At 43.0% G+C, this 72089-nt stretch overlaps 1 long non-coding RNA gene across 1 annotated transcript; it reads left to right on the forward strand.

Annotated features, from left to right (window-relative positions):
- The first annotated feature begins 27657 nt into the window (after positions 1-27657).
- On the forward strand, positions 27658-56117 carry LOC115306833. Its single transcript, XR_003915463.1, has 5 exons — positions 27658-27728; positions 27822-28140; positions 28243-28626; positions 28787-28965; positions 55346-56117. It is a non-coding gene; the product is annotated as an uncharacterized LOC115306833 (long non-coding RNA).
- The last annotated feature ends 15972 nt before the right edge of the window (positions 56118-72089 follow it).

The raw sequence follows: 72089 nt of genomic DNA on the forward strand, positions 1-72089 counted from the left end.
TATAGATCATTGTATATGTATATTGTTCTCACCACAGAGCAAACCCATTTGTCATCTTAATAAAATTCCAACTTAAAAAAAACCCATGTCAGGTATTGCTATGTAAAGCTGCTGGGTAGATGGAGTTCAGTATGAAGCTTCTGAAGCTCAGATAGGCGAAACGGAGTCGAATCCCCCTGACGGAATGCTGTCTTCATGAGGCTTTGTCCCGTCCTAGGGCGCTGTAGAGCCTGGAAGCAGGGGAGCCCCAGCAACAAAGACAGGTCAAAACCCTTTCCAGCTCACATGGAGGCTCTTTCTTTGCTTATAACAAAGCTATTATAATATTTATTTGATCACCTTTTTGGAATAAATTTACCCATGAGCTCTCTAATATTTACTCAATGCCTACTGCAATTGCCTTCTAGCTTGTCTTCCTGTACTGCAGACAGCAGGAAAGTTAAGAAGATGTGTCAGACTCACGTGTAACAAGGATTCTAGTTTCAACCCCGTACAGCCAAATGTCTGGTTTTGTGAATCAGAACTTTCTAGAACTATATGGGATATTTTGCAATGCCTGATAGTTTCTTTTTTTCCCCTAACTTTTAAATTATTTATTTATTTATTTATGAGAGAGGGAGACAGAGCACGAGCAGGGGAGGGGCAGAGAGAGAGAGGGAGACACAGAATCCGAAGCAGGATCCAGGCTCTGAGCTGTCAGCACAGAGCCCAGTGTGGGGCTCGAACTCACAAACTGTGAGATCATGATCTGAGTTGAAGTTGGACGCTTAACTGACTGTGCCACCCAGGCACCCCATGGATGACAGTTTCTTAAAAACTATTATACGTTCATATTTAGGGTGGTCGAAGATGTTCTCTGTCACTCACCCTTATTTTCTCTAAATTTCTCCCAATTCCTTCCTTTTTAAATCATAAAACAAATTTTACAAGATACAATTGTTACCTAACATTGTGTGTGTGTGGTTGTTGTTGTTGTTAACTGTTTTTTCCATAACGTGGTCCAGATCAAGCAGCTGTAAGTAATTCTGCTTGACTATCATCACCACCATTATCATCATTGATACTATCACCGAAAGTATTTAAGTACGTATGTGATTATACTGTGCTAAATGTCTGTCATCAAGTCTTGCTGTTCTTGTTTCTGACGTACATCTTGAATTTGATTCTTTCCATTCCACTGGCACCATTCTGGCAAAGATTGGACTTTCTGTTAGGCAGTGAATACTCAGAGTAAGGCCAGGGGTAGTTATTCAAATGTGGTCTAATTTTCACTCTTAGGTGGATGAAGCCTGGCCATTCCAGGTATTCATAGACTTGATTATGTTATGTTATTTACTTATTTGCATAAGAAAAACCTACTGTTTCCTCCTGCTGCCAAAATAAAGTACAAACTCTTTTCCATATTCAAGGTCTCTCCTGGGATGATGGTAACTAAGCCTTCACATCATCTAATTTTTCCCCACCACCCTCCATGCTCGGCCCGCATTGTATTAATTACTCTCCTCCACATGCGATGGGCATCTTCATAACTCTGTGCCTTTGCTCTCAGTGTTTCATATGCCTGGAATGCTCTTCCTGTCCTGGATTGATCTTACTCATCCTTCAAGTCTCGTGGCAAGTAATAATAATGCTGACAGCTAATAATGAAGCACTTGTTATATGTCTGGCACTCTTTTAAGCACTTTACATTGTTTATCTCATTTAATTTTCACAACAGGTATGAGATAGATACTATCTCACTTATGGAAGTGTGGCAGGACTTTGATAAAACCATCAGGTTACTTTTCTAGTTTTGGTGATAATGGTGTTTGACGGCTTTGAACAATTTATAACTTGTTGAGATTTCTTCTTTGGTTCTGTATAGATATTGATATTTAAAAATTTCTTTTCATATGAAGGAACCCAAATTATACAGTCATCAGGCTCCCCCAAACCTGGTTTTTAATTTTCACTGATACTTTTTCTCTTATCTGTTGCCTTTCCCCCTTAAGAGCTAGAGAATAGCCTTTTAGAGTTTCAGAGAGTTATGATGATGTGCAGAAGGTCACAAGGTTGGACATGAGACCAGGCGTAATTCAAATTTGTGTGTCAGTGAAATGACAAATCATTACATATCATGAATCTCTGGAGCTACTTAAGTGTAACTGGCACCCCAATGTTGAATTAGCAAATTATAAAAATTTAGCACAAAGGCTTTGTACTTAGAGAGAGTTATCTGATCTTTTTAAAAAATTTTTTTTAATGTTTGTTTATTTTTTGAGAGACAGAGATAGAGCATGAGAGGGGGAGGGGCAGAGAGAGAGAGGGAGACAGAGAGTCCAAAGCAGGCTCCAGGCTCCGAGCTGTCAGCACAGAGCCCAATATGGAGCTTGAACCCACAAACCGTGAGATTACGACCTGAGCCAAAGTCAGACGCTTCACTGACTAGGTCATCCAGGTACCCCTCCTGTGACAAAGTAATCCAATGCTAATTTTAGACTTCAGAGTTCCCCAAGTACCCTTATTTCAGAATTCCCCAAGTACCCTTATTTTGTGATTGGATATCAGCTTTCAAATGTCTGGTTTCACTGCCTCAAAGAAGAAAGGGCCTTTTGTCCTTTGGAACTAGAAAATACAAGTCATGGTTTGACAGGGCCCAGCCATTTTTTAGTTAGTTAATAATTGGCTCTTTTAGTGTTCTTGGAGAAGGGTTACTGAAAATGGAACTATTTTTTAAAAAATGTTTGTTTATCTTGAGAGAGGGAGAGTAAGCAGGAGAGAGGCAGAGGGAAAAGGAGAGAGAGAATCTGAAGCAGGCTCTCCCCTCAGATGCAGGAGCCAGACGCAGGGCTCCATTTCATGGAGATCATGACCTTAGCTGATATCAAGAGTCTGTCCCTTAGCCACGGAGCCACCCAGGTGCCCTAAACAGAACTATTTTTCATGATGTAATCCCTATTTCAGCAAGCAGATGTGGTCTGGCTATTGATACATATATCTATTTAGAAAATATTTTGCCTCACTGATAGGATAGACAAGATCAAAGATGGTGGTGATCTCTTTTATGAAGGAATGCCCAAGTTCCTCCTGTGGAATATCTGATGTATTTTTCCTTAAATCTGGAGTTGGATAGTGGGTGTGGGTGAGAAACTTCTCTATATGTTGCTCACTGTCAGGGACATGCTAACAGGCGATGCCTGGGCTCTGCGGTGACCTTGACAGGATAGGGCTGGCCTTACCTCTCTTAATCGTCACAGGTGACTGTACACCAGCTTTTCTGCTGTAATTCATGCTCTCTCTGTGGGCTCTGTGGGTCAGAGGCTGTAGGCATGCATCCCTGATAAACAGGAGTGATCCAAGGCACCAGTGACCCTGTACAGAAATCCCTCCACTGGCAAGGGGGAGTCTGTGTAACACCGATCAGCACCATCCTCTGTTTCTCTTCCACATTCACCTTGCATCTGAGTCGGAACGCACTCTCTGCTGTTCATTGGAAGCGGAATGGCACTCGGAATCGTTCATGATCTGGGATGTTGCTCAGGGGATTCCCTTGACCTGGAATGTCCCTTCTTTCCATTTTTAAGTGTCAAAAATTTTATTCCTAATTTGGTCATACCAACCAAATAGTGTCTGTTCCTCCTATAAGATTGCATCCTCTTTTGCGTCCCTGCTTTAGCTCTGTATTTACATTTCAGTTAAGGCGTTTGCCTTGCCTGACCATTTCCTCTTGCTTCCTCTTGCATGAGGTTTGAAAGCTCTACTTGCATAGCCTGGACAAAATCCCGGAATGACAGGCTTCTAGAGTTCAGAAGTGGCTGGTTGTTGCCGATCCCTTTCACTTTAAAGTGAAAATTACTTTTCTGACCTCAGGGAGAAGCCATATTTCATCTCTAAGGTGTTATGACCCTACCTTGTCCCCATACAAATTGCTTTTAGGATCAGCATGTTTTTTTGGACAAAATGCGCCCTCAACCAGCCCTAATTTTATATCTAAAGAGAAAACAACCTTCCTCATCATTTCAAACCTTGAAACCTCTATCAGCCTTGCGTTTTCACCTGGCAATTATTAGCGTATCAGAATGGAAGTATTTAAAAGTCTTGGTTATTAACCTGGAGCTTAGGCTGTCGCCTGAATTTCTGTACTTCAAGTTCTTTTATTACACACTAGATGTCACTCTCCACCCAGCGAATTCTAGAGCCAAGCGTAGAGGTGAGTTAATTAGAAAAGAAAACTATTTGGAAAAGAGTTTGTAAGTGGTTGCAAAACGTATTTTCAATTACTTCCAAATAGGACATTTTTCTCCCACAGTTTGCAAGGGGCATTTATTATTTCTTTGGTAAAAAGAAAACTTCAAAACTCTTTAAAGGGAAGAGGAGTAAAGTCAATGGCAGTCTTTCTGCATCTGGCCCTGTGGGGTTTGGACAGGTGCAAAGCTGGGCTGAAATGCAGCTCGCCTCTGAAATCCTTCCCTCAGCAGGGACAGAGCTGCACAGCGGTGTTGGCGTTGAGTTTATTTCTAGAGATTCAGAAATTTCCTCACCCATTCCCCTCGACGCCACCTCAGAAAGAACCCTTGAGTGTGGAGGAAGCATTCTTAATTTCATTTTCTTGATTTACCTGACCTTTTCAGTCATGACACATATATGTGAACCTTTTAGTTGGCTTGCCAGGCCAGAGAAACCTAAGGAATTAGAGTCTCACAAAGGACGTTCGGTATTTTCAGGTGGTTTAGGCTGAAACAGTAAGCAGTGTTTGCTGCATGACTGCCATGCCTCCTTTATTCCAGAAGGTTGGCTAAAGAAGGATTGTCTTAGAACTGAAGAGGAGGCAGGTCAGTGTGGCGTCACTTTAAGTTCTGTCATGTGAAATTCGTTACTCCACTGTTGCCCCCTAAAATTACAAAACTTCCTTACAATTTCAAAACTTCAAAGGGAAACAGGGAGCATCTTGGTGGTTTGCTGGTCATGTTACTTCACGCGGCTTTGGTAAACCTGGTGTGTATGAATTGGCCAGTGATTCCAGAACTGCTTTTCATTTAATGTTTATTTTATTTCTAAGGGATATAGAGTGTAAGCCAGGGATGGGCAGAGAGAGAGAGTGAGACAGAGAATCCAAAGCAGGATCTAGGCTTTGAGCTGTCAGGACAGAGCCCGGTGTGGGGGATCGAAGCCACGATCTGTGAGATCATGACCTGGGCTGGAGTTGGACTAAGCCACCCAGGTGCCCCCAGAACTGCTTTTCATTTTAAGTAACTGAAACTTTTTTGATTTAAAGGGATTCTCATCCCCAGAATTCCCCAAACAACAATATCACTAAAATGATAAAAATAAAGGTGACAGGTTAAAGTATAGGGCTGAGAGAGAAAGACAGATACCATATGTTTTCACTCGTATGTGGACCTGGAGAAACTTAACAGAAGACCATGGGGAAGGGGAAGAGTTACAGAGAGGGAGGGAACCAAACCATAAAAGACTCTTTAAATACTGAGAACAATCTGAGGGTGATGGGGGTGAGGGAGAGGGGAAAGTGGGTGACGGGCATGGAGGAGGGCACTTGTTGGGATGAGCACTGGGTGTTATATGGAAACCAAATTGACAATAAATTATATTAAAAAAATAAAGTATAAGCCTGAAATTTCAAGTGTGAAATGACTTGCTTTTTACTTTCTAGAAATCTGTGAGCCAATTTAGCTTGTAACCAGAACTCACCTGGCAAAGATTTGTTGTGTGTTTGACTGACTGGCATCATTTTGCCAGAACTTTGAGATCTGGTTTGCACATACATGTGTATACACACAAAAATTTATGAGGTTTTACAAGAAAGTCATGTTTATCAAATTAAATTTTAGATGTTACGTGCTTTTATATATATTTTAATGTTTATTTTATTTTTGAGAGAGAGAGAGAGAGAGAGAGAGAGAGAGAGGGAGCAGGGGAGGGTCAGAGAGAGAGGGAGACGCAGAATCTGAAGCAGGCTCCAGGCTCTGAGCTGTCAGCACAGAGCCTGATGTGGGGCTCACACCCACAGACTGTGAGATCATGACCTGAGCCGAAGTCAGATGTTTAACTGACTGAGCCACCCAGGCGCCCTGAAGTTTATGTGCCTTGAATTTAATAGCATACTCAGTCTTGGGTGAAACTGGGTCGCTGTGGCTGTTCCCAAACCATGACTCCTAAACCGTAAGTTTTGGCTGCTATTTGAATGTGACTCAGTCAGTTTTCATGTGTATGCCTGTTTGTGTGTTGACATGCTGAGAGTAGTTCTTGGTGTTCTTGCTCAGGTCTCATTGAGAATGGGTTTGAATTACACCTAAAGCTTTTCTTTCCCAAATCACAAGTTTATGTATGTAGAAAGTCCTCAAAGCAGAAGCAATATGTAAGAAGATAAATTGAATTCATTCAGTCCTCAAGTATTAAGAGAGTAATTACTATCTTTCTCATTACAAAAGTAGTACAAATACAGGGTAGGAATTTGGAAAACATAGATAGGCATGCAGAAGAATATACATCCCATGTATAATTCTACTCTGCAAAGTAGAATATATTTATATTTTGGTGATTGACTAGTACTTGGCCAATACATTTCTAGTTTTGGCATCTATCTATTTATTTATAGATGATGTGATCGTGTTGTACATACTATTTTGTAAACTACTTCATTGTAATTTAATATTTTTCTACAACATAATTTCTGAATTTTTTTTTTTTTTTTTTTTTTTTACTTAAGAGAGAGGGAGGTGGGGGAAGGGGCAAAGGGAGAGAATCCCAAGCAGGTTCCGTACTTAGCCTGATGTGGGGCTTGGTCCCATGATGCTGAGATCATGACCTAAACCAAAATCAAGAGTCAGAGGCTCAACCGACTGAGTTACCCAGGCACCCCTACAACATAATTTCTATAGGCATCAGAGTGTTTTGTTATTTATACCGTTTTAAAAACCAGTCCCACTTGGTTGGACAGTCACATAGCTAATCACATCATGTATATTCATGAATGTTCTTTAGGACAAATGAATATTTGTCCTTAGGGTCCAGGACATGAATATTTTTAAGGTTCTTCCCTGTTTCAGATGACTTTGTCTTTTTTTTTTTTTTTACTTTCTTTTAATTTTTTTAAAAATTAAATTTATTTTGAGAGAGAGAGCAAGTGGGAGGGGCAGAGAGAGAGAGAGAGAGAGAGAGAGAATCCCAAGCAGGCTCCACGCTGACAGCATGAAGCCTGATGTAGGGACTCAAACTCACAAACTATGAGATCATGACCTGGCTTAACTGACTGAGCCACCCAGGCGCCCCTTTTTTGACCTTCTTATCTTTTAAAAGTCAATTTACATTTATTCTTATTATACACCAATGTTCCTGGATCTTTGTGATGTGGTGAGGGAGCATGGGGCAAGCTGAGGGTCAAATAGGGGCTAACGGAACCCCCACCCCCAGCCTCCCGCCCCTGCTCAGACACACCCCATCCCCAAGAACAAAGGAAAGGGGTTTAAGTGCTTGCCATGGTGATGTGGGAAACTAAGGCAAATGAAAAATTAAATTCCCTCACTGCCTACAGCCCATTGACAAGTCTTTGAAATAGGCAGAGTGACCTTGCACCAGGAGCTCAGCTCTTTCAGTGATGACATTTTTCTGGGGGCAAAAGAGAATCTAGTTTAACATTATCCCAACCTAGAGGATCCTGGAAGTCTACTTCCTTTATCTCAACTGCCCCAAGATATATGCTGGCAATCATCCTCTAAGCTTAGCTCCCCCCCCACCCCATACATCGGAAGGGTCTCATGACTGGGATTTTATTAAATGATAATAAGTGGCATTTTCCTAAGATGGCTAGCCCCTCAAGGTTCTGGAAACCTTGCTTCCCAAATACCTTAGAGACTTACTCTATCTCTGACCCCCTCCCAAGCTGAGGGTATAGAATGAGGCACCTGTTACAGCCCCAGGGCAGCCCTTCCTGCCCCCGGGTCCTGTCCACGTGCTTTAATAAAACCACCTCTTTTGCACCAAAGACATCTTCAAGAATTTTTCCTTGGCCCTGGGCTCTGGACCACTCCACCGTCACCCCAAAACTTCATCTCTGTTACCTTAGAAATCTTTCTATAGTGACTTCCAATGCTAGAGTTCTCAATAAAAACCAGTTTTGTTTAATGTCAACCTTAAGATAAATGCCTTAGCACATTAAAAAAGGAAATTTCACATTAGAGTAAACGGAGAGCAAATAAACAATAAAAAGTAATAATATTGCATCTCTGACTATGTGCGTTTATTACAACAGGAACAGTTTAGTTTTAATTACTGGTGATAAATACTTCAAAGTCTACTAATAAACGTCCTGCAGTATATCTCGAAAAATGCAATAAACTCTTTGTCAGGTGAGAATTCACTATAGTTCTTGGCCCCTAAATCTCATTGAAAAGAAGGATAAAACTGCCATTTTTCCTACTGAGAATTATTGGAAAGGCTGATAAGGAAGTGAGACTTACCAAGGTTCTGAAATAATTACTGCCATTGGGCCAAAATTGGGAAAATTTACCCGCATGTTAATGGAGCACTTATATTAGTTCAAGTCAGTACTTTGCAAAAAAACTTTTTTAAACATGAAGCACAGCGCTTAAGAGAGAAACAAAAAAGTTAAGAATAAGTTGGTTGGGAAATCAAACCGTTTTAATTCAAATAACTGCATTTGAAAATGTGTTTCTGGATAAGTAGATTAGGAATGAGTTTGCATGGAGGGGTCTTTGACATACTGCTCTTAGTAAAGTTGGCAAAATCCTGGCAAAAATATTAAAGTCAGAGAATATTCAGGTTCTAATTTTTATCTGCACTGTCTTTAAAAATTTTTTTTTATTTAAAAAAAAATTTTAATAGTTTATTGTCAAAATGGTTTCCATACAACACCCAGTGCTCTTCCCCACAATTGCCCTCCTCCATCACCACCACCTCTTTCCCCTCCTCCCCCTTCAACCCTCAGTTTGTTCTCAGCATTCAATAGTCTCTCAAGTTTTGCGTCCCTCTCTCTCCCCAACTCTCTTTCCCCCTTCCCCTCCCCGTGGTCCTCCATTAGGTTTCTCCTGCTCTCCTGTTAGATCTATGAGTGCAAACCTATGGTATCTGTCCTTCTCTGCCTGACTTATTTCGCTTAGCATGACACCCTCGAGGTCCATCCACTTTGCTACAAATGGCCAGATTTCATTCTTTCTCATTGCCATGTAGTACTCCATTGTGTATATATACCACATCTTCTTGATCCATTCATCAGGTGATGGACATTTAGGCTCTTTCCATGATTTGGGTATCGTTGACAGTGCTGCTATGAACATTGGGGTACATGTGCCCTTATGCATCAGCACTTCTGTATCCCTTGGGGAAATCCCTAGCAGTCTGCACTGCCTTTAAGGATACTCTTGGGAATCAGGAAACATTTCTTTTTATTCATTTTGTGGAAATTTCTTACTCATGTCAATGAATTAAAAATGGAAAGTTATTTTTTAATTTACAAAAAGGATACACACTCAATATAAAAATAACTATACAACATAGAAAAGCATAAAGAAAGAAAAAATATCACTAAAAGTACCATAACACAAAGATAACTACTGTTAATGTTTGGTGAACATCTTTTCAGAAAGTTGACTCTCTTCTCTCAAAAGACACAACATTTTATGCAAAAGTAATTGTGTAACACACTGCTTAATAGCTTCCTTTTTATAGAAATACATGTTATGACTGTATTTTGGTGTGAATATGTGCAGATGTATAGTATCACTTTACATTTTTTTATTTTTAGAGGGAGAGAGTAAGAGAACACAGGCGAGTAGGGGAGAGGGGCAGAGGGAGAGAGAGAGGGAGAGAGAGAATTTTAAGCAGTCTCCATGCTCAGTGCAGTGCCCAACGTGGGGCTTGATCCCACAATCCTGGGATCATGACTTGAGCAGAATCAGATGCTAAACCGACTGAGCTACCCGGGCACCCCTACAGCACCATTTTTAATGGCTACTTAATATTGTATTGTAGAGATATGCACTAAATTGTTTTAATTTACTCTCTTAACATCTGAATTTTGAAAAATGACAACAGAGATCCATGCTTTTTTTCCCCCCCTGAACATTGCAGAGGTGCATAAAGGGTGACCCTAATTTATATCTTCTCTTCTACAATGAATTCTACTTCCCAAAGGTACCCCTGAAATATGATTTCCTCCAAAAAATGTATAAGTGTATACAAGCTTTTGGGGTACTTGGGCGGCTCAATTGGTTGAACATTGTACTTGATTTCAGCTCAGGTCATGGTCCCAGGGTGGTGGGGTTGAGCCCTGCATAATCGGGCTCTGTGCTGGTGCTGAGCATGGTACGATTCTCTCCCTCTCTCTCTCTCTCTCTCTCTCTCTCTCTTTCCCCCCAACCCCCTCACAAATAATGAAAGGAAAAAAATAATAAAAATAAGAAAATATAAACTTTCATATACACATTTCCCCCCAAAAGGAATCATTTTATGTTCTATAATAAAAAGCCCCAACATACTGTGTACATATTCAGATCATTAGGTATAAAATTATCCAATTCTTTTTTAACATCCGCATATACACTATGGATTTACTGTAATCGATCATACCTATACCCAATAGATGGATGTTTAGGTTATTATGATTGTTAGAGACTCTAAGTAATGTGATAGTGAACAACCTAGCACATCCATCTTTATAAAATCCTATTAATTCTCTAGTAGATTCCTAACAATGTTATTCCTGAATCAAAGGCATTTTTATTTAATATGATCTGCATAGTCAAAGTATTCTTCAGTTACATTCCACTTCAAGCCTATACCAGCTGTGGCTATTTCAGTTTTATCTTTTCCAACTTTCTGGGTGAAAATTTATAGATCATTGTTTTTATTTGTGTTTCATTTATTAGTGAATTTTAAAATATTTTACAGTGCTTATCATTGGTCATGTGAAGTTGTTTTGTGATGTGTTTGATCCCATTTTTGATTGGGGTGTTTATCTTTCTCTTATTGTTTTTATTCTTCATTTTTAATGTTTATTTATTTTTGAAAGGGGGGGAGGGGCAGAGAGAGAGGGAGAATCCACAGCAGGCTCCAGGCTCTGAGCTGTCAGCATAGAGCCCAACACGGGGCTCGACCTCATCAACTTTGAGATTATGACCTGAGCCAGAGTTGGACGCTTAACTGACTGAGCCTCTCAGGTGCCCCATTGTTTTAATTCTTTTTAAAACATTATTTTGAGAAAGGCACACACACTCATACAAGGGAAGGGCAGAGAAAGAGGGAGAGAGAGAGAATCCCAAGCAGGCTCTGTGTTGTCAGTTGAGAGCCAACATGGGGAGACCATGACCTGAGCTGAAATCAAGAGTCGGATGCTTGACTGATTGAGCCACTCTTATTGTTTTGTGAGAGCTCTTAACATGTTAAGGAAATTTGTTATTTTTTTTTGTCATGTATGTTGTAAATATGTTTTCAATCAGATTGTCATCTGCTTTTAGATTTTTGGGTGCTGTTCAAAAATCATTCAAAAGATTAAAATATATGATTTAATTAGGAACTCAAATCAGCTTTTTTGACTCCATATAAAATTCTGACTTGACATGACACATTCTACCTATCTCTTCTATCTGCTCGCTAAATAAGGAAATACTACAGGAAAAGGAATTATGGGTTGTTCTGTCTTTCCCTTTCCTTCTATGTCATCATTTTCAGTGTGGTTGGCTAAACAGATGTAACATAAGCGGGAAAGGATATGACAGGGTTCCTTGCTTGTTCTTCTTGCTTACAACACTGCTGATTTCTTTCAGCCCCTCCAAATTTCTTCCCCTGGTTTGAAGAGAAAATGTGGCTTCTTTTTGGGGGTGGTGCCAGGGGGCACCACTTAGTCATCATGTAACAGAGTCACGCTGGACTCCTATGCCTCATGCGAACGTTGGAATTCTAGGCATAGACATTGCCAAGGGTACACGGGCATGGGTGGTAAGGAATGGTGTGACCCCACATGAACATGTATGTCTCCTCTGCTCATACTCATACTTCATTGTCCCATTGGATTTCACTTACAAAGCACAAGTTCAAAGATAAAATTATGAGGAATTTTTAGAGGACAAAAATGGAGCATGAAATAAAGTGTGAGGTCCTTCTGAGTGGGGGCTCTATGTGACTGCTCAGGCTGTCGTCCATAAAGCCAGCCCTCTGGGGACCTCTTTCTAGTTTCTGCTGGAGGCTGGGCTCAGGGGTCCAGAATGCAGGGAGAAGAAAGGGGCTCTGATCTGCCAGTTGGTGGGAAAAAGGACCCATGAGTCTTATAATGAATACACGACACACACTAAGATCTCCAAAGAACACTGACCCCTTTGCAACTCAGCTCTTACCCCGCACATGTGCACACACTTCCAACGGCCCATGATATTTCGTTTAAGACATTTTGGCTTATTTGAGCCAGATCTGCAGTGGGGGCAGGGGGTGAATGGTGTGGACAGCACATACAGGCCCCAGCTTGCTCCTCCTGGCCCATCTCTACTCTCATACAGAAATGTCTTGGAAAAAAAAAGAAAAAATTGGAAAATTTTGTAAACACTCTTATAAAATAAGCTTTCTTTCTGAAAACATATTCGCTTTCTGGCAGAGCAGCTGTCTTTATTCTACCCTAGATACAACTGCATTCCGATGACTGGTGAGGGACCCTTTATAAAAGTTTGTAAAATGCTGGAAAAAGCATCCAGAAAAAAAGACACCATGCAAGCATAAGGCACTGTTATCACTTGTTTGAAAGTCTGTTTTGTTACCGAATATTCTCCTCCGGTGACATATAGATCAGCATGGCTTATTACAAGCAAGACCATGTGTGGCTTCTCATATTGCCATCACTGGCCTGTAGAGGGTCCTAGTCTCACTGACTTTCTGAATCAGAACAAAACCATCCATAAAGCACTAAGAGGCAAACACCGAGGCTAGGGGGATTTGAGTATGCTTTATTTCCCCGAGCAACAAGTGAGGAATCTAATGCCCTAATCCATCAGATCTCCCAGACAGAAGCCACAAATCTTTTTTGTTTTGTTCGGCATATTGCCACAGTGACAAGTTCATATTACAGTCTGTCTGGAATCTCTCTTGTAACCTCCCCAATTCTCAACAAGTTCACAAAAAGGGCTGAGGCAAATAACCCTGGAATGCAGGTGATTGTTTATTTATGTATTTACCTTGTTACCTAGCAGTCTATACCCAGGGCCCTTCCAGAAGAGCTTCATAAAAAGTAGTAGTAACTGACATTCATCACACTCTGAGCTTCTCTTTCCATTTCCTGTGTCTTTAATAGATCCCTACAGAGGGTGTGGAAGAAAGCTCAGGCTATTGTCAGACAATTGTATTACTTCACTCTCTCCAAGCTCATCAAAAATTCTTTTGCTGCTGTTTGAGTGAAACGTATTTTTTGACAAAATGACATGGGTGTCATTTCTAGATATCTTCGCCAACATTCGACCACCATTTCCTTGACCTCACATCATGCCAATCCATTCCCAACATGGACGATTCTCCTGAGAGTGTCTTCTGGACCAGGGAAGAAGGCGAGGGATCTAATAACACCTGCACTTAGCATCACTGCTCAGGAAACTTCGAAGCACTCAGCAGTGTAAGCTTTCTCCATTTCTCTGATAAAAATAATGAAAAGTGCTTGGGTTTATGATGATACACTCTCTGTAAATTCTGATCAGGGTAGACAGATACATTTCTGGGAAGGAAGTTTCTCTGTATAAAGGAGCATTTCCAGTTCCTTTCTGCTGGGAGCCATGCCCTGTCTCCTTTCTCCCCCTCTCTTCTTCCCTTTCTTCTTGTTTCATATTGAAACTTCTTGAGATATTTGAAAACAAAAATATTTTGAAAATTAATCACTAGATCATGGGGTTTGCTTCATTTGACAATAGAGCAGTCTTCAGAGTGCTTGGAAGGTCTCAATTACAAACTCCCTTCCTTTGGTTTGGACAAATTCAGTGTCCAGATTTAGTCATGCATTTCAAATATGGCCGTGCATGCAGATGGTCCCTGACTTACAATGGTTCGACTGACGATTTGTCAACTTGATGATGGTGTGGAAGTCATATGCATTCGGTTGACAGCTGTTCTTTGAATTTTGATCTTTCACTGGGCTGGTGAAACTCTCTCATGACGCTGGGCAGGGCAGCGAGCCGGGCTCTCAGTCAGCCATGCAAATACCCTGTCCACTCAGCCACTCTGTACCCACACACAGGATTCAGTAAATTATGGGAGATATTCAGCACTTTATTATGAAATAGGCTTGGTGTTAGAGGGTTTTGCCCAACTGTGGGCTAATGTAAGTGTTCTGAGCACATTTAAGGCAGGCAAGACTAAGCTGTGATGTTTGGTAGGTTACAAATGTAGTAGTAAACATGCATTTTTGGCTTAACGATGAGCTTATCGGGTGGATCCTAAGACCAGGAAGATTTGTATTTGTATTCAGATACAAATGGAAAGGAGGGTGGAGCTGCAATGGGGTGAGGGGAAGTCTTATGGCTCAACAAGTCTCCTCAGAGGCCAGCCTCTCTTCCCTTCTTCCCCCTCCACACCTCCCCCTGCTTTCGTAACACCCTGCACAGAGCTCTGTCATTGCACTGGCAACTTTTTTTTGGTTTTGTTTCTTGTTTTGGCATTCACTGTATTGTTTGGAGTGGCCAGGACAATTTTTAATTATTGTTGAAGTTCAATGGGCAGACTAAAAATAAGTTTTTCGATTGTAGTGATTTTAAAAAGTGATAATAATTAATTCAGAGTCATACTCATTTCCCACTTAGTAATAAAGCTACTTTTTATACTACATTTTTAAATCCTTTTAGTGAGATCACATAGAAATGATTATCAGCAGGGGATCCCCTTGTGGGAAACAATTTGGTAAAAAATCAGTGAGTGCAGATCTGAGTGCCTGCCTTGGTGCTTTTGAGAGAACGCCCTTGTTCACGCAAACATTTGGAAGCACTTGGGGCAATCTGAGGGACTAAACACTGATTTCTCTAATCTGCATCCTTTAAAGATGTACTGTGTGCGGCTCTGTTGCTATTTTTTTTAAGTGTTCTGGATTCTGGATGATAAGGTCCTGACTTTATCACTGAAATAGCCAGTCCTTTTAACTTTCTATTTTAGGGCTTGACGAGCGAGAAGAATTTCAGATCTTGAACAAATACTAAATTCACAACAATCAATTTTGGGCTCACTCGTCTGCAATCCTATTTGTATTTTCTCCCTGGGGCAAGAAGGGCTAGTCTCTTCAGGTCGCCTCCAGATAGATCTCTGGGGTTCCTCCCAGGGATGTCTCCTTGTACAGGGTTTCAGCTTCTGGGGGGATGCTCCCCATCTCTGAATGTTCAGGAGTGCACCTGGTTATTGCCTCTCCTCCCTGGGGTGCCCGGGGAGCCCTGAGTGGACACAGCTTGTAAGAGCCTGTCTGTTCATCAGCCCTCATGTTGTTACCTCTTCCTGTCATAAAAGATTGATTAAGCCAGATTTTGGATTAGAAATTGAGGACACAACAGAGAAAAAGATTAGGACTTCTGGAATCATAAAATTCTCAAATTTTCATAGCTCTTGCTGATGAGGATCTAAGATTTGTTTATCTTCAAGATGACAGTTTTTTTCTTATGTGAATTCTTGTGTGATTTCTTATGTGAATGCATAGGGGGGAAAATAGAAAAATTAAAATGGACAACTGCAAAAAAAAAAATCATGAATATTTTGAGCCTTCTTTACCATCCCTAAAATTATAGCCACATTCAAAATACATAGATATAGGGGCTCCTGGGTGGCTCCGTCAGTTAAGCGGCCGACTTCAGCTCAGGTCATTATCTCACGGTTCGTGGGTTTGAGCCCCACATCAGGTTCTGTGCTGACAGCTCAGAGCCTGGAACCTGTTTCAGATTCTGTATCTCCCTCTCTCTCTGTCCCTCCCCCACTCATGCTTTGTCTCTCTCTGTCTCAAAAATAAATAAAGTATAAAAAAAACACCAAACAACATACATAGATTTATAAATTTACACTTGCAGCATTCTGTATTACTCTGAATGAAATAATATGCTGTTATTACTTTGTATGTAGAGAAAAATAATTGTTGTTCCTTCCTACTCCTAAGTATCCTTCCCCATTGTGGATTTCATCTATGCCACAGAGTCATATATGACACCGGTTATTTTCATGCCAATTACAAACAGACAACTAGAGACTAAATTTTATTATGTAGATTATTAACTTACATGTTCTCTTCCTAGAGGGTAAGGATTCTGTTTTCACTTTTGAGTAGCTAGAGCCTACTTTAGTACCTAGAACATAATAAGGATTTAATGAATATTTGCTAGATAAATAAATGAAGGCAAGCAGGATTATCTAGGAAGCTTAAAATAGGATGAGCCTTTTCTTGACTGGGGTGTATGGGATGGAAATAAAGGAATGAAAATAGAAAGTTAAGTGTCTCCTACATATATTGCATGTTTATTGCACCCCTATTTGTGCTAAGTACTTTGTATATGTGACATGCATGAACTCTCATATTTAATTTCATGAAAGAAGAAGCATCAGTTTCATTTTACAAACAAGGAGACTGGAGCTTAGTGAAGTCGCACAGCTGATTCCCTGCAAAGCCACTGCAGGAGCCAGGTCAGAAGGCAAGGAGCACATCAGATTTAGTGTTCTTAAGTATTAAAATGTACTGTACCTTACAGACATTACATGTTTCCGTGCTTTGGTTTATGCAAACCTGCTGGCAGGGTCCCTCCCAGATCCCCCCCCCCTCCCCCCCTCCGCCATATCTTGTAGTGCCTCCCCCCCCCCCCACGTCCCCCATTTGGCAGAATGGTGAGTCTGCAAATAATAGAGTTGGGAGAGAAAATATCAAGGTGTGAGTCTTCCTGGAAAGTCATATTTAGTTTGAGGAAAGGAAAGGTATAATTTAATGAATTCTCCATTATATTTACTGTTAGGGTTTTTTCCCCCCAACATCTGGTAATAGGTCTCCTTGCATTCAAACATAAATCCCTAATGGTTTATTTGAAAATGAAGCTATTGCCTTATTTCAGGGGCACGGAGGGTATGTGTGTGGTGGTGGTGGGGGGGGATAGAGAGAGAGTGAGGGAGAGGTATGAAAGCTTTCTTGTGCATGAGTGTAGTGTCAACCAGATTAAATGTAATATCAACCAAGTTTTTGTTTAAATGCTGGGTTTTAAAATAAAATCTTTGATTTATTTCTGGGAGTTTCTGCTGCTTCTTTGCCTTGAGCCTTATTTGTGCATTCATTCATTCATTTAAGGCTTACAGCATATATGTTTTAAATTCTGGGTGATGAAAAATTTTGCCCTTTAAAAACAGGAGCCACTCTGGGTGCAGACCGATGTTTCCCTTCAAATATGGGTCAGAAAATTTTCTTCTTGAGGAAGAGGCCCCCTCCCACCGTCATCCAGTGCTTTTGACTTTGAAACACATCAAGGTAAAGGGCAGTAATTAGCATACTAACTTAAATCAGGTCTGGTTATTACTTTCTGAATGGGGTGGGGGACGTTTTCCCTGTCACCGTTTGGGTTTGGAAAAGCCTATAAGGGATATCATCCGCTCCTTGATGTGAGGGAGGGAGGCTAAAAAGAAAAAGGCATTAAAAACACCTTTTCCCTTATTTCACTCCTCTCCTTGCGTCTGTCACAGACCCTGCCGGACTGACAGAATATTACACAAATAACTCTTCTTCTTAAGCAGCGACGAGGTAGCAGTAGGCATTTTTTTCATTTAGAGTCTATCAACTGAGAATTGATAAAGTCATCACAGAACAACTGTAGTTTGACCCTGACCTGACAAAAGATCGAAAATGTCTGGTGTGGAGAGAAGCGAGGGGGCTGGGAATATCATTGGCTCAGAAAGAAGCTGCAAGGCGGTTAAGGGCTGACACCCAGGCACTCCGCCGAGTGTTTAATAACTGAAAAGTAAATAATGAAAGAGCAGTCAATAAACAATTGCGGTTTAATAAATTATTCATTTTAACAATACTTCCAGCGTTTGCCCGGAGAAGGCAGAATCCTCCGTATGTTTCCTTCCAATCGGCTCAGAGGGTCTCCTGCCTGGATTCAGGGCTGTTCACATTTTGAACAGCAGAGGGCGCTCGCGTCACACCGAAGAAATGGCGAGTCCAACCCCACCATCCCCCTCTCCCGGTGCCTATCTGCGCTCAGGAAAGAGAAAGGAAGAGATAGGGAAATGTCGAGAAGAGGTACAGAGCAAGATAGAAAATGAGTGGATAGGCACTGAAATGAAAAAAATATATTTTTCACAGGTAGATCAAATCCAACCCTGTACTCAAGTAAGGCATGAGAAAATAAATAGAAAAGAGTTGTTCTTTATTCCATGGTTAAAATGACTTATTTATTTGAAAACTATGGGATGACAGATTTGGAACAGTCAGGGCAAGGGCAAGGGGATATTTGAAAAATCCAACAGATTTATTTCCATCTTGAAAGCTGAACTCTGATTTTCAGGAAATACTCTCAGGAATCAAGTGGTTCTCTTGGGCTTCACTGCCAGGGAACAATCAAAACTGCCACACAGCTGCTGAGGGGCCCCAGGCCACTTGGAACAAAAACCCACCACACTTTAAAGTATGCCCTGCATGGAAATGAATCCCTAATATCAGTCAAACTCTGTGTTCATTTTCTGTGCTCATGGCGCTGTGCTACCACCTTATTTTATTTATGAAACGGTGTTACATGAGGCAAGACTCCTCTTGTAGGCTGAGGAGGGCCATTGTACTCCCTGGGATATTTACTGTATACCTAAGGCACTGAGGTATAATCTGTCCTCTACAGTAATGCAGATGCTAAAGCGAATGGTATTTATTTATAATAACGCACGAGGCAGCCCACGGGGAAGTGTCATCTTGTTTGTAATCAATCCCAGCGCCAGGCTGCTGTGGCAGCACAATCAGGCTCTGCATTAAGTGACAAATTGGCTTCGTCTTCTTATTCCGACTGTCATTTTTCTGCAGTGGAGATCCATCATTTCTGCTACAAGGCCTTGGAGCTCAGTACCGCACACAGACACACATAAATGCATATCCTGTGACTGTGCTCAGGAAAAAACCCATTACCTCCCGTGTGCCCCCAGACAACCCCCCTCTCCTACCCCTGCCTGTGGTGAGGGCTAAGATGCGGAAGGGCAGGCAAAGTGGAAAAGTGTGCTTGCGGTGAGGTAGATGTTGATGCATCTAGTGAAGGTGGGTCATTATTGAACTAACATTGGTATTCTCTGATTGATTTCAGCTCGGAGCTTGGTGAGAGAGTGCATGTCTCAATCCACAAGACCAAGTAAGCAAGAGTATTTCAAAGGAGACTTTTTCATTTTAATTTTAGATGTGGTCTCCTCTCACCTTGCAGCAGACACTCTTAAGGTATTCACACTCTTGTGACTCTCTTCCCTTGAGTGTGGGAAGGACATGTGACTTCCTTCTAACCAATAGAATATGGCAGAAGTGACGAGATGATGTGTGCATGATTATACGATCCTGTTAAAAGATCTCCTCTTGCTGGAATCTCTCTTCCTGGCCGGCTTTAAAGAAGCAAGAAGCCATGTGGGCAAACCCCACGTGGCAAGGAAGGGCAGTTGGCCTGTAGAAACTGAGGGCCGCCTCCCTTGGTATCCAGCCCAAAACTAAACCCCATGGTCCTACAGCCACAAGGAGCTGCATTTTGTCAACAACCTGAATGAGACCGAAAGTGGATCCTTCCCGAACTGAGTCTCAGATGAGATTGCAGCCCAGTCGACACCTTGATTGTAGCCCTTCTGGGACTCTAAGCCGACGACCCAGCTGAGCTGCGCTCAGGCTCCTGATCCACAAGGGCTGTGAGATGACACTGTAGGTGTTTGTAAAGCTACTACCTTTGCGGTAACACCGTTACACAGTCATAGATAATAACACTCAAAACTGTATCCCCCTTCTCCCCATCTCCGTGCGGTCAACCTGTCAAAAACTGAACTCCTTCTAAGCTGAGCTGAATGAATTTTCATGCTTAATCAATATAGGCATACCTCATTTTGTTGTGCTTGCTTTATTGCACTTAGCAGATATTGAGGTGTGTTGTTTTTTGTTTTTTTGTTTTTTGTTTTTTTTACAAATTGCAGGTTTGTGGCCACCCTGTGTCAAGCATGTATTTTGGTGCCATTTTTCCAACAGTATTTTCTCACTTCATATTTCTGTGTCACATTTTGGTAATTCTTGCAATATTTTAAACTTCTTCATCATTATTATATTTGTTATGGTGATCCATGATTAGTGATTATGGTTTGTTGAAAGCTCAAATGATGTTTAGCATTTTTTAGCAGTATAGTATTTTTAATTAGGGTATGTAAAGTTTTTTTAGACACAATGTTACTGTACACTTAAGACTACAGTGTAGTGTAAACACAACATATATGCACTGGGAAACCAAGAAATTCATTTGACTCACTACGTTGATTTACTTTATTGAGGTGGTCTTGAGCCTGCAATATCTCTGAGCTGTATCAGCTTCAGTATTTTTTTTTTTTAGTTTTAATTTAAATTCTAGTTGGGGTATGCCTGGGTGGCTCAGTCAGTTAAGTGTCTGACTTTTGGTTTCGACTCAGTTATGATCTCACAGTTTTGTACACCAGGCTCTGTACTGGCCACGTGGAGCCTGCTTGGAATTTTCTCTCTCTCTCTTTCTCTCTGTCCCTCCACCACTCACACTGTCTCTGTCTCTTTCAAAATAAATAAATAACCTTAAAGAAATAAATTCAGTTAGTTAACATACAATATCATATTAGATTCAGATATACAATATAATGATTCAACACTTACCAGCTTGGATCTTAAAGGTAAATTTGCCAAACCATTTGGAATAGGACTTGCTTTCTGTTTAAAATAAATCAGGGGCACCTGTGTGGCTCAGTTGGTTAAGCATCTGACTTTGGCTCAGGTTATGATCTCGTGGTCCATGGGTTCGAACCCTGTATTGGGCTCCGTGCTGATAGCTCAGAGCCTCAAGCCTGCTTTGGATTTTGTGTCTCCTTTTCTCTCTATCCCTTCCCTACTCATGCACCGTTTTCCTCTCTCTCTCAAAAGTAGTTAAATATTAAAAAAATAGAATAAATCAATTGTTAGGTAGAAAGTGAAAATAAATTGTAATGAAACTGAACTTGAATAGTTAACCAGTGACTAGTGTTAGGACTGAATCTGGTTATAAATTAAATCATGGTTATTTGGTTAAAGGAAGAAGTTCCCATAGAACAGCCAAAAGTGGGGAATATGTAAGTTGGGTGCACTTGGTTCTTTTTCTAGTGTCGACTTTATGTTAGTGATTGATGCATTTTAAAGTTGAGAGTCTTGATTGATGCTTTAGGGACATGCAGTAGTCCATCATTTGCTGGAGAAAGAATACCCATAACAATGGAGGAGAGAAAGAAGAGAAATGGTAGTGTTATGCCCAAGATTTCAATATTGTCCCCAAAAACCAGAGACCGCCAGGGAGACCGAGTCACATATGCAAAAGCAAAGGGCTTTATTATGGGCTTAGGCTGGCCGGGGCTTAAACTCGGCTCACTGACTTTACTGGCATGGTGGATCCGTGCTGAGAGCCCCGAACAAAGGCTGAGCAGGGTTTTTATGAGGTTTGGGAAGGGGGAGTGACAGGATTATTGTGACACAGGTACAGGGATCCAATCATTATCGCATAACATCATTGGCAGAAACTTTAACCATACACATTGTCCAGAGTGTTTGTTACTTTTGGCGGGACCCAATCACAACATTTGGAGTGTTAACAATCAATTATAGAGTGGACCCAGAACCCTCACGTAGGGTGTAACTAGCCTTAAGCAATAAGTGATTGGGTGTTACAAGTGTGGTCCCTCCTGCCTTGGGCAATGTGTGCCCTTTTATTGTCTAATGATTCTGAGAAACCTACACCTAGGCCTCCAAGGTCAGAGGGAAACTTGAAGCCTGTCATGGAGTCAGTTTGATTCAGACCTGTGTCCTTAAGGTAGGTGGTTTCAATCAATTAAGACAATGTAAAAAAAAAAAAAGTGACTAAGTTCAGCCAGGTCCCTGGGAGTGGAGCCCAAGGGCTCTCTGAGAACTACTACACCTTAAAAGCAACTTCTACCAAATGGGGGTAAAGCACCACAAAGGCATTCCTGCCTTTGCTTGGATCACTTTTATTTTCTGGAATGTTCTCACCATATGCCATACTATCCGATTCCTGTTAGCCCAATCAAACATTAATACCCTCATGACACCTTCCACTTAAGTTCTTCATTTCAGACCAAAGAAACTCACTCAAATCGTCTCACGTAATGAAGAGTGTCACTGAGCTGTTTATAGGTAAGCTAGTCTTTGTGTGAGTTTGATCCAAAGGTCATCATAACAAAATCATTAGGACACTATGTTTTTTTTAAATGTTTATTTATTTTTGAAAGAATGAGCAGGGGAGGTGCAGAGAGAGGAGGACAGAGGATCTGAAGCAGGGTCTGTGCTGTCTCTGGTTCAAATTCTGGCCTGTCACTTCATGATTTTATTTCCTACAACAAGGTTTTATTTTCTTTAAGCCTCAGTGATCTTATTTTAAAAGTAGGGGAAACCATAGAAATAGAAAGAAATGGACAAATCATATGAAAAGAGAGCTCACCAAAAGGAAGTATAAAAGTCCCTGAAATACATGAAAAGATCTTGAACCTTACAAGAGAAAATTAAAGCTACATGGAGGTATTATATTTGTAACCCACCTGATTGGATGCACTCAAATCTTTGACAATACCTCCCTTGTCAAGGCCAAGGGGAAACGGGCACTCTCATGTGTCACTGGCACCGCCGGTGTGTCTCCTGAGGAGGGGAAATTACCAGGGCCTGTCTAAATTGCAAACACATGTATCTCTTGGTCCAGCAATCCACTTTTGGGAGTTTACTGTATGGATACACTGGCATGCATATGAAATGGTATATGTTCAAAACCTTTCCCCGTAGTATTTTTCCTAGTGACGAAAGACTAGAAACAATTCAATTGGCTATTAATATGGAACTGGCTAAATCAACAGTGATGTGTCAGTACAACAGACTGCTAAGCGACAGTGTGCCTCAACATACACCAAGGGGGAAGACTCTACGAATGGACAGACTGACAAGTCTTCGGTTCCATGGAAAATAAAACCAGGTGCAGGACAGGACGTAGAGTGCATTATCTTTGGTGACAAAAAGGAGGAAAAAAATGTGTATTCCTTCGTGCTTGTGTTGGCATGAAGGAACTCTTAAGGATATTCTCGGAATTTGAGGAAGTGGTTACCTTTTTTAGAGAGCCGAGCAGGGATGGGGTGGGAATAAAGAGGTGTCACTCTGTACCTCTGAAGATCGTTTGGTTTTTGCAACCTGTAAATGTTCTACCTATTCAAAAAAAATTGAAAAAAATTCTGAGCATTTCCAATGCTTTTCCCTATCGCGTAGCTGGGAAACAGTGGGTTGCAGCACTTGTGTGGACTCATTTATCATTGATACGGCACGTGTACAGCCTCTTGCCTGAGGCTGGAGGGGACAGCTTGTAATGGGAAAGAGCATGCCTGGAATTTGGGCTCAGTCAAACCTGAATTCCTGTTTTGGATCCATTGCTTACTTGCTGTGTGATCAAGACAAACTACTTCATCTCTCTGAGCTCTGTTTCCTCACTTGGAAAATGAGGATTCACTTCAATTTCCAAGGGTTTGAAGCATCAATCAAGTGTTAGTATCATGCTTAGCGTGCTGGATGGCAGTTACTAACTAGTCCCTAAATGAGGGGCTACTGTTAAACCACAAGCTCCACATGTCCGAGGCTTTTTGATTTGTGATTTTGTTTTGTTGGTTGCCCCTTCAAATCAGTTTTGAGGACGTTTTGTGCAAAACTCCGAGGGCTCCACGAACATGACATAATGTGGATGGTGACACACTTGCTGTGTCTTGGGGGATGGCAGGGAGACAAGGATTTTCATTTTTAACTCATAATTAAAAAGAATAAGTCCTCACCTAGGGCTGGAACACAAGGATAGAAAGTGCTGCTTCTTTTCTCCCTCAGGGCATGACCTACCCGGCTTTCCACCATCCGCGGGGAGTGACAGACAGCCGCTGTGAAGGCAGAAGCTCCCAGTGGGCTGGCTCCCAACAGGAGGGAGCCGCTTGGAGGCTCAGCAGGTGAGCCTGCGGTGCAGGTAGGCAGTCTATAGACAATTCTTCTCACACTGATGCTGGGACCTGGAGAATATCATTAGTCTGACAAACAATTATGGGCACCTGGCATGTGTCTGGCACCCAGTTATGAACCTGGAGAAACAAAGACAAATGAGATTTGGTTTTTGATCATAGGTAAAAGCGATCCTTAGAACAGGTATCCCTTGTTTACTGTGCAGGTTGAAATATGTGGATTTTCCCCAGCTCCCTTCTTACCCTTTCAATTTAGACATTTTAGATTTTGCTGAGACCCTCCTATCTTCTGGCTCACCTAAATGTAAAACACTTAGGACCATTAACCTGACGGTTCAGATGCAAAATACTCTGGCAGGGAAGAACTCTGGATGACACAGGGCGTCTTTGGCTGGATCCAGGCACAAGAGCATAACAGTAAGGCAGCCACATCCACGGGCAGGGAGAATTTATTTGCATGCAACCCCTGTGTCCATGCAGGGCAGGGCAGAGGTGTCGTCAGCCAGGGAGATGAGTTGGTGACTGGGATTCAGTGCTCCTGACCCCCGTCCTCAAGCTGACACTTAGGACCTTTTGCAAACATAAAACTTAACGGCACTTCTGATTTTTCCCATTTGTCAGAGTGAGGCTGTAATGCTAACAGGAAGAGGATGGCATACACATAATTGAGGGTTTCTAAATTAGAGGACGTTAATGCCCCAAATACTGCTGAGGCGCTTCGATGGTGGTGTAATACCAAGAAATTGCTAGACTTCCTTAGTGCCGGGGATAACTCTGCTCCCTTTTCTGAGATGGCTAGTTCAGTGTCTACCCAACAGATTAAAACTGAAATAAAAGGGAATTTTAGACCTATTACATACAGCAGGACTCATACACAATGAACTTTTCCTCCTTCATTCCCCCTTCCGTCCTTGGTAGCAAGGGCTGTCTGTATGTCCGGCAAACAGTGGATCAGAAGACTGTGTTATTCGTGTGCTCTCCAGCACAAGGGGTGGAGGTTTGGCTTCCCCGACAGCCACTAACACCCAGGCCTGGGGGACGATGCTCAGGATCAGTGAGACCCCTCTGTAGTGCTCCTCTGTGGCAGCTGTGCGGGTGACTAAGTGGCATGAGGCTGGAGAGGAACAAAGGCCTTCCAAGGTTCTGGGTATAAGAAGAGAACAGCAGCAGCGCCCCACTTCCCCCCCTCACCCTGCCCTCACAGGGGCTCTCAACCTTGTAACGGTGTTCTGAGGGCACTGCATGCTTTCCCAGAGGTCTGGGAAATGAAGCTGGGAGGCCCAGAGCCCTGGCCTCGGATGGATGGCCACGCTCCTCCAGGCACTGTTTGAAGCACCTGTCAGTTTCCAGGCATCTCTTGAAAAGCATCCTTCCTCACCTCCACCGCTGCCGCACAAAGGGCAACTCATGCCCTGAGATCCCAGGCTCGGTGCTGGGTGGCTGGTGTCATTTCCTGCAACGTTTCTGCGCTTCTCTCCGTGTATTTTGCCAGCTAGAACAAAACAGTGCTGCTATGGAAACTGCAAACACCAGGCAATCCTGGCCCCTGCACTTGGCAGCCCAGCCGGGAGGGAAAGAGATAATGGCTTTTGTTGTTATCTATTGGATGCTGATGCTCAGTCGCTTGTACCCTCAGGCCCTAACTAGGGACACGCTGACACTGCACCATCAGTGCTCTGTTGTAAACTTCCCCAGCCTCGTGATGCAGGCTGCAGATAACAGTACAGCCAGGCCTGCTCATTATCCTGATGACAACCGGGGGGCTTTGTACTTTCAGGACAACTTCTGTGGTCTCTTCACTCCCAGGGGGGCCTACAGCTCTCACAGGAGCCTGCTGACCTGCAACTTGCCTAGACCAGCCTACTGGCAACTTGCATCATTTCCTTTCTCCCCACCCCCGAGACTCTTAAATACATTGTCCTGGAGACGGCTGTGACTCAGATGGGTTATGGTGGGGCTGGAGCCTGGGTGGTAATGCTCGTCCCAGTGGGGGGGGGCCGCGATATTTAGAACAGGTGGCTGGACATTTTCCTTCCCAGAATGAATACAAATCACAGTCCTCCAAACACACATTTCATACGAAACTGCAAAGAGTATTAAAACTTCTCTGTTGGCTACAGTATTTAAAAAGAGGTCAATTTACTATATCCAGCATTAACCATAATAATTCTGGGGGAACAGGAGTCTCAGAGATTAAATAATTGGATGCGAGAGCCTTTCACCCCTGGGTTGCCAGGTTAAATCAAACACAGCCTGGCAGGGAGTAGGTGTGGACAAACGCAGCTGTGTTTACAATGTGCTGACGTCTTGGTCTACTTTTCCAATATTTGCGCTTTGAAAAGAGCTTTCTGCTTGAAAGGCAGCCTTTCTTGTGCTTGAAGCTCACATGTGCTGTAGGAGAAAGTTTTCCATCTCTGTGTCTGAGATTCTCAGGGACTGGCTTTCAGGTACTCTTAGAGCGGCCCTCCCCTCCCCCACAGCAACACCCATTTTCTCTGCTTTCAAACTGCTCTGTTCTGGGAGAGATAATCGTGGAAAAATCTTCTGACCCATTTGCTTGCAAATGCTTTTCTTGGGTAAGAAATATTTGATATTCTTAAAGCTCTTGCCATATAAAGTAGGGTGATTTTCAAATTCTATTTGATCCTTCTAAAAGCTAGCTAGCCTTATTCTCAGAAAAATGGTAGTACAGGCACACACAAAAAATAGTTCTAATTCCTGACCATTATTTCACACTTGTAGGTTGCTGCTCACAGGGGTGTTTGGATGAGAGAGAGGTGGGTCAGCGTGAGGCCATGATCACTAAAGGCACTCCTCTTTTTTTCCTGAGAGAATGGAGCAAGGACAAGTCTCCGGCTAAGAATTTAATGGAGTCCTTGCATATGGTAATTTTAAAGCTTGAGACAGGCCTTGGTATAGTAAGAGAGCTGTAGTCAATGTGTGTGTGTGTGTGTGTGTGTGTGTGTGTGTGTGTACTTATCAGTGGGTTGGATTCTTGCTGACCGTAGAGGCACAATTTGAATTTGAGGATTTGGGGATGGGGAGGTTTGGTCACAAGAGAGAGGTATTGCTTTGACTTGTTCTAGGATATTAACTTCCCTGTGAGATCACAGCCTTGGAAACTATAGGGCAGGAGTTCAAGAAATCATACTGTTATGGAATCTGGTCTGGATCACCCGGTGGAAGAACCAAGTGGCGCTCAGAGATCTCAGAAGGCAGGAGGTTTATTTCACACTGGGCGCTGGGGTGGGGCTCAGAGGAGATCACTCTCCAGAGGTCTGAGTCCCGGGTACAAGCATGGAGGACAATTTATAGTCTGTTACTTCTGCATCAGGAGTAATTTGGTATGTGCGCATGGCAGGCGGGGTGGGAAGAAGAACCTGGAAGGGGAGTCTCCACCAGGGACTGGAATCCCCCATCCGTCCTGTGGGCCATCTTAGAACATAATTTTTCACTACCAATACAGGTTTGAAAGAGGATGCAAAATGGGAATGTGATGACACAGGCCAATGGAGTGGGCGCTTCAGTTTCGTTTGGTGAGCAAAGTGTTTGTTTTTCATTTGAAGTGGTTGACGAATTATAAAACTTTGGTGATTTTATATAGAAACCCAGATTTGTATCTCTTTTAGGCGACTGGAAGATCTGGCAACACTGGCCCGCAGCCTGCATGGGGACAGTTGGGGAACCTGGTAGGAGCTGCCTCCCTCAGACCAGGCACACCTTGCTCAGTTTGCCACGGCTCTGTCCCCAGCCTGCTCCACTCATTGGCATCTCTGTGTGATGTCCACTGTAGACATTCGAATGTGTGAATCCTGGTCTGAGATGATCTTGCTGGCCTCTTCTTCGGAACCTGAAGTGCCAGTCATCACCGACTATTCTGCTTTGGTCTGACTCCTGTCTTTGGGGAGTTATTGGAGACGATTGGCTCAGACTTGGTAGAGCTGGGAGGTAGGTTCTGGAGTCCCTGGGGGCAGGGGTGTCTTGCATGGTAAATGAGGAGTGATTCTGAGGTGTATCCGTATGGGTGATCAATCTATGCTGTGCTGACAGGTAAGCCCTGGATTCACAGCGGCCTAACACAATAAGGGCTTACACTCTGCTCTCTGCACACACTCCGTGGACAGCCTTCCTCTGTCTGGGGCAGCCTTCCTCCGTCTTGTGGTGATGCCGTATCTGAAACAAGGACTTTGTGGCAGGAGAAGAGAAGGAGCGGAGACAATCAGGCAGATGGTATCGAGGCCAGACCTGGATGTGGAAGGCAACGCTTCTAGTCATGTCCCGTTGTCCAGACCCCAATCATCTGTCCTAACATGATCTGCAAGGTGGGCCGAGAGTGGAGTCTTCCTGTGTGCCCGGGGAGGGCAAAACGAACAAAGACTGCTTCACAGGCAGTGTTTTCTCCTGGAGAGCATAAAGGAAAGATATTTGTGAGAGGTGAGCAGACCTGAGCTAGGCAAGCAGAGTTAGGAAGTGGGCCGGGCCCCTTGCTGAGGGGGAGTTAATTTTCTGGGCCCAGGGGAAACATCACCTTTAGCATAGAACTTTGTGTTCTTTTCCAGTGTTGTAATTCCCTGTAATTCCCCCAACCTTTTAGGGAAATCTGATACACATCCCTGTGCGGCCTCAGGTTGAGTGACGCAGAGAATAAAGAGGCGGCACCATGAAAGGAGGCGCCGCCTGCATGCAGCGTCCCTCTCTGCAGGCTCCCTTAGAGGCGCAGCAGCAGCCATTTGAAGTCTCTGTCAGGAGTCCCAGACAACGACCAGTCGCGAGGTGAGTGCTGACCTGCCCTAGAGGAGGGAGCATTTCCCAGTAGAGATCTCAGGCAGGAGGGAACTGAAGCCTTGCTTTGTTAATGCCTACTGAAGAAAACGGACCTTCGAAAGAGGGATGCTAATTGCTTGGGTTGTGCTTTACCATAAAAAGTAGCTCAGAACCTCGATCCCATCGGTAGCCTTTAATATTGATTAGTACCATCGATTGAGAGCCCATGCGGCCAGATACTTTGCAACCTCACTTCATTCATCTTCATGACAATCTACTGAGGGAGATGGACTTCTTCCCATTTTACAGGTTGGAAATAGAGTCTGAGAGGTTTTTTTAAAAAAATCTAAGGACACAAAACTGGTGAGCAGCAGAGCCAAGAGTTTCCCCCAAGTCTGTCTGATTCTAAAGCCAGTCCTACACTTTCCTCACCAGCAGTGGGGCCGTTGCAGCCTCATTTATGAAGGGCAACAGCCAAGTTTCCTTCGGCAGTTAACACGCCTCAGGGGATCCTCAGTGCGTGGTCCTCTGCCTGGGATTTTAGGCAGTGGGGTTGCATTTGGAACTGAGAGTCCTGCTTTGTGAAATGTTTTAAAGCTAGGTGTCCTAAAATCGTGGGAGAGCTTACACAGGAGCAGATTTCTATCACTCCTTGATAGCACAGATACTGTCCTGGAGATTCTGGCCTAAAATAGATGAAAGAAGGAAGGAAAAGAAGGAAGGACAGAAGACCGGAAGAAGGATACAGTATATGACGCATACACACATGAATTGCTTAAACACCGTGATTCAGTTATTTAAACTTACACACGCCCAGACACACACACACACACACACACACACACACACACACATTTAAAGTATCTGTATTTTTTACATGGGCACCTGGGTGGCTCAGTCAGTTAAGCATCTGACCAGCTCAGCTCATAATCTCACAGTTCATGAGTTCAAGCCCTGCATTGGGCTCTCTGCTATCAGTGCAGGATCAAACTTCAGATCCTCTGTCCCCGTCTTTCTAGGCCCCTCCCCTGCTCACACTCCTGTGCACCTGCCCTCTTTCTCTCTCTCTGTTTCAAAAATAAATATTAAAAAAATAAAGTATAGTTATACATATATTTTTACAAAAATAATATTCAACTCTCCTACTATTTTTGTAGCAGGTTTTGAGTATTGTTAAATGTGTTAGTGCTGCGGGGAGGCTGAGCACCAGTACTCAGATGCTTCTTGAGGTCCAGTCCACCATGAGATAAGACCCAGGAGGGGGAGGGCTCAGCTCAGAGGTGGGGAACAACCAGATGACCCCACAGGCTTCGGTGTGTGGAATGCGAGTGGCCTGCCCCTGAAAGGTGGTAAAACATGTATCTTTGTCCTTCTACTTTATAGATTAAACAGTTTAATAGGATGATGGCTTGGAATGACCTGGGTAATATTGGGGATTTTCCCTCTGCTCAAGCAGTTGGTGTCTGTACGTCTGTCTCCTTTAAAAACAACCCCAAACCCTGAGGGGCAGGAGCCCTACACATGAGGGCACGATTGGCAGTGTTGGACAGAGACACGGAGCTGAGGCTCCCTCCCTCCCTCCTTCAGGCCCTCCTTCCATCCCTCCATCTCTCCCTCCTTCTCTCTTCGGTCTTTGCAGCACCCAGGCTTTTACATTTGGAAATCGGGCAGGCAGTAAAATTTGGTTTCTTTGGCCTTGTATCTGAGGAGTGCCTATCAGAGTAACGCAGGGCCTTAATGGCTTACAAATGAATAGAAATCAATGAGTGGATTAAACTGACACTGGAGGTTGAAGGTCAGTGAAGTACCAAGTTTTTCATAGTTTCCTTCAAGTACAACATTGAAATGACCTCATTTCAGGTGTTAGTTTAGGGCTTTTGCTTTTTAAATAAAGGCTTCAACCCATTCCATTAGGTAAGTCAGGCTGCATTACCTAAAATACGCTGTTTTCTGGCTGCGGGGGAAGGGAACCGAGGGCATGTTGGAAGTCAGAGAACATCCCTGACAGTTAAAGTGGAATCAATACCCATTTCTTCTTGAGACCCAAGTGTATCGTTTAATTTCTAGGCATGAAGAGAACCCAGGCATTCCAATTAACAACTCATCTTTTTTTTTTCATACCGAGTGTAATAAAGTAAACACTGTAAACTTGAAAAAGAGAGAAGAAAGAAAAGCCATGAAATAAAATGTAAAAGGCAGAAATCCTGTCGCCCTAAGGCTACTTAGGTGATTTTATTCAAAACAAAGGATAAAGTAAAAGTGTTATCTTGAGTCTAAACTGAGAGGGTGAGGGGAGAGGAGAAGAGGGTAGGGGCGAGGGGAGTGCTGCCTGGCAGGGAACCGGGCGCGGCGGGGGCGGGGCTGTGGGCTGGGGTTCCCACACCTCTTCCCCAGGGGATGAGAGCCCTTCCCCGAGGAAGATGAGAGCAGAGACTCGCTGGCTGGGTGGCACCTGTTATTTGAAGGTGAATAATTCTCATTGATTGATGTTTACTAATTCCAGTGACTTTAGTAACCTTGAATCCTTACATTTCTTTTGTATTGTTTTAAGTTATTTTTATTTATTTATTTATCAAAGCCTTACATGTCTTAGTATATGTGCTGCCTAAGCGAGCACTAAAGCCTTACATTTCTAAAGATGAGTATTACTTCCTCATTTTATAAGAGTAGAAATGGAGGCCAGAGAAGTTAGAAAACGTGCCCACTTGATTGTTAACACAAATAGAGCACTTCTTATGCACCTGGTCGTGTTCTAAGTACTTTATAGGTAGAAACTTACTTTATTTTCATGATGTTCCTATGATGTAGGCCACTCTTATTCTCCCCATTTTACAGATGAGGAAACTGAGGCACCAGTGGTCAAAGGACTCATCCAAAGTCACACAGTTAGTAAATGGGAGAACCAGAATTCAAACCAAATCTGTCTGACTTCCCAGTGTCTTTTTTTTCCCCCCATGTCACTATAGGGCAGCTCAAGAAGCTGAAAAATATCATAAAATTCGCAAAATCCAGAAAATAACGTACTCTTTTTATTACTAAATTTTCTAGGATTCTTTTATGTTTTTCTCCTACTTTTTTTGGCAGTACTCTTTGGGTGCCTCTTTACATAACAATGATTTTATAATACAAATTTTTATAGTGCTGACAGATAATTCAGCCTTCCTTTAGCATGATTGACCAGAGCTTTTTAATTTTATTTTCTTAGAGTTGACAATACGTGAATCATGTGACGTCATACACAGCTAAACTTGTTGTTTCATAGAACTATAGGATTTTGGCCTATAATAAAGGAGTTATAATAAATTCTGTTTTGTACAATTTTCATAGAAATATGTATCTAGTGTATTTATAACTGTATATCATGGATTATTGAGTATATTTCTGACAGAAGAGAACTTTTGTTTTGACCAGGCTTCAGTGAGAATTGAATCTTCCAGTTATAATTTTACATATCTGAAAATTAAAATAATTTTCCATATACTGGCTTTTAGTTCCCTCTCCTTCAAATCTTGTTTCTCTTCTGCTACCCACAAACTTCTGGTGGGCACCCACCTCCCAGCTGGGTGCTATACATAGGGTGACAATATATTCTAGTTTATCTGGGTCAGTCCCAGTTTATACTTGTTGTTTTGGCATAATTATTATTATTATTATTTTTATTTTAGAGAGAGACAGTGCTCATGGGGGAGAGGAGCAGAGGGAGAGAGAGAGAGAGAGAGAGAGAGAGAGAGAGAGAGAGAGAGAGAGAGAGAGAGAGAATCATAAGCAGACTCCACAGTCAGCTCGGGGCTCAATCCCCATGACCCTGGGATCATGACCTGATGATGAACAGAAATCAAGAGTTGGATGCTCACCTGACTGAGCCACCTCGGTGCCCCTTGGCATAATTATTAATGGGGTCTTTCCATTCCCTCTCAAAAGCGTCCTGGGGTGGGGGAGAAAGGAGTTAAAGCAGCCCACCTGTGATCCGTTTCTCCTTCGGTTCCTGGGATAATCCTTTTGAAAAAGTAAGGCAGTGGCCTTCTGGCATCTCCCTGTAAACATGCTGATAATCTGACTCCTGACAGACTAAGGATATTTCATAGGAGTATCCTTATATATGGAACGTTCTTACCTGAATGTTTCTGATTAAGATTACTTATGGTCAACAAACATAAATGTTATAGATTTATAAGGCATGATCTGTGGAGAAGATCATGTTACTTGTACAACGATCTGGGTGTAAAATGGGGATGTTTTATAACCTAAAAACTCCCTACTGTGTGAGGGGATGAATAACCCTCATCTACAGACCCCATGTATTATTACTCTGGGCCAGAGGACATGTGTCTGACGTGGGAAGGAAGGACCTGGCTAGTCATGCAGAGCTCATTCTGTTTTGTCTATTTATTTTTATCCTTAAAATTACTAGCACAGCCTGATTTGGGGTAAGTCTCTGGTCTGAGTGAGTCTGATTTGACAGCCGGGTCCTTGAGGCTAGCTCACCTAGTTGGAACAATAGATTATAGGGCATCCTAGCTTTTGGACACATTCTCTGTGTCATATGGCCTCTGGCTTTGCTCCTTGGTGTTGTGATGTTGGGTGGGTTGGCACTGAAGGAGTTTTTCTCGAATCCTACCAACAAACCGATCAGGCACAGAAATAACTAGCCACTGCCCAGGTGGTGCTGTTGTTGCTGTTCTGGGCCCCATGTTTTCAGAGCTGCTAGTTTAAAACCACTGACTGGGGGCATCTGGATGGCTCAGTCAGTTAAGCATCCAATTTTGGCTCAGGGCATTATCTCGTGGTTCGTGGATTCGAGCCTCACATTGGGCTCTGTGCTGACAGCTTGGAGCCTGGCACCTGCTTCGGATTCTGTGTCTCCCTCTCTCTGCCCCTTCCCTGCTCATGCTCTGTCTCTCTCTATATCAAAAATAAAAAAAATCAAAAACAAAAAAAATTAAAAACAAAACAAACCATTGATTGGACTCTCTGGGTCCCTGTCCCATTCTTGGGTCTCGCTTTGACAACAGGAGGCTGGGAGTCTTTGATACCTCACTTCTCAAATGCTGCCTATGATAGCTTTTGGGCCTGGCCTTTTAGGACTCAGTTAAGTCTATTTGACCTCCCAGAACCACTGCATCACCACATTTTGTAGTCACAGGCTCCTTCAATGTCTTTTAGCATCATTTACACCAGGGACATTTAATTTTCAGGGGATCCAGTCAGAACAAGCACCCAACAGACCCTCAGCACATTTCTGCTATTTAGAGATACATGAGTCCATCAAGGCTGTTGAGGACACAGAGGACCCAAGAAGTACCACCCTTTTCCCTTCAGCCCTTGCTGTTCAGCATTGCATATCGGAGAATCCATAAGAAGATTAAGTGACTTAATAAAAAAATGCCAACAATAGAGAGATACTCCAAAGTTAGATATAAAATCTTTCCCATTATCAAATTCCCAGGAAGAAATTAAAGTTCAATAATTAAACTTTCTTAAAATTTCAAGTTCAGATATGGTAAAGACCAAAGAATGTAAAATTAGAAATAAGTATCTTTGTCCTTCAGGTAAGCACTCTTATTTTAAAAGCCCCCCATTCATTGCCTCCAATTTCTTTCTTTCTTTCTTTTTTTTTTTCTTTTTTTTTGCCTCCAATTTCTTATTCTGCTCCGTCACTAGAACCTCCACCTCACCCCAGCACAGATGCCAAGTACAATGAAGTCAAGTTGTGGTAGCCTGTACCTCTTCTGCTGACACCTCCCTCATGGTCTGAGAGCCTTCGCTGAAGGCCAAATGGCCTAAACCTTTCCCTTGTGGCTCGTTGGCCTTTGTCAGAATCTGGGGTCTGTTGTAAGGCCCGAGCGCAGGGAACGTTCCTTCCAAGGAAGCCACCATCATCTGCAGACGAGGGAAGAAGGTTTCCTCATGAACACGTACCAGTGGGCTTTAGCACTTGGTGTGCGTTTGGAAGCCCACAGACCTAAGGTTCCATTCCCAGAGAGTCTGAGTAAGGTTTGGAGCGGGGCCTGGCAATCGGTATTTTAACAAGCACTTCAGGTGATTCCGATGGAACTTTGGTCTGCTGCATTTGATTACAAATTCTTTGAATGTATTCCCAGTTTCTAGCACAGCATCTGGAACTTATTAGGAGCTCAATGAATATTTGCGTACTGAATAAATCACTTTGAATCTGAAAAGTGAGAAGGGATGGTAAAAAAAAAATCTGTGAAAGAATTTCCTACTGTTCTTAATTGTACTGATGTTCTTCTATGGCACTGTCAAGGAGAGAAGATTCTTTTTCTTAAAATGTATTTGTTAGTACGTTTTTAGGTTTTGATTGAGCTAGGGCTGGGAATGAGGGGAAGAGGAGACAGTATAAAGTCAGTTGCTCCTAAAATTACTGGGACGCTATACATGTAACAAATTATCACAATGTATCCTTGAAATCTATCACACTTTTATCTATAATTATACCTCAATAAAGTCAAAAGAATTACTCGTACTATAGGATCCAAAGTTATGTCAAGCTGTTTGTCAATGAATGTCCTCTTCTATGATGAGGGTGGGTACCATTAAATAGATAGACCCTGCACTGGATGTAGAATCTAATTTATTTTCTCATTGCTTTATAGTCATAACTTATGCAGCTACTTCTGATTTGAGTTGCACTTTGACTTCCAGCTGTATTCTGCTTATCACTTATGCCCTGATTTTTAAAAACTTATGAATTATGTGTCAAAGTCTTGTCTCCACGGAAGTTTCTGGCATTGTGTCATGCTTTACTCTTTCTACACACCTGCTGCACGTCTCTAAAACAGATCATTAAATCTCTGTAGCCGATTTGATTTTCTAAGAAATGCCTGAAAATCCTTTGATTTAGGAACGTAACCAACAGCAACCTGTATAGAATGAATTTTGAACATTTATGTGCTCATACTATATATTTCTCAGAAAGGCACATTTTGCTTACCTGGGCCTAGTAATGAGGACTCAGACAAACTAAGGCATGTTTTTCTACTGGTTGGAAAGTTGTCACTAGACTTTAGATAAGTAGTTATGCAGCAAAATGTGATCTGAGTTGCTTGGCCTTGCAGTGTTGTAAAGGTGGATAAGGTAATCCTAGTGTGTGTGACAGTGTGTGAGAGCTGCCACCAGCAGCTCCCCGGGAGACAGGGTAAGGCTGACCTAATCCCCGCATTGCTTTTTGGCCTGAGCGGGCAGGTGAGGCTGGCTGGGTCCACTGTAACATGAGCCACCGTGCAATCAAGCACTCTGCTCCTTCCTTTTGTTTCTGAATCTCCCATTGTGAAGGGACAACCCAAATTCTAAGACATTTTATACACAACATTCTTTGGAGCATATTCTAAATCTTTCGAACTTTTTCCTTCCACCTGTGAAGGAAAAAGCCCAGCTCTACACATAATTCTGGTTGTGGACACTGTCACATTAGAACACAGTCCCTACCCGCTTAGTCCAGGGTAAACAGATGCATGGCTTGTATGTTGGCCAATCACAGACATTGGGTCTCCGCCACTGCACTCATCTGCTCTCTCTGCTGGTTTCTGCAGATCTATGCAAACCATAATCCAGGGATAGTTGATTTTCATCAAAAAACTTGTTTCCCATTTTGTATCTGCATTATCAGTTTATTTACCCAGAAATGATTTCATTCCATCTCTTCACTAGAGGCTCTCAGACATTAGCATGCATCAGAATCACCCGAAGTCTGTTAGCACAGAGCCTGCCGGGCCCCACCCCTGAATTTTTGTGTTGGGGTCTGAGAATTTGCATTTCTAGTAAGTTCCCAAGTGGTCTTGATGTGGTTGCGAGTCCAGGGACTACAGTTTGAGAACCACTGCTCTAAACCAATTTTATTGATTCTGATTAACTTCTGTGATAAATTTAAAATATCATCTGGGTAATTTAAATAACATCAGGTGGAAATGATGTTTAATTAAATTAGAGGAAATAAATTAAATAGATTAGATCAATTTAAAATGCCATCAGATAAATTTAAATACCATTGGGTAAATTTAAAATATCATCAGTCAGAGATAATAGTTCGCCTACAGATCCTATGAAAAGGGGTAAAAAAATCAAGAGTGACTGAGAGTTTTGGAAAATCTTGCTTCTCTAAATTCTTCAAAGATATATAGGAAGTGGTCGAGGCAGTGAATTGTGCACATTTATGGGTTGATACAAGTACAAAATAAAATAATAATGACATGGTGAGTTATTATTTTTAATTTTTTAAATTAAATAAAAATACATAAATTTGTTTATTTTGAGAGAGAGAGCATGCACAGCAGGGGTAGAGAGACGGAGAGAGAGAGAATCCCAAGCAGGTTCCACATGTCATTGATGTAGGGCTTGAACTCATGAACCATGAAATCATGAGCTGAAATCAAGAGTCAGTCGCTTTATCGATTGAGCCACATAGGCACCCCATTGTTATGGTGCATTATGATATCAGCTCAGCTAAATTATGGCGCAAAATATAACACAGCCTGGTATAGATCCAATATGCTGAGAAGGCAGGGGTTTATTCTACCTGTTAGCTCAGAAAATCGTTATTGAGGGTCTATTATATGCACGATACTGGATTAAACATAATTGTGTCAGTTAGAGGACAACACAGGGCTCTAAGAGTTTGTGACCCAGGATGTGAGATTAGTCAGAACTACAATACGAGGCATGATACAAGTGCTATAAGACAAGCACAAATACACGGTTTTGGATGTTCAAAGGAAGAAAGGATCATTTGGGGCCGGGTTGTATGATGGAGAATGAGGAAAAGTGTGATAGAAGGTGTGTCCTTTGAGGGGACAGTGAACTTCCCAGGATATGGGCTGTGACTGTGTGTTTGAGGGTATTGGTGTGGTGCCTGGGCAGGTAGGTGGTCACGGAGAGTTTGTGGGCATATGTCTTGAGGGATATAAAGGACTGATAGGTGGAAAAGGGTGGGTGTCTTCATCAGAAAAACAGGGAATTTTTAAAGGGAAGGTCAAGAAAGAAGGCAGGTACAGTCTGGTCAGAGGTGAAGGGCCTTATGTGCTAGCTTGAGAAATTTACTTTCAAAGTCTTTGGGGGGAACTCTTGTGTTTTTCTCAACTGGAGAAACAATCTGGTAAATAAGGAGGATGAATTGCAATAGACCAAATAGAACGGGTTACATTCAGTAAACATTTGCTCGTGTGCTAGGCTTTGTGCTACATACTTCACATGGAACATACCACCTCATCAACATGAGGGCTCTGTTGGGTAAGTGCCTTGTTGTTTCGATTTCACAGATGAGGAAGCTGAGGCATGAGAACCTGAAACGAGTTGCCCAAGGTCGCATCATTACTAGCAGGTTAAGGAGAAACACTGAGGTGCTAAGGGAGGTGATGGTTGCATGAGTCCTCAGCAGGGGACCTGCTCTGGAGATGAAGCAGTGTTGCAGGGCTAGCGTCCATGGGGCTAGGTGATGGCCGCTTGCGAGAAGAAAAGGAGAAAGACAAAGGCGATTCAGCTGGGGAGAAGTGTTGCCATTACCACGTTTTCCAGTCCTGATAATGTCAGTGTCATAAAGAAGCTATCTTGTTTGTGAAATAGGAGTGTAGAAAACAAAAGGGAGAGAGAGATGTGGTTGAAAAGGATGTGAAGAGAGTGAGAGTTATTAGCTGAAGGGGGCCATGCTGTGAGGACACTGACTGTGTGAGGGGCACAGGCTAGCATCCACCTGGGTCCTATTTTCAGCACCACCAATGCTCCAGAATCTTCCCTTAGCTCTGCCTCTCTGTGCTATGAAGTATAATTGCAAATGGACACAGTTTCTTTGCACTTCTGTCCATAACGAGGTGGAGTGTATTTCCCCATTCTTTGGATTTGGTCTGTCCTTGACCACATTTAATGTGGTTGGTGTGACCTTGTGCAAGTTCTAAGCCTGCTCCTTGAGATGGGCTGCACATGCGTTCCACTTGCTCTCTTGAAGTGTGGCCCCCAAGTAAGGAAGCCCCTACTAGCCATTCAAGGAGGACCCTGTAGAGCAGAGATAAGCACCAGCGGAGTCTCCAGACAGGTGAGTGAGGTCGCCCTAGCCCACTTGTCCTCACCTGAGCCAGGTCAAAACCAGAAAACCACCCAACCAAATCATGATTTTGGAATCATGAGTGATTAAATGATTGTTATTTCAAGCCTTAAAGTTTTGAGGTGGTTTGTAGCAAACTCTAGCTGATTCACCATGTCACCTGATGGACCCCCTGGTCAATATCATCAATTGTGGCTTTCCTAGCCTTGTGCAGACCACAGGCCACTGGAGTTATTCTATCACCATCCCTGCAAACCCTGGACTCTTAAGTCCTGGAGGCCTTACATTCACTTCTTCATCTTTTCTTTTCTTTCTCTCTCTCTCTCTCTCTCTCTTCCTTCCTTCCTTCCTCCCTCCCTCCCTCTTTCTTTCTTCCTTTCTTTCTTTCATGTTTATTTATTGTGTGTGTGTGTGTGTGTGTGTGTGTGTGTGTGTGTGTGTGAAAGAGAGAGAGAAACCAATGGGGAAGGGGCAGAGAGAGAGAGGGAGAGAATCCTAAACAGGCTCTGTGCTGTCACACTGTCAGCACAGAGCCCCAATTGGGGCTTGATCTCTCCAACAGTGAGATCATGACCTGAGCCAAAATCAAGAGTTGGATGCTTAACTGACTGAACCACCCAGACACCCCTCATTTCTTCATATATTAAAAACAAAACAAAATAAGAAGCCTGCCTTAGTTTTGTCACCTCGATAAACCTGGGAAAAAATTTCTCCTGAGTTCAATTGTTAAGCAACTAGATCACCTTGACTTAATTTTGATAAGAAAATTTCTCATAAATGATAATTATTGTTGCCAACATTAATGATTTCTAATTTTTAATGAGCATAAGTATAACCTGAAAAGCTTGTAAAGTGTGCATCTTGGGCCCCGTCCTCAGCGATGGGGCTCGGGAATCGATATCGGTGATTAGGGAGATAAGATGATAAGGTGATGGGGTGATAGTTATAAAGCGGGTGCTTCACTGGTCACACTTTGGGAATTTTGGCCTAAATATTAAAGACAGACTCTGACATAGTCTATGTCTCCTTTCTGGGCTTGCTCTGGGATTTGCCCTTAATTACAGGGAATTGGAGGCATTTCCTGAACCAGGCCACCTAGCACACACATACCAGTGTGCTGAGAATGCCCATCTCTCCCACTTATGCCACAAAGATGCCAGATTTACTCATGTAATTCCCTCTGTTCTCTTTGATATTTTTGCTCTAAATGAGGTATATTGAGGGAATTAATATAATGAGGGTCCTGTTCTGCAGGCTGCTTCTTTAACTTTCGTCAATCATTGACATTCTTATTTCCACTTACCAAGGAGGCTTGAAAAGTTACATAGCAAGCAGGGGGCAAAATTAATTGGTGTCTAGATTTCCTTAACAGTTCTGTCTCCCTTTCTCTTAGTATCATTCCTGAAAAGTGTTGTTTGGATGAGACGTGTTCAAAATATGTATAAGAGAGAGAGAGAGAGAGAGAGAGTGATAGAGAGGGAGAGAGGGATGGAGAGAGGGAGAATGAGCTGAGTTAGGTAAGAAAAAGGAAAGAATGTGTAAAATTATTAAAGAGTAAAGTTTACAGTAGTTAGTTCCTTTCCTTTCAAGTTTTCAAGTTTCAGAAAAATTTGTGCAGAGTTGAAGAAATGATACTGTCCTTTGGGCTTGCATATAGTGTCCATTTGCATGATTTGTTTCTGATCAATTTCTCCACTGGGCAACTCAGTACTTCCCGTAGGTTGGTGACAGTTGAAGTGAGAAGAGAGCTGGGAATCTCTAGAAGAGACAGATTTTTCCTGTGCCCAACCAGGACTTTTTAGATTCACGTTTTCATGCTTTTCCTCACCTGGCTAGAATACAGAGCTTTTGCCCTCCCACTGGTGGTTTTTTAGGGAGTTGATTGTCTCTGTTGGCAGAATAGTGAGGGTTTGAATGAAACAAAAAGTAGGGAGACCATCAAAAAGGGGAAATACTCTGATTTTTCTTTGTGGTAGAGGGATCAAGATGTGTGACTGAAAATGGGGAGAAACAAAGCGAGTAACGTATTTAAGGCATGGGTCCTCCTACATCAAATCACATCCAAACTCTTTCTAGAGCATTTCAAAATAACTAGGAACTTAGTTAATTTCAAAGATACATTCAATTTAGTGAGCCAAGAATCAATCCATGTGATTGTCTGATTGGGCTAACCTCTCAATTTGGCTAGAATCATGGTTTTTGAACCTGAGGGGGAGTGTTGGGGCGGGTAGGAGGGAATTCCAAATCGGATTCTACAAAGGAAATTTCTTTTTTCCTTCAAAACACACATGCTCAGGCTTCTCTGTTTTGGATGCCTTTTGGGTTCTGAAGAGGCACCTTATTGAGAATCTTTGAGTTAAATAGCCACATTCAGGCAGTTTGAAAGGCCTAAGATAGTTCCCTGTCCTCCGTAGTTTTAATCAAAAAACAAGTGAACTGACGGCTGATTTTCTAAAAAAGAAAACATGTGTGACACTATGCTGATCCCAAATGATTGGGGGATAATTTCTTTTGGGGAAGCTAACACGGGCTGGGTGCTTCATGTCACGTTTCAGGAAGGCATTGAAGCCTACAGCACAAACGTGAACTCTGGTTCATTGGAATCCATTATTTCTCCTTCTGAACTTCTTCACAGAAGCCGTTTTCAGGCTGGCTCTGACAGTGAGGGGCGTTTGAATGTTTGTTTTATGATCTAAAAACCAGCCTCGCCCGCAGAATAGCAGCTCCCTGCATGACAAGGCTGTGTGCCATCCGGGGATTTTCTAATGGCTAAGCCGCATTATGAACCAAGATTTATGATCACCTTCCCAGTCAATTAAAATTCCAGATATTACTAAGGCAGAATTCAATTAAGGTTAATTGGGGCTTCTGAAAACTGCTTTTCCAAAGGGAAGCCGTGATGGGATTGTGACTCCTAGCGGGTTTCGATCAGTTTTAAATAACTTTCCGTGCCTTTCTTTTCTTGGCACAAGACCCACCCTCCCCCTGCTGCCTGGCTCCTGTGATTATCATTCGATTCAGATGTTGATTTTTCTGTCATAAGTTATCACGGTGACTTATTTGGTTTTGGCTTTGTCTTTTTCTTAAAGACCGAAAAACAAAAAACCGGAACAAAACCCTAGAGCCTCTCAGCCGACCAGAACCCTAACAAAACAGTAACCTGTGTTGTGCAGAGATCACAGTGGTCTGACATGAAAGAAATACAGTCATTTGCAAGATGGTGAAGGCATTTCAGAAGCAATTATCCAAACTGGAAAAATAACCCATTTCTTTTACTTTGTCATTAAGGTGGATGAAAAGGCTGCAAACATTGTCAGAGAGAGGGGAAAAGGAAGTAAGGGGGGGGAGAAAACAGGTGCAAACAAGAATTACCATGCAAGTCAGGCTTTCCATTCTACCCTAAATTTTATTTTCTTGTTGTCAAGGGCTATTGTGACAGTTCTTAGCACAGTTGATTGAACTGGGAAAACACATGGGACGGGGCCTTAGTCACCGAATGCAGAACATGTATTCCGTAGCTCAGAGAGCAATCTGGAGCAGGGAGTGAATAATAATTTCACCAGTTTATTTTCTCAGAATTTCCAACCTATTGTTCATCACTGGAGACTAATAACACAAAGCTAGAGCGAAATTTTGGTTTTGAAAAGAAATGATAAGTGTGTGAATCGGGGAGAGACATTGCAACTGCTCAGATGTTCTGTTGTTCTCCTGACGAGTACAGCTATGCATTTGCCACAGGCGGAGAGGAGCCCTGTCCGAGACCGCCTGCTTCATGCATTAGCACCTCCTTCCTTGGTTCTCACTCCCTCTCACTGTATAACTGCTCGCAGGAGCACATGGACCAGCGACACTTTCTTACAGGGTAGCATTGGACATGGCCTCGCTTCTGTGGGAGTCGAGGAAGGATTTAGGGGAGGCCAGTAGTAAAAGCTGCCGATTTGTGTAATTTCCTCCTCTCTGCACCTCAGCAGACAGTTAAAACAACCCCGTGGGCAGGTTGTGACATGTGAAGTTATCTACATGGCTGGTAGGTGTGGCAATTAACAGGTCTGGATAGGGGCACAGGTGTTAAGAGAACTTGATTTCAATGACTCTGGTTCGTACGTAAGGGTAGCTTCTGATATGGCTTCTGCTCCCTCCAAGAAGGACACACATTGGAACTGTTCCCGAGGGATGGTGGCGGTGGCATTAGTGTGGTGTTCTCACCCATTCCTTCCATCTGTGGAGGAAGCGCAATCTGGGAAGGAAGGTACTTTTCTTTGCCAATTTCCTGTTTCCTCTCTTTCTTAAGGCAGGCTGGAGAAGGAGAGACTGGAAAAGAAGAGAGTCTAAAACTGTTCAGAGGTTAAGGGGGGGGGGAGTTTCTGTAATCAGAAATCTGGGGTATAATTATAAGATAGCCAGAAGAAAGAAACATGCAGGTGGAATGAGTCTCTAGAGTACAGTACTAATGAATTCTCTCTGTTCCTTATGGAAAAGAGCCACATTTGTAAAATTAAAAGTCAATGCCTCTTTGATGAGAGGATTTGCTGGCTCTGCCGTCCTTTCCTCAAATATTGTGTGCTTGGAAAGATGAGTGAGGAAGCTAACCCTCTTGTCAAGGGCGTCGGAGCAGAGCAGACAGCTGGCCTCCATCCCTTATTTCAAAGCCGTGTGAGCCTCTCTCAGAAAGAGCCCAATAGGTTCTATCCGTGGCTGTTCTGAGCAATATGGCCTTCTCTGCATGGCATCAACATATGCAGGCAATTCAGAGGGGAAAACATTTTAGTTATGCCAGTCTTTTGGCATTGTATAGCCAAAGCAAGTGCTTGACTGGAATTTTCACTGTTTATTCCAATGTTTGGGGGCCACGTTGAGTTCATGGATATGTATTTCAGCTGACATGAAGTACAGAGCAGCAGAGCATGGGGCCATTATCTGTCTGGTGGTAGAGTCTCCACTGCAAAACACTTAGACTTTGATAGGGCACCAAGAAACCCTTCATAAACCTGCAAAGGTGCCTGCCAAAACTTCAACCTTTGTCGTTGATCCTTTGAGTTATATAAGAAATGTCACCGATTATTAGTCATCTTGGCACACCAGAAACAAGGCCTGAATGGGAAGTGGGGCAATAGTGTCCTGTGGCAGCTTCTCTAGGCTAGCTAGAGCTGATGGTTAAGTTTTCTGGATATTAGTGAGCTGGTTCTTAATCATAGCCACCATTATTATGAATTAAATGATATAAGCCACAATTCAATAAATTATATTAGTACAAAGTACTAAAAACTCATCATTTTCTAATCATTTTACAATGATCTGTGCCTTGAAGCTATCCACGTCTACCGTGTCCGTGTGGTGGAAGTGCTGTATGATGATGTACTGGTTGGCATGTCTTCCCAACTCCCATTTGGTGACATCATGTCTATTGTTTGAAATGAGCCATGGTGGTAGTATTTACATTATCAAAGTGGCAAATCTTACAGATCAGGGCATATTTTCTTTTAGAGATAGATTGATGACCGTTTATCAGCACAACACTGTGTGTGTGTGTGTGTGCGCGCGCGTGTGTGCGTGCATGTGCATTTGTTATGTTGGGGGTTGGGGGTGGTGGTGGCTTAAGGACTTGTGTACTAGATAAACAAAAATATTTGTTTTAAAGTTGGCTGAGTGTCTTAGTTCTAGCTGCTATAACAAAAACATCATAGACTGGCTCAGACAACAAACATTTATTTCTTACAGTTCTGGAGGCTGGAAGTCTGAGATCATGGTGCCAGCCTTGTCAGATTCTGGTGAGAATGTCTTCCTGGTTTCCTTACATGGGGAAGACAGGGAGAGGGGAGGGAGAGGGGAAGGGGAGAGAGTCAGAGAGAGAGGGAAGAAGGTGGGGGGGAGGAGGGAGTGAGCTCGAGCTCTGATGTCTCTTTTTATAAAGTCACTGATCCTTTCACGGGGACCCCACCCTCATGACCTAATTCCCTCTTCAAGGTCCCACCTCCAATCACCACATTGGGGATTAGGGTTTCAACATATAAATTTTGGGAGGACACAAACATTCTGTACATATTAGGGAGAAAAAAAATCCCAGCAGGGCAGGCAGGGTGAGGTAGGCTATCAGAGACCCCAAACTTCCCCGGAGAGAGATGCTATCCAAGGAAAGGAGGCTTCCGAGAGAAGGGTGGAAGGATCCAGGATAAACACTCACGCTTTGCAGTTCTGTATGGGGCAGGCTGAGGTAGGAAGGAGCCTTCCAGGGCTGCTCTCTTCTGCTCTCCTACCCCTTGTCCATCCCAGCATTGGTCAGTGGTCTTTACGAATACCTAGCCTAACTCTGATGGACCCTGGATTCTGTGATTCAGGATACATCATGGACTAAATGATTGTGTTCCCCAACGGTCATATGTTGAAGTCCTAATCCATAATGTGTATTATTTGGAGGTGAGGCCTTTGGGAGAAAATTAGGTTTAAATGAGGTTATGAAGGTGGAGCCCCATCGGATTGGCCTCCTTAGAATAGAGGAAGAGACCCAGGAGCTCTCTCTATAAGCACACCTGGAGAAGGAGGTACCTACAAGCCAGGGAGAGAGCTCCCTTTAGACACCAAATCTGTTGGCACCTTGATCTTGATCTCCTCAGCCTTCAGAACTACAAGAAATAAATATCTGTTGTTTAAGCCACCCCAGTCTATGGTAATTTGTTACAGCTGCCCGCACAGACTCAGATTATAAGCACAATTTAGTACAAATGGAATGGGGGTGATATCAAGGTATTTGCTATTTGCCTCCATACAATAAAGGAAGCATGTGAGGATTTGGGGCCAATGTGTACCCCAACTTCATTATTCACAGACCCAGTAATAAGAGATTGTCCACATATTGGAACCCACTATACTTTTCTTCTCATAGGCTTTATTTTCTTTTTATAATTAATTTTCCTCCTTTATCTCTTATTTTATTTTGATCCTCTCTCTCTTTTTATTCTGTTTTTCTCTACCAGCCTTTATCTTTCTTTCTTTCCTCCTAATTATATAATAGAACTAGAGTATTTTGAGTTCATCCTCTTGTTTAAAAATATGAATATCACCCTTTGTTATTTGCTCATTAAAAACTTACCTCTTCCTGAAATTAGGTACCTTTTACTATGCTGGGGTCCTCAATGATTTCCCGACTCAGTGGCCCTCGTGTTCCTCACCCTGGTAGTAAGGTGTGGAAATTGCTGGGGAATTCTTCTAGGCCACGCGGTTGATGCTCTTGCAAAAGTAGTGAGGCTTGGAATCCTAGCTTTCCTTGAAAGAAGGATGGCAATTAACCTCGGCAGTGGAGCAGAACTCACTTGAATTTGTACTTGTAAATCTGTATCTCTCCTTAAACAAATATGATGAGAAGAATCCCAAGTTTTTATAAAAAAATTAAAAACAAGGTCCTGACGTTATGAAAGAATTCGCAGGGAGATTTCTTTAGTGAGCAACTCTTGCTCAGTGTGTTTAAGCTGTGTTCTGAGTCACATACATTCATTCCCGATAGATCTTTCCTGGCAGCACACCGACCTGAGGCACAGCTGGGATAAGCTACAGAGGCAGTTCACGTTTTCAGTGTGTTTATTAACCAATATGAATCCTTATTTCTCATGGCATTTTACTGCTTTTCAAGTTTACTTCTGTTACGCGGGCATCACGCCCAGGTGAGCCTGGTGTGTTCCTTCAGCCCATCACGGCTTCCGACACAACTCGTTGCTTTGGACTCTTGGCTCTCTTCTCTTCTCACTTCAGGCAGGGATTTGGGTTTCTGTAATGTGTGGAGTGTGAAAGTAGGTCACTAATGAAATGCTTCATGCAATGGATAAATGATCTGCTATCTGAACAGCACACAAACAATGTTTACCAAAGGGAGAGCCCAGACAGAGAACGAGAGGCAACGTCAAGTGAGGAAGCCTTTCCAGGAATTGTCCAGGATGTCACCTGAGTCTGAGCATCCTGGCCGGGCCTGGTGTCTGAACTGGGAACTCTGGTCTGGTGGCACATTCACACCAATGTCCCAAGGGCACCGTTGACAGGGGTGGGTGGCCACCACCTTCTTTGAGGTAGAGTTTTCCAGAGGTTAACTGGGTGGGGGGGGGGTGTTGGAGCCATCAGAGCTGTTTTTCCAACTTTGTGTTTCTAAGGCTTCACTTGTGGTATATCCTTCTACCTTCTGATGATCTGGGATTTTGGGTCCCAGGGAGAAGGTACAGATGGAAGTGAGCCATAGGATCTTGGAAAGTCCTTTCTATAGGGACCAAAATTCCCCTTTGAAGATGTTCTCCATTCATTGCAGTTACTTTCCCCCTCATTGCCTGATTTGGGCTCCTATTGCTACTCTAACAAATTTATTCTCTCACTATTCTGGGAGGCTGGACATCTGAGATCAGTTTCCCTGGGCTGAATTCAAGGTGTCTGCAGGGCTATGTTTCGTCTGGATGCTTAGGTGGGGGGAATTTGTTACTTACTTCTATATTCTATATTTTTTTTAATTTTTAAAAGTTTTCTTTGTTTATTTTGAGAGAGGGAGAGAAATAGTGAGCAGGGGAGGGGCAGAGAGAAGAAGAGATTGAATCCCAAGTAGGCTCCATGCTGTCAGTGCAGAGCCTGACATAGGGCTTGAACTCATGAACTGTGAGATCACGACCTGAGCCGAAATCAAGAGTCGGATACTTAACCAACTGAGCCAGCCATATGCTCTACTTATTTCTAGATTCTGATGGCTGTTCAAGGCAGCGACATTGCCTTCTTTTCTGCCCATGTCAAATATCCCTTTGCCTCTTTTTTTTAATGAGGATATTTATGATTGCATATAGAGCCCATTAAATAATCCAAGATAATTCTTCCACCTCAAGATCCTTAACTCAATCACCTGCAAAGGTTTTGCCAAGTAAGGTAACATTTACAGGTTCCAGATATTAAGACTGGATATCTTTGGGGCCGTTCTTCACTACAGCACTCCCTTGAATTTTCAGCAATACTATGTTTCGATGTTAGGGTAGCTCTAACTGTAATTATTGAATAGTATTGGAAAGCTCTTCCATGGACTGACTTCCTACCAACTAAGGGCTCTATGTCCTCAAAGCAAACAGGTGTGTGTGTATGTGTATGTTTGCACACATGTGTAATAAAATACCTTGGCAAAGAGGAGCATTTTAGCATAGACATTGCTTCCAATCATCTTTGCAAGGTGATAATAAAAATAAATAGTAACAATAAAAGAGCAGAATGACTGAGCCAGTTTTATTACTGTATTAAAAATTCTCTAATGATAATGTACTCCCAATTTCCTGCACTCTGGGCAAAACATCCCCACACCTGCCACCTTAGCACACCATTGCTCTGGCCAACTTCTTAGTAAAGAAGCAAACTCCAACTTTGCTGATCAGGCAAGGCCCAGAGAGGTAGAGAAGACTTGCCAACAGAGGGAGGTACAGAGTCAAGACTAGTATTCCCAGTTCCTCACTCACAGTTCAGGGCTGAGTTCAGTCCCTCCTGTCTCATGACTGGCTTCCCCCTTACTGAGCTAGGAAGACTCCAGAGGGTCAGCCTGACCTTCATGCTCCTCTTCTGAGCTGTCACCTTCTGCCCTTTCCAGGGGACTTTTCCTCCTTCCCAATTTAAGTTGTAAAGTAGGAATTTCTTTCTCTAGAAAGAGAAGGCTTTCCTCCTCCCAAGCTGGTTGTCAAGTAGGAGGTCCTTTCTCCAGCTTTCCTGATTCCTACAGCAAGGAACCAAGGAGCATTCAGTCCAAGGACGCTAGTGCTGCTCACCATGGGGAAGCAGAACAAGGGAAAAGAACAGCCACAGAAGTAGCAAAGATTCTAGGCACCTTATAACAATCTTATGGCAGTGAGTCATATCCATAGTTCTGTGCTCCTTCTCTTAAATCATGTGGGGAAGTCCTCTGAGATGTTCTCAGGCGTCCTTCTTATTATGTCTGGTCAGTTTTCGCTACCCCAGTGCGGATTAGGCTGGATGCTGCCCTTACCCTACACCTAACCCTACGCTGCTCAGACCAATGGGGCCAGGGGTCTTCCCCGTCCTCCTTCCTAATTTTATGTTGACCTCAAGTTTCCTGAGATGGCTCTTGCGAATGGCTTTGCACACGTGCATTGTGCAGGCTGCCTGTTCCTCTCTCGTGACATCCACTTTCCAGGACCTTCCTGCAAACATATGCACCAAGTACAGAGCCAGGTAGAGGCCATTCCTCCTTGCTATTTGGGTTACGACCCACCTCCAATGCAGTGGCTGGCAAGCTCAGGTAAAATACTTATGGATTCATTTTCCGGGGCTAGAAATAGACTTCTGTGGCTTCTGACACCGAGGGAAGACAAGTGGCCTCGGTGTCCATTTACCCTAGCCTGTGTACCCTCTCCCTCACCTCCCCCAGACCATTTCTCCACAAGGGCAGCTCTCAGGAGGGAATGCCCTCAGGCTTTCTTTCCTCTAAAATGAGGGTGAATCCGAAAAGAAACTGGCCATGTGCACTGCCCCCCTGGAAGCCCCATGCTGTTGCTCCCAAGGCCCAATTCGTGTTTTAAGCTTTGACTCATTTGTATGGACATTGCTTTTTGGGATAGAGCAGATGTTACCTTGTGGGCCATCTTCCGGCACCTGTACGGGTTCCAGATGCCTCCTTCCTTCCCCCCTCCTGTGGTGATCTTGCAGGTTCTAGCCCCGATAACGATCCTTTTCCTGTCTCCTCTGGAGAAGTTTGACTTTCCTAAATTGAAACCCAGAGCTCTTTAAGATTTTATCTTTCACCTTTGGGGGAGACTCTCCTGGAACTCCTGCTCCCTTCTGTGGCTACTTTCTCTGCTGGGTTTTTTTTTTTTTTTTTGCCAGTTGCTCCTCACTGGCCAGTCCTTGAGTGGATTCTATACTGGCCAAATGTCAGCATCTCTTCCTCCCACACTAAGCCGATGGGCCTACCCCTTGACACAGCCTGGCCCCCCAGGGAGGGGCCATCTTGCTTTATAGAAACCTCATCCTTTTCATCTTCTGCCTTCTTGCCACTCCTCACATCAACGTCCTGCTCTCTCCACCTGCTTCTCAGCTTGGTTCTCAGCTCCAGGAGGGGTGGCAGCTGACTGCCCAAGCCCCTCCTGGCTCAGTCCCTGCAGGTGGGGGCCACTCTGGCATTATTTCCCTTCTGTTTTCTTCTCTCCCTGCTTCCCTCTTCCCGAGGCCCTCGATGGAGCAGTCTTTTAAAACTGCATCTTTCAAAAAGAAAATACTTCAAAATACAGAGACAATAAAAGACATAATACCCACCGGGGGACCAAGAGATAATTTCCTCACATGCATTTTTGCACAATGTTGGCAAAGCTGCTTCTCAAACAGCTGCATTAAACACTCTCCACCACAGGTGTGTGCTTAATGTGGTCGTCGAGTAAATAACACTCAGAATTGTAATTGCTGCGCGGCCTGGGACTGGCCAGGACGTCTACGTGGATTTGCTTCCTGTGAATCCAGGGTGATGAAGGCCGGGGGCCTGGGGCTCCGGGGCTGGAGAGGGGTAGATACGCCTCTGCTCAGCAGCCTGGAGGAGGCAGCCTGGGCGCAGGGCTTCCAGAAGCGGCACGCGCTCTTTGACAGCACGGTCCTGAATATCAACTTGTGGTTAATTTAGCCTCTGTGCTATCATTCTCCTGCTTCACAGATGAGAAAAACGAGGCCTTGAGTAGTTGAAGATTAGATCCCAAGTACCTCAGTCCCCTCGTCTGCGAGATGAAGAGGATGGACTAATGTTTCTCCTCATTCTAAAATGGTCTGATTCTATAAAATCACTCCTTCCAAATTTATACACTATTGCTGATGAGTGCGGCTGCCTCTCTAATTTCCGAGGGATGTGAAGGGTTTTCTAGCAATCTGCAGGCTGAGCTGAATGCCTCTTTGTGCTTTCCATCGCGGTCTAAAAGAAAATCTTTGGAATCGTAGCAGAAAAAAAACCCCATCTGAAAAAGTCTCAGAAAAAGAAAAGTGCCTTCACTGTAGCCTCTGTTCCACAAAAGGAAAAAGATCTTGACATTTTCCCAGGAGTGAATAAGCAGGTGCAGCAATTGTAAGAGTTAATGGCAAGGTTTCCCGAGAGCTCTGGGATAAGGACAGGATCATGACCGAACTTCTCAATGAGGTTTTAAAGAGATGATGTGCAGGCGGGAATGTAGGATGCCATTGTGTTTCTGGGGTGAGGAACAAAAAGGCTGTATTGCATTGTACCTTTTTCCTTGGTAGCCTGTGGATCTCTCTATGTCTCTATACGTAAGTCTCTTTCTCTCTCTTGACCATTCCATGTATGAACATATGCACATATATGCGTACCTACCAATCATTCCATGTGTATGTATATACGTATGTATCTGTCCATCTGTCCGTCAGTTCTTCCACCCATCAGTCTGCCTGTCTGTCTCATTTTCTCACTTGCTCACTGTCTGCCTCTTCTCATTTTTGTCTCGTCAGGCTGAAATTACTTGTCTTCCCAGTAAGGATGAATAATGAAGCAGTTTCCCCACCCGCGGTATGTCAATCTTTCTCCTGAGTGGACTGTTCAGATAGTTTCATTGAATTAAAATTCCAGTCTGCCCTGAAAGTTGAAGCCTACATCTCTAATGTTTCCTAAGGGTTTTCAGAAATTCCAAGACAGGAGATCACAGCTGCTGACGGTGGGTCCCTCTTCTCTGAAGGGTCTCGGAGGCCGTTTTGTGGGATCAAGGAGGCGTCCCCATGTGCCCGTGGGCAGTAGCAGAGCACACATCTTCCCATTCAAATTGTCCTGGTCTCCTGAGGTCTGGATGGAATTTGGAGGTTGAAGAATCCCACGGGACATCTCTTAATGCTTTCTCCTCCTTACGGAGCTTGAGGTCTTGAAAAGAATACATGCATTTCTGAAAAACATAGTTATGCAACCTACAAAAAGCATTTTTGAAGAGCAAATAATCTATCTAAGTCCCTTGGCCCTGCTCATTTGAAGTGCTGGAATTAAGTAACTGTAAGTGACATTTATTGAGAGCACAGGTACTGTTCCAAGTCTTGTACATGGATTAACACACTTAATTCTCACAGTCACCCAATGGGGCAGATACTATTAATAGCTCTGTCTTACAGGATGGGGGTTAATGAGGTAACTAATATCTTTTTGATGGTAAGGCACACATTTTACTTGAATTAAATAGACAAGGGAATTTAAAAAGTGAATTTCTGTCTTACCCATATCATACTTTTAAATCCCCCACTGACAGGCAAAAATAATTTCAAAATAATTTTAAAAATAGGGCAATAAAGATAAATAGGGCAGGGAAAAAAATAGAGCGTCGATTCCTGGATTCCTGGTCCGCCAGGGCCGAGGGGAGTGGAAATGGCGGACATCACTGTAGGTTCATCCTCAGCCGCCTGTCTGCTCTTCAGGACTTTTGGAAGGCAGATGGGGGGCTGACGCTTTTTGTCACATGCCTCTGAACCCTACAGTGCTGATGATGCCCCCTTTAGTCTCTGCCACTGTCTCCTCCCAGAATACAGACTTGGTGGAGAAAATAGGATCTGGGTATCCATCTATGCCCAACTTCTGTTGACATTTACTCTTAAGATTCATCAGCCACGTAGTGGCGCCTGAGGGGTGGAGTGGGCAGAAGGAAAAGGGAACCATAAGGACGAGTTCTCCACGCCTCTGCCCGTTTCGCTTCTGTGTCTGTTGGGCAGGTACAGGGTTGCAGAGAGGGAGGGGACTGACCCCGAGTCACCGCTTCTGTGAGGCTGGTGGCATCTCCATTGCATTCAGTCAATAGCGTAAGCTGCTATTTGACATCCTTCTGGACAGCACCATTAACTGCCAGCGCTTTCAAATGGGCTAAACTTGGCTTCTGTTTCTAAGCCTTTAAACCAGAGCAAGGAGAAAGAAGGCCCCTCTAGTGCAGGATATTGACAGCTTATCTAAATTTAGAGGCCATGTGGAGTGTGATTTCGCATATGTCCCTTCCTGGTGCCAGTTGGCACCACGGAGCTCAGCGCAAACCTTGCGCATTTTCATGCTGCTCTCCCACAACACACACACACACACACACACACACACACACACACACACACACGCACACACACTCACTGCCCCCCCCTCCCCCCCGTGTGTTCCAGACAGTGGGCTTTAAGCAGGTGACCAAGCAGACACAGCAAAATCACTTTACAGATGGGATTGAAAATGGCTCCTTTCAGAATGCCATGAGATCCGGCTGCAGCTCTCTCTCCGGGGATCTGTGAGGAAATGCCATGTACCCAGCACAGTGTTCTGAGGAACAACAGTTCCGGTGCTCGCCAACTCTGTCCTCTGCCAAGCCTGTTTAGAGTGGGAGCTCTGGACCTTTCCCTGCCAGAGCCTCCAAATTCAGAGACGAAAACATTTGCAAGGCCTGACAGCATATGGCCACTAGATGGGGCCAAAGGTCTGTGAAAGATTTTTTCCATTTTTTTTGGGGCCACCTAAATCTGTAATTCCGCCCTTAGCTGAAGAATCCTTGTAGAAGAGAGAGAGACCTTGATCATAAATCCCACACGCAATAACAGGTTCATAATGCATCCTAGTGACTACATGTTGTATTTTTTTCTCCCTGAGAAATAAAATTTCTCTTTCAATGGAGAAGGATGTTCCTTAACTTCTAACATGTGCTAATGTTAAATCTCTTTCCTAAGAAGCCAGCAAACTAAGCCTTTAATGTGCATTGACCAAGACATCTGGGCAATGTCTACAGTGAAATGCGGATTGATAGCTTGAGGGACAGAGAACACATAAGCCACAATCTTGGCAGCTTGGATAGAGAGATGTTATTTTTCCCCTAAAAAAATGAACATTTGACTTGTCAAAAACATTTTCTTATTGATCCACTGAGACAGAATCTGCAGGTTAGAGAGACCAGTTTACAGAAAATCTCCTTCATTTTGGAAGGGGAGTTCAGGAAAAAGCAGAGACTAATTTCTTCCCTCTAAGAAGTATTTGCCTATTTGAGAGGGAGTTTAAGAACAAAAGATTGGTGGACAGAAATACATTTCTTTGTTGCACTGGCTCATATGTTCTCACAGTCCTCCATGTTTCCCAGGCAATAGGAACAAGAGAGCATCAACAATAGAATCTACATAAAAACAGCACCATAGGTTTACCTGCATCTCAACTTTATTCTTAATATCAATTCTTTGCTTAGCAAATGCCATACAACAAAAAGGGCTGGAATTTCCTGATTATGATTGCGCCTGTTTGTACCTTACTATTGAGCTCTCTGTATGCTGACTGTGTATCATGTACAAAATGTATGGATAGCTAAAAAAAAAAACAAAAACCCAGACCCCAAATACCTAAACTTAATTTGATGTTGAGTTACAATTCTTTTGAAATCTCTATCTGTCATAGCTTTTCAGCTAATTCTCCAAATTAATTTCCTGGAGCTGCACAAGGAGGGCAGATGACTTGTGTGTCTTTTTCACTCTTTTATGCCCAGCTCTTGGCATTATGTTTGGCACATGGTGGGCTCTCAGTCTACTGGCTCAATGAAGGAATGGCATGGGGCTTGACTTGGGCTTGGAGTGAACAGATTAAATTCTTGTCTGGGTTTTGTAGGGGTTGCATTCTGAGATCTGTCTATAGCAGATGACTCAGCAGTAGATATTTACCTAGAGATCTTGCAAGCTTATGATTGGAAAAAGTAGGGTAAAAATCAGGGCATCCTCATGACAAAAATGGGGACTAACTCTGCTACATTTCAAAGAAATCAAATCAAGATTCCCAAAGTTGAATGTGGCACCATTATTTTTAACAGGTTTGTTGTTAAACCTGTTATATTACTGTGTATCATAAATAAGAGACACTTAGTCTGTCAATATTCCTCCCCCCAGCCCCCGCTGAGTTTAATGGTGTTTTCTGGTCTCCATCATGCTAAATAATCATCCCATATTTAGCCCGGGCCCATGTGTCCATTTGCAAAAGTGATGCTGGTGAATAATAAGGCACACATTCATATATAGATCTTAGGATAACCAATGCAGAAACTCTCAGTGAAGTGAGAGAAGGATTTTTTTCCATTGACATGCTTTTTGGTCAAACTTAGATTTCCAGAAACAGAATAATACAGGAAGCAGATGGATATATTCCAGGCTTTGTGTTTATCTTTGATATTTCCAGAGACGTTTTACTAGCAATGCTTCTCCTCCCTTTCTACTTCTTTCCCCCTGCCCTGTCTCTTTCCTTCCCCTCCTTTCTAGGCAAGAAGATAGGTATCTGTCTTTCCCCTCAAGATGAGGTATATTGTGGTCTTTGGTCTTCAAATGGGGAATGGTTCTGTCTCATTGGGTTGCATCTCTTTTCAGTGATGTGGAGCCACATGTGGGTCAAGGCTGGGGAATGCACCATCTGCTGCCCATCAACCAGGCCACAAAAGCTGGGATATGACCATGGCAGAACCAAAAGTGTCTACCTCTTCCCCAGCTGTGGAGACCCATGACCCAAGAAGAAGGGCGCCAGAATTGGACTCCAACTCCTTCTCCAGCCAAATTCTTTCCCTTTTCATCTTCTGTTGGCTGTCAGACTCAGGAAGCAAGCTGAATGCAGTGCACATCTTTACCGGGTTTTCACATTGCAACTGTGCTTTCTTCTGAGCTACTCACTTTGGGCAGAATGTAAGGAGATAGCAGCATAGAACATGTACTCAGTGTGGTCCCTGAGGTCTTCCCACTGCTCTGGGTAGCACCTTACCTGGTCTGCAAGGGGTTTTGCTGGGGACTCAGAGGTCTCAGAGCAGCACAGCTTTGTCTGAAGACATCTTTATGGATATTCTTATCCAGACAATTTTCTCCTCCCTGCCCTCTTTTGATATCCTCATCAGAATACAGGGATCAAGAAGGAAGGGGAAGGCTTCTGGGACTATCTCTGTGAATATGCTGGGAGTGGGCTGTCCCAATCATCCTGATGCCAATCTTGTGGCACCTCAGTTGAAACGGGGGCATAATGAATCTCATCCTGGAGGACTGAATGAAATTCTGTAAGAAAACCACATGTGAAGAGGTCTCTGTCAACTATAAATTTCTGTGCACATGTCATTTATTAGTATCACTATTCTCTGTTAATCTGATAATGCAGTCTTCCAACTACCACCCAGAAGTATTAAAAACACTTTCTGGTTGAGAAATGTCCCTTCTTATATTATTTTTTTACACTTATTTATTTTTGAGAGACAGAGAGAGAGAAAGAAAGAGCACTAGTGGGGGAGGGGAAGAGAGCGAGGGGGACAGAGAATCTGAAGCAGGCTCTAGGCTCTGAGCAAGCTGTCAGCACAGAGCCCAAAGCAGGGCTTGAACCATGAACTGTGAGATCATGACGTGATCCGAAGTTTGATGCTTAACCAACTGAGCCACCCAGGTGCCCCTGGAAATGTCCTTTCTAGAAAGAGTGTTTAGCTTTTAGGTTTATTAGTGAGTGGTCATATTTGGTAGAGGAGCAGTTAATTTCCAATTGTGTATCAGAGGCAGTGGATAACGGTGAGTCATGTGCTCTGATAGTAGAGTGAGAATGAACTGTTGTTGCTGAGCATATATCCCCAGGTCAAGTTGTGTGAGGACAGGTAGCAGCAGATCAAGTAACTGTGAAACAACATGGCTATTTTCAAAAGCCAAAGAGAAATCCAGTCAGTACTTAATAGCTAAGGGAATGAGAAGGGTGGAAGGCAGAGGACATCTAGACAGACAGCCTGGTAATGCAGTGGAAGGAAGGGGCCACATGGGCGCACTCATGGACACACGGGCTTGTGTGGGGAAAAGGCAGGGCATGAATGACATGCTGGATTGGTCTGACGGAAACTTGACAGAAGGAAGGTCTTAAGAGCCAATGTTGAGTTTAGATTTGATAAATAGCAAATGGTGAATCATATTGGGTTCTTTTAAAACATGTTTCTTCTTCTACTTCTTTTTTTTTCCTTTTGAGTAATATCTACACCCAACACGGGGCTCAAACTCTCATCCCCAAGATAAAGATTCACACGCTCTTCTGACTGAGCCAGCCAAGTGTCCCTAAAACATGTTTCTCATCGCCAAGTAGTACATGCATACAGCAAAAACTAAAAACTTATGAAAGATTGTATAACAGGGCTGGTATGTTCCCATTGCTATCTTGGCAGTAATTTCAAGTGTGTACCATATCGACTGTAGCAAGGCTCTACTTCCTCCTGTCATCATTCTCTATTGCTCATGGTTCTTCTGATTTGGGATAAGGTGGTGGGTCATGAATAATTAGTGTTGTTGAACTTGATCCGGGGAGTTTCCCACTGGAGGTGGGTGGGAAGCAGGCATGGGGCAGTGCTGGTACGTGTGGAGGGGTGGGTAGATCAGAGTCATTCCAAGATGAGCATCACTGGGTGGCAAACCACTCTTGGCCATGGGTGTCCCTCAGTGAGAGGCAAAGAGAAGATAACACAGCCACTTTCAGCCTCCTGCAGCTCCCTGACGCTGGCCAGACTTTCCTCCATGGACTCACCACTTCTCCTTGTCACCCTGCCCTGTCTCTGGTGGTGCCCCCTGCATGTTTTCTCTCTAGCCAATGGCGTCTTGTCTTCCAGTCTTGCTCAGCCTTTTTTTGTTTTTATTTTTTTTAATGTTTATTTATTTTTGAGAGAGAGAGACAGAGTTTGAGCAGGAGAGGGTCAGAGAGAGGGAGACACAGAATCCAAAGCAGGCTCCAGGCTCTGAGCTGCCAGCACAGAGCCTGACGTGGGGCTTGAACCCACAAACTGTGAGATCATGACTTAACCAAAGTCAGACGCTTAACCGGCCGAGACACCTAGGTACCCCAGTCTTTCTCAGTCTTAAACTTTTGTTCTTTTAGTGTATGGCAAAATCTTCCTGCCTAGATTTAGAGCAGAAAACAACAAAAAATTTTTTTCCTTGAAAGTCGAATATTGACCATGTTTTTCTTGTTCTGTTGTGTGTGACTCATGCCAGGGTACCAGTAAAGGGTTTTGGTGAGTCTAATTAATGGACTAAACATACTGATTAATAATTTGAAGTGTTCCCATAAAAACACTTCAAGACGGAAAGTGCTTCCTAACACCATCCCTTAAAGAAAACCACTATTTATGTTTGCTATATGTTCTGCCATGTTGTAATTATGGCTATATTAGTAGTATTATTATTTTAAAGTTTATTTCTTTAGAGGGATAGAGTGAGTGCATGGGATATTGGCAGAGAGAGAGAATCCCAAGCAGCCTCTGTGCTGTTAGTACAGAGCGCAATGAGGGGCTCAAACCCAGGAACTGTGAGATTATGACCTGGGCTGAAACCCAGAGTCAGGACACTTAGGTGAGTGAGGTGCCCTTATGCCTATGTTATTTACAGAAATGGGATCTTAGTTAATGTACTCTTTTGCATCTTGTGTATTTTACTTAACATATCTTGGACACCTTCCAAAATTGTTAGCTGTAGATCAACCTCAGACTCTCTAGGGGGAGGAGGAGAATGATATTCTGGACTAGCTGCTCAGGCAGTTCTGAGAGCTAATCTTCCCCCACTTCCTGGGTGCTGCCATGTGACCCCTCTATGATTATTACCTGCGCTCCTCTGTGTGGTGGCCATGAGCACTAGGCTTGATGCCATAGCAGCATACTCATTGGCACGTCTGTGATTTTTAAAAACATTGTAAATTTATTTTTAAGAGATAGAGAGAGACAGAGGATGAGCAGGGGAGGGGCAGAGAGAGAGAGAGAGAGAGAGAGAGAGAGAGAGAGAATCTGAAGCAGGCTCCAGGCTTTGTCAGCAGAGAGCCTGATGCGGGGCTCAAACTCATGAGCCTTGAGATCATGACTTGAGCCAAAGTCAGACACACAAGGGACTGAGCCACCCAGGTGTCCCATGGCACTTCTTTGATTTTGAATGCATTCCCTAACATCTCTCTCTCCCTCCCTTCCTTTTTCTCTTCCTTCCCCTCTTCCTTCCTCTTTTCTTCCTTCCTACCTGCCTCCCTCTCTCCCTCCCTCTCTCCCTCCCTCCCACCTTCCCTCCTTACCTTCCTTCCTTTCCTCTCTCCCTTTTCATTTCTTCTCTCTTTCCTGTATTTTTTTTCTCTCCTTACTATTTTAAAAACCACTTGAATATAAAGAATACCATTAATGAACAAAAGAACGACAGAAAGCTTTTTCTCTACCTTTTCTCCCCTGTAGATAGAACTGTAACTGAATTTTGATCACCCCAAGGGAGGACATGCATTTAAAGCCCCCACCAAATAGCACTTGGCCATGCTGTCTATGGAATGAGGCAGTGCTGCTGCTGTGCTGGGGAAAAGCCTCCGGAGGAGCAGGGGTCCGGAAGCAGGCTGTGCCGGGACCCTGAGGACTGAGCTGAGGCTCCTTTGATTCCTTTGAAAATACCACTCCTCCTCTGCCAGTGCTATTAAGTTTCTCACAAGATATATTTGTGCTTCTGCCTAAGAGCACAGGCGGAGAGAATGCAGACAGAAGCAGAGTCACTATGGAACTCCTGTGATTTCATCACAGATCCTGTTGGTAGAGAGAGGAGCTGAGCTGTGCCTGGCTTCCCTGTCCTCCCCCAACTCCCACTACTCGATTGCTGGTATTTTGCCTTTGATAATCAGGCTTATATTTCCAGGTGGGAGGTAGGTGGTGCCTCTGATCCAGCACTGCCTCCATTTTCACACAACCTGGATTGAAACCTTCATGGTAGAGGTTCTGTTAGAATTTCAGGCTCTCCTTGAAATAAGGGAAGTGATTCAGCAAACTTCTCTCTAACTTCAATATTCTGTCTCTGTCTAATCAATAAGGAAAAATTTTTGACAAGTCTGGTGTTCAGTTTTTAGGAGGAAAATAACCTTCTTGAGCTGAGAGAGGAAAAATTTATGTGCCAGGGCAAGAAGATCTTGCCTTTCACCCTGAACTTGTGGAAGGAGATTTTTGGGTAATGAGTGCTTGGCTTTCTTTTGCCTCTGTGACAACTTCTTTCTATGAGGGCCTTTTTCTTAAGTTCAATTATCAAGTCTAGTAGTAAATGTTACAAACCATGACCCTGGCAATCACAAAGAAGAAAGAAGATTCTTGAAGAGTGCATGGCATCCTCTGGGTTTCTTAGGAATAAGAGACACCATTATATTATGAAGTTTCAGAAGGAGTTACTCTGACCCTCAAATGAGATTTCCATTCAGGAGATGATTCATTCCTCTATATTCCTCTGTCTAGTATTTTATTTGACAACTCTTCCTTTCTATTTTACCAATGAGGAGTTTAAGGTACTGATAGGCCTGCTAAGTATCAAGGACCTTTGGTCATCTGCTTGTTAAAATCTCTTAATCTTGGGGCACCTGGGTGGCTCAGTGGGTTAAGCATCTGACTTCAGTTCAGGTCATGATCTCGCAGTTCGTGGGTTTGCGCCCCATGTCGAGCTCTGTGCGGACAGCTCAGAACCTGAAACCTGTCTTTGGATTCCATATCTCCCTCTCTCTCTGGCCCTCCCCTGCTCATCTGTCTCTCTTTGTCTCTCAAAAAATAAAATAAAATTTCTTAATCTCAATTTTCATATTCTTCCTGGGTTGGAGTGGATAAGGTATTGTAGATGCCCAGGAGAGTTTCAGCACAGAGGCAGGAAACCCACCAAAGTTTGGGAGTGCCCCCTCACAGGGGCCATTTGGCCTGGCCTTACCCTCTCACCTAGTCGTTCCCTGAGCAAAGAAGTGAGGTTTGATGACTTAGGTGGACCCTTCTGCTTCCTGTTTCAGGAAGGTGCATGGGTTAGAGGACAAGAAACCATGGTCAGATGGGATACTAACTGTGGGCTCCCAGTTAAGTGGGATGTACACAAGGCATTTTTCACCCTTGGAAGACGTAGATGGGAGACTCCATATACCATTTGGAAGTGTGTACTTCCAAGAGGTTTGGGGAGGAGTCTTCCTTCCAGGGGAGACCAATTCCAACTCTGAGCCAGATATATTGAAATGATTGACTGGGAGTGTGGGTATCTATTCAAGGTCTGAAAAAAGAAGGCCAGGGCTTGACAACTAAGGAACTAACTGAATCTTGTTAGAATCAATGCCTTAAGTGGAAGTGAGCTGGTAGCTGGAGCCCCAGCCAGCTGGGTCCTGGGACGTGGGCACTTTCATTTATCAGCTGTAAGTCTAGTTTTGTTCAGTGATGATCTGATAGCGGTCCTGCATGCTGATTGGCTGGGGGAGGTTCTCTTCTCCTACAATGAGAAGATAATCAATCATGTTACTGGCTTTTGTCTTGGCAAAGGTATTTAGATTTCAGCCAGCTGGTTAGCTGCCTCCAGGCCACCTGCTTGACTGAAAAATAAAGAATCAGTCCTTTCTCCTTTGCAAGGAGAAGGGAGAAAGTATTGACTTGTGTGATAATTTTAGGTGGAGGATTAAATTTGGCCTCTTAGGCTCCAGCTGAAAATTCAATTCAGAAGACTGGTTCTTCTTTTCATACATCGTTGAGCAATCCTGTGTACTGCATGGCTAATGTTCTTGATGCTGATTGTCCCTTCACTTTAACAAAGCGCAGAATCCCAAGCCCACTCTCTATTTCGTGTGCCTCCCGGCTACAGGAACATAATGAGGAAATGCACTCTTTCTGCTTAAGTTAAGAATACTACTCTTAAACAGCCGTGCTCAGAGGCTCTCTCCAGTAGCAACATTTCTCTGTAGGAGTGAGTCAGAACAGTGATGATTTCTCAGTGACAGCTTATAAAATATACCAGTTTCCTCTGGTACATTTCAAATTTACAGTGCAATTCGTCATGCTTCTGGTGCCGTTTGACTGGAACATCACAATCTCAGATGCCAAAGTGGTGAGCGGGGTCAGTGTGTAACAGCCAGCCAAAAACTGGAGAGTCGTCTTTTGACACCCCCATTTTCCACATCAAGTCTGTCAGCAAATCCTGACATTCGAGATTCAAGACATTTCTCCAAACTTCTCACTTTGCTCCATCAGCACTAATTGCCACCCAGTAGAAGCATCCATTATCTTTCACCTAGACCACCGCAATCACCTAAGTGGCCTCCCTGCTTCCATTTTTGCTTCTGAAATCCATTCTCCTCACAGAAGTTAGGGTTCTCTTTCATGTTTACTTATTTTTGAGAGAGAGAGAGAGAGAGAGAGAGAGAGAGAGAGAGAGAGAGACAGAGGGAGGGAGGGAGAGAGAGAATCCCAGGAAAACTCTTGGCTGTCAGCGAAGAGCCCAGTGTAGACCTTGGACCCGTGAACCATGAGATCAGAACCTGAGCGGAGGTCAAGAGTCGCTTAACTGATTGAGATACCCAGGCACCATTAGGGTACTGTTTAAAAAAATTGGGTCACAGAGCTCCCTTTATTATAAACTTCTACTAGCTCACATCATAACTAGGCCAAAATGAAGTTCTCCAACTGAGTCTTCAGGACCTTATGAGTTCTGGTCTCTGCCCACCTGCTGACTTTATCTTGTATTTCTCTTCTCTCTTACCCTGCCTTGCCATGTCTTGAAAATGTCAAGTTGCCTTCTGTCTTTGGGCTTTTGCACTAGGTATTCCCTGTGCCTGGAATGTTCTTCCATAGCCACCATCTTCATAGAGTATCATCATTTTATTCCATTTTCAACTTAAATGTCAACTGCTTGGAGAATCTTTCTTGACCATTTAAAAAGTAGTCTCATCCTTCTGTAGCATATTATCCTGTTTTATCTTTAAAATAGTTCTAACTCCTACCATACATTTTTCTGGTTTGTTTGTTTATTGCCTGTCTCCTTTACTGGAATGTAAGGTTTATTACAAGCGTGGTCAGAGTATGCCAGTGCCTAAAACAGTGTCTTGTAAATAGCAGGTGCCCAAGAAACAGTTATTTAACAGACGCATGAGCAAAGAAGAGATTTTCCTAAGTGATACAGGATGCTTTAAGTGTGGCCCTACCAAGAATTAGGAGATGAAGCTGACTGAGTTTTTGCAGGTTTATTTTTGATCCATATTCTGAGCTTCTCAGTTATCAGATATTTTCTGAGGCCTAATGTCTGTGGTGTTGTTAAATGTTCTCAAACAATGACAACCTCCTATCTGGAGGAGGTAAGAGACTGACCTCATTCTCAGCTGATCTGGTCAACTGAAAAGCAAGATGTACTGTTAATTTTAGGATCTATTATATGTGACATTTTTGTCTTGCTAAAGGTTAGGGGCCAACAGAAGAACTGGAGAAGCCTGCTAACCAGTGTTTCTGTATTCACATTTGGAAATTAGTTGGCACTGGGGACCCTCTGTGTCCTCACCCTGATTTGAGGTCTAGGTCTTGTTTTTCCAGGAAGGGCTGGTGTCTATGCTGTGTCCTCAGTGTCTAAAATACTCATTCATGCATAAACAAAGGGCAGGCATGATGCAGACAGGATGAATCCCTGAACCTCATAGACAAGAGAAAAATGTAGAGTCGTGATACTTAAAACATTTCTCAGCCTTAGTTGTCAGCCCTGGTATCCACTTCAGCACATTTCTGAAATGAACTCTGCTAAGGCTGGGTCAGTGACACCATAAAAAAGAGTTTTGCAATTAAAAAGGCTTAAAGGGATCACTGGCAAGATGGCCTTTTTTTTTTTTTTTTTTAACAAGTTGCTTAAAGAAGTAAACTCAATAAAAGTATTTCCTTACATCAGTTTTGCCCATCAAAGTGAAGGAAGCTAGGCTGAGAAGAGCTGCCAGTCAAGAAACTCTACGTGGTAGTTTTTTAAAATTCAGCTTTTGCTTGGGAAGCCATGGACACCTGACTTCAGTGGCCCTTGATGTTTGATAATCTACAGAGAAAGATAATAGGATTAGGAAATAAGATACAGATAAGACAGCTCATTGGGAAAGTCCTAGATGGTAGTGATTTAAAATATTATATAACAAAGGAAAACAATCACCTCCACGAAATCACATAATATTTAATGTACATTTATTGCATTTGACCCATCTGGGTCTTAGGAATTAGATCTTACTGACTGTTTAATAAATGAGCCAAATACCCCAAATCAAAGACAGCAAAATGAAACAAAAAGGAGCAAGTTAGTGTCTGGTATCGTTTTTGTGTTCTAAGGGGAAACAGCTATTTTCATGAGCCACAATGTAATGATAAATAACAGTAGGAGTTGACTTGAGTTCAGACTCTCTTGAATGGAAGGCAAGTAGAGTGTGATAATAATGAGATAATGAGAGATTATCTCCTGGGATAACTTTTCCCATGGGAAGAGTTTTAAATCAGAAAATGGACTTCCTCTTTCTGATAGTTTGCAATTATCCAGACCATGTGCATATACACAGAGCAACAATGACCACATAACTCTGTGAAGGGAGGGATAGGTGAGTTTAGAGAGTGTTTGAGCTGGGAGATCTCAGAAAGCATCCAACCTGAACTTTCTCCTTTTGCAAACAAGGAAACTGAGATGTGAGTGGATTAAGTGCTTTGCCCAGTGCTACACAGATAGTTAAGGAATGACTAAGTGGTGACCCATGGTCTTTCTAGAGAGAATGGAAATTAGAAAAAAAAATCCATTACTTCTTATGCTGATTATGCTGTCTCCTAAAGGCTGTCTTTCTCCTTTGAGGTGGCATAGGTAATGAAAGAACTGTGGTGTCTGAGTTTGAACACAAGATCGTCTACTCTCAGCTGTCTGCTCTTGGGTAAATTATTTAACCAATCTGGCTTCCTGTCCCCTGATCTTTGAAAAGTACAAGCATAAGCACTGGTGAGCCTTGGAGACAATATATGCTTAGGTTAGTGCATAGTAAGTACTTACAAACGGTAGCAATTATTATCATTGTATTTGAGGAAATACTGTTTCCTAGTTGAAAGAGTAGACACTGGGGTTAGATTGACAGGCTTCAAATCCTGCCTCTACCACTTCCTAGGCCTGGAGACTCAGTAGTTCTGCAAGCTTTGGATCCTTCACTTTTAAAACAGAGAAAACAAAAGTACTTAGTTCATACATCTATTGTGGTGATTTAATGACATAATTCATGTAATGTGTTTTACAGTGTTTGAATATTGAAAAGTTTGATAAACAGTAGCCATTATTATAATTAATTTAAACTTAGTCACAGAGGATATAGGGCAGGAGTCAGTAGACCTTCTCTATAAAAGGTAAATACGTTAATATCAGGTGTTGCATGCCATGAGTTGCAACACCTGATATTATTATTTTATTTATATTATTATTATTATTATTATTGTTGCAACTCTTTATGCCATGGTGGCAGGGAGGCAGCCATAGGAAATATGTAGACGAATGAGTATGGCTGTGTTCCAATAAACCTATATTTGCAAAAACAGACAGTGGGCGGGACTTGGCCTGTGGACCGTAGTTTGCCAACCCCTGATCAAGTGCAATTAAGAATTCCTGCTCCGTGGCTTCTGGAAGAAGACACCCTGTTGATACAGGTAAAAAGGGCAGGTGTCTTTTTTTCATGGAAAGAAGAACTAAATAATTCACCTTTGGCACACGTTTCCTATCTTCAAATCCTGTTCGTGGTAGAATTTACTAATAGCAGGGCAAGAGAGTCTCTTTTTTGCCCTCTGGCCACAGTTCGCTTTCTTCCTCAAGACATGGCCAGTCAGGTACATAAAGAGGCAAAGAACCTAAGAATCAGCTCATCGTGAGATCCACGGTACACTCAGTTTCTTTGCTGTCCTTGAGTCCCATGTCCTGATGCCAGCATGCCAGATAGTGGATATTACTTGCAAATCCTCTGTGTTTCGGCTATCGGCATGATTTGCACATTCTCCTTTATGAAAGACTCTAGGGGTTTTTGAATCTCCTGTTTGTGGAATCCTAGGTGGTTATTTCTGTCCTTGCTTTGATTCCTAAGACCCTTTATGAGAAGAAGGTGCTCAGAGACAAGGTATTTTTGGCCTTTGACACTGCCTGGTGATCTTTTTCCTGTGGCTCATGAACCTACTAGGCAGAGGGTCGGATGGCCCACCTTTGGAAATGATTAAAGGTGGCACTTTGCTCCAGAGTGGAGGCGTAATCTTATTAATCTGGTACCAGAGTACATTTTGCAGAAAGAGAAAAGAGAACTTTAAACTTGGCCACTTTCACACATAGTATTGAGACAATTTATTTCCTACCCACTGATCTAGGTTCTGGGACTGCAAAAAAGAAGCATCTTGGGCAGCTGCAAAAATTAAGGAGCGAACTCTGATAAATAAACAGGTCAGTTGTTTTATACAAAGCCCGGTGATTGCCAGCAATAGTCTAAATGGTGAAGAGCTAATCATTAGGGTGAGGCTCCAAGACTTTATCAATGGCAATGATACAAGGTTAAGTATTCCCCACAGAGCACATGAGCAGAGAAAGCTATTTATGGGGAAAAAGGATCAGGTCCTTGTGGTCTCAGCAGAAACTGTGACCAATTTTCTCTGGCTAAAGTTGGGGAGGGCAGTTAAAAAGTACTACAACATTTGGTAGAAAATGAACATTCTTTTTCATATTTCCAGCAGTAAATCATCATGCTATTTTAGAACCTTCAGAGACAAATATTGATAATTAACTTTCCCAGAATCCTCCATACTATAGATCTTTAACTCTCTGAGGGGGCATCACATTTGTCATTTTTAATCAGAGCTCTGGACAGTTAGTAGGATATTACCTTGCCTGTGGTCAATTATTATAATTTTCATATTGTTTAAAAATTTTTTAAACTGTTAATTTATGGGGCACCTGGGTGGCTCAGTTGGTTAAGCCTCTGACTTCGGCTCAAGTCATGACCTCACAGTTCGTGGGTCCGAGCCCTGTATCAGGCTCTGTGCTGACAACTCAAAGCCTGGAGCCTGCTTCAGATTCTGTGTCTCCCTCTCTCTGCCCCTCCCCCATTCATGTTCTGTCTCTCAAAAATAAATGAACATTATGAATGTTAAAAAAATGTAAAAAATGTTGATTTTTTTTTAAGAGACAGAGAGAGAGAGAGAGAGAGAGAGAGAGAGAGAGAGCATGTGGGGAGGGGCAGAGAGAGAGAGGAAGACACAGAATCCACAGGCTCCAGGCTCTGAGCTGTCAGCAAAGAGCCCAACGTGGGGCTTGAACCCATGAACCATGAGATCATGACCTGAGCTGAAGTCGGACGCTTAACTGACTGAGCAACCCAGGCGCCCTTCATATTGTTTTAATTATGTGAAGAATGTTTCTATAGGTATTAAAGGATATTATTTTCTTGGGCATGCTTTTATTTTGTTCTCTCTAGACTAGAGATGACATTCCTTTAAAACAAACTCATTTTATATTCCGTTTCTTCATGTGCTATTTTCTGATTTCTGAGCTAAAATTTAATTATCTATTAAATTAATTTTGTATTAGTACATGATAACTTAATGTACAATCTTTTAAAAGGCATATGCTTTTTAAACAGAAGATTCTGTGAGATACAGTACATTAATCCAAAGAGATGATGTGTCAGTCACATATTCGGTGTGTGGTAGTGTTCTGTGTGTGGTGCTGGTGGGGACAGTGGGAGTGGAGAGCAGCACCTTATCATCCCTGAAGCCCTCACCAGATAGCTAGCTACCCAGCTATGAATAAAGCCAAGTACCCCTGGAGAAGACAGGCAGGACCAGTCAGAGGCGAGGCAAAGGGAGGCAAATACTGTGGGACTTAAGTGAAAAGGATTGTAAGAAGAGCTTTCTTGGTCATGTCAGATCCATCCAAAAAGTCCAAAGGGGTAAGAGCCCATAGAGAGCATTTAATTTGGCAAAAGAATTTGGACTTCATGACCTTAAAGAGGAATTGCAGCTGTGTGGTGGACACGAAAGCTGTATTTTAGATATTGATGGAGAGAATGGGCTGTAAGTTAGTGAAGATAGGACGAAAATATGGCAATGTTTGCAGGCATTGCAAGGCCAAGTCATGAAAACATAGCATGAGGAGAAGAGATGTTCCTAGCAGTCTTGTAGGTGTCGTGTGAGTGCACAGAAGAGGAGGGGCTGGAAGCCATGTCCCCTGCTAGCTTGGGAGGATTTTCCACAGATGGGGAAGGCAAGCATATTGGACAACAGAAGGAAAGGGACAGTGGAGGCTCAGCCGAGGATGCTGGAGAGGCAGAAGGGTTTTGAGAAAAAGAGAGATCCTTCTTTTAAGGCTGTGAGGGAAGGACCTAGAGGGAGATAAAGAGCCAAGGGAGGCAGACGGAGGACAACTGCTGAGTTGCTATGTTCCTCTGGAGAAGCCATGTTCATGGCAAGTGAAAACTCCAGTCATGCATACACATGTGCACACGCACACACATGCACACGCACACACATGCACACACACACACATGCTCATGCATGCACACACACACAGCATGCTAACATACAAGAGTGAATGATGTATAGAAATAGAATACTTCTTACTTGGGCAGATTCTTCCTCTTTGCAAGAGGTTAATCTTAAAATGATTGCTATGACCAGCCCCTGTGGATTTAGGGAGATGGAGAAAAAATTGTTCCCATTTTTAAAATTTAAGTCTCTTTTAAGTTCAAGAGTTGTTAGGACTATTTTGATGCCATTCTTTGCCTACGTGACATAGATTATTGTGGAGCTAGCTGCATTTCATGGAGACATGAGATCATTATCCTTCCTCCCTTACACTCTTTTGTTTACAAACTGGTTTCTTTTCTTTTTTTTTAAGTTTATTTATTTATTTTGAGAAAGTGTTGGAGGGGCAAAGATAGAGAGAGAGAGAGAGAGAGAGTGAGAGAACCTCAAGTAGGCTCCACACTCACATTGCAGGCTTGAACTCATGAACCTGAGTTCACTCACCATGAGTGAGAAACCAAGAGTTGGACTCTCAGCCAACTGAGCCACCCAGGCACCCCTACAAACTGATTTCTAAATGTTGAGCACATTCCAGGACTAAGATCTGTAAAGTAGCCTTTAAAAGTTTACTGAAACTACCTAGTGACCATTTCAAGATACCTCTTTAAGATGGGACAACACAAATAATAAGAAATCTACCAATTCCATATCTGACTCATGTTTGGGGGCTCAGTGGCTAGCATGTACATTTTGTAAATTCTCTTATACTGTTATTTTGGTTTATCTTGTTAGGAAATGCTAGGGAAAAAATAATTAGTGCTTTACAATCACCGTACAAAAAGACCCAGAATCATGTTCACTGTGATGACAAGCCTTCATTTCTGCCCCACCAGCTTCTTCCCATCTGTGGTTCAGGACTGAGAGCAAATAGCTAAGATGATCCTCTTCTTGGAACTGTAATCTCGGGATTAAACTCTAGGTCTTAGAAATGAATGAGTAAATTCATGTTTATCCGAAGTTCAAATATCCAGAGAGCTCACATTAGCAGAGCATATATCTAGAAGTGCTGGCCGGGGACAAACAACTTTCATAATTGTCACCCAACATTTGGAATAATCCTGAGGTGCTGTCTGGATTATCAGAGAGGGATTCCTTTTTGTCGGATCTTGATATTTGATTTCTTAGTATTTCGATGTCCTAATTTGCTGAGAACTGACAGAGTACAGTTTGTTAAACCTTAGCCAGAATACTTGATTAGCAGGGGCACTGAATTTCTAGCCATTTTGTATGAATAGGAACAAAGGGAAAGAGAATCCTGCCATATTCCTTGCCTGGCAGCGGCCCCAGGGGTGATGAGAGAGAAAGTCACTTCTTTTCTTTTCTTTTTTAAAAATTATTTTTAATGTTTTTTATTTGTTTTTGAGAGACAGAGAGAGGCAGCATGAGCAGGGGAGAATCAGAGAGAGAGAGAGAGACACAGAATCTGAAGCAGGCTCCAGGCTCTGAGCTAGCTGTAAGCACAGAGCCTGACGCAGGGCTCGAACCCACAAACCATGAGATCATGACCTGAGCTGAAGTCGGATGCTTCGTTGACTGGGCCACCCAGGCGCCCCCAAAGTCGCTTCTTTTAAGTAAAGCTGTATGCTGCAAAAATGGTAAAGAAGGGGTCTACCTGGCGTGACCACCTGAGTGCAACCATGAGAGAAAATAACACCCACAAAAGGGTTCATTTCTTTTAAAGTTCATTTATTTTGAGAGAGACAGAGATAGTGCAGATGGGGGAGTGGCAGAGAAAGAGAGAGAGAGAGAGAGACATACAGACAGAGAATTCCAAATAGGCTCTGCACTGTCAGTGTAGAGCCCAATGTGTGGCTCAAACTTGCGAACCGTGAAATCAAGACCTGAGCTAAAACCAAGGGTCTGAAGCTTAACTGACCGAGCCACCCAGGTGTCCAAAAAGGGTTCATTTCTAACACCACATTGCTGCTTATGTCACAAAGGCGAGGGCAAGGAAAGCTGTTTCTCTGGTCTAATTCCCCGGGGAAAGCTGAGAGAGTGTGTGTGTGTGGGGGGGGGGCGTCTCTGAGGGAGGCCCTGCTGCACCTGCCCAGCTGGTTGGGCTGTGACACGCCTCACTGTTAATCCTACACAGAACCCTCTCTTCTGTTAGTTGTTATTTTCCTTCCTCACCTCTAGACATTTCGGCATATTCACTCGAAACATCATCACAGGAGAACACGACTTTGACAGAAACCTCTCTGAAATTATATTTTTTTTCCTGTTCCGGCTTGCACTTGAATAATTCTCCATCAACAGCACGTCTGATTGAGTTGGCATCACAAACCCTTTTGTATGCTATTTTTTTTCTTCAAGAAATATTAAAGTCTGAATAAAATTGGAATAGCTGCCTGGTAATGATCTCATTATATATAAATACAGAAGTGCTCACAGGGGAGATAATGACTCCAAGATGCAGGTATGCGGCGAATACCTATTATCTTTCAAGGAGTGGGTCCACATTCAACCCTCCTCCATAGCTTTTCACGTCCCTTTCAGCCTAAGGTTCAAGTTGCAGAAAACGAATGGCTGATTGAAGCTGGGAATAGGGTTTTTTCTTTCCCCCTTCATGACATATGTTAGGAGATGAAAGGAACCTGGGCTGTGTGTTTACTCTTCATTTGGGACTTTCACATGTTCTGATTGATCGGAAAGACAAAAAGGCAGAAGGAGAGACATTTGGTGCTGGCTGAACACCATATCCATTCTCAATGTGAAGTTTCCTTGTTTGGTGAGGATAATTGTGATGAGGCAGTTCTGGGTATAGACGCCACTAAAAGATTTTTAAAAATAACATGCTTGCCACCCAGTTTGAGTTCTTATATAGCAAAAGAACAAACACAGATGGTGGCAGTAGAGGTGGGGGCTGGGGTGGGAAAGGCCCTTCTAAAGTGGGAGTTTACTAGTTATTAGCCCTAGTATATCTTTTCTGGATGCCAGGGCATAAGCAGATGGGTTTAGTACATCACAGAGGACCGCATAGAGGGGTTGAGTCCCAATATGAGCTAAGCAACCCTGGAAAAAGTTTACTTTTTGTGATTAGCATAAAAAAAAAAGAAACTGGATAAGAGAGAGGGTAGACTACATTGCTCTAACTGTCCCTGCTAGGTTCTAAAGGGGTGCTTATCTAAAGGGGGATTGCCACCTGCCATCTTAGAACAGAAGGAGAGATGGTGTGGAGGAGGTGTTCTTGACTGTTTCTAATACCTAGGGTTATAAGGCTTAGTTTTTCTTCTGATGTCCCCATTAGGCATGATCAAAATACAAAATAGCATCATAAGCATAATTCTTTGGCAAAAGGATGGTATGAATGGCAAAAATATTTTGCCCCTGGTTAAGTATTTCATACAATGTAGGTGGTTTGCTGTTGAGCAATGACAATAAATTCCTATTGACTGAGAGAGAGTTATAGCCATAAAATCTAAAGAAGAATGGGTTAGTCAGACTAGAGAGAGGCCCATGCAGCCTGAGGGGGATCCTCTGGAATCACATGGGACCATTCCTATTGTGAGGAGAGTTAGGACAGCTACTGTTGGCCACCAATGGGTCCACATAATACACATGCTATTTGATATACTGCTAAGGTTTTCCCTAGTTTGTCTGTTTGTTTATTCTGGGTACAGTACACTTTATTGATGGTGCATGACAAGACAGGGCTCCTGGAGCCCCTCCATTTCTTCAGTGAGTCTAGAATGGAAACTGAGGAGGTTGGGAGATTCCCAGTATGTTGGGGGGTGAGTTGGGGCCAAGACTCTCCAGCAACGGAGGGCCTCTCTCTT

The sequence above is a fragment of the Suricata suricatta genome, chromosome 1, assembly GCF_006229205.1.
Source record: "Suricata suricatta isolate VVHF042 chromosome 1, meerkat_22Aug2017_6uvM2_HiC, whole genome shotgun sequence".
Classification (NCBI taxonomy): Eukaryota; Metazoa; Chordata; class Mammalia; order Carnivora; family Herpestidae; genus Suricata; species Suricata suricatta.